Here is a 72,089-nt window from a genome sequence, read left to right as displayed (position 1 = left end):
ACAACCCTGGGTGGAAAAGGAAATGGAGCATGGATCTGGGAGGAGTGTATGGGAGGCAGTGAATATGATCAAAACACTTCGTGTGAAATTCTCAAAGAATTAACGTAACAGTGTTCTTCCCTTTTGTTTTTTCTTTCTTTCTTTCTTTTTTTAAAATCCTCTTCTTTTTGTTTTAGTTATCCCTGGCTGTCTTGGAACCTCACTGTAGACCACACTGGCCTCGAACTCACAGAGTTTAATCCCAGCACTCTGATGTCACCATTACCCGGCCACACAACTTTTTAAATACATGAAAATCCATTTGCGTCTTTACACATCAGAACTGGGCTGCAATCCCCTTTCATTGCACTCCGAGTACCTGTTGTCTGTTGGCAAGGATGGGCTGGGAGTGGAGAGAAATGTACCCTTACTCGTCGTTTGTTGGTGGGAGTGTAAATTAGTACAGCCACTGTAGAGACCACTGTAGAGGCTCCACAAAGCCCTCACATCAGATTTGCGGTGTGGTTCCCAGGTGCACGTCTGCAACGAAGTCAGCATCACACAGAGACAACAGTATCCCATGTTTATCACAGAATCGTCAAGTTATAGAAACCCTATGTACCATTAGCCGATGAAAGGGGAAAAATGCGGTAGGTAGACACATGGAACAGACTGTTATTTAGAAAATGGATGAAACTGGGAGACATTATGTCAAGTGCAATAAAGCCTGACTCAGAAAGACAAATATTGCATATTTATTTCATATAGAAATTTGAACTTAAAAAATTTCAAATTTAAAAAAAAAATTCAAGAATTTAGACACAGAAAAGTATTACTAATAGGAAGAGGACCAATGGGAGAGAAACAGAGAACACGGGAAGCTAATGGGGTTTGATATGATGATTTCATACATGTATGGAAATATGGAAATCACTACTGTAAACAATTAGCAATAATAAGAATTTGTGTGCATATATGTGTGTGTTCATGTATGTGTGTGTTCATGTATGTGTGTGTATTCACATATGTATGTGTGTTCACATATGTGTTGTATAGGCGCATGTGGAAGCTGGTGGTCCATGTCAGTGTCTTCCTCAACTACTTTTCACCTTGATTTTATTGAAGACAAGTTTTCACTACATTTGCTTGCTTACTTTGTGTGTTTGCGTATGGTTTGGGCTCACACGTGCTACTACACGTGTGTGGAGGTTAGAGGACAAATCCTGGGAGTCAATTCTCACTTCCCAACATGTGAGATCCAGGAATACAATCCAGGTCAACCTTGGTAGCAAGTGCCTTTTTCTGCTTAACCAGCTCACCAGTATTCATTCTCTCTCTCTCTCTCTCTCTCTCTCTCTCTCTCTCTCTCTCTCTCTCTCTTTCTCTCTCTCTCTTTCTCTCTCTCTCATATGTATGTATGTATGTATGTATGTATGTATGCATGCATGTATGTACACATAGGTGCTCCTACTGTGTACACAAGGTGCTCCTACTGTGAAGGGCCCAGGATGCTCTGCCATCAGTGTTATATCTCCTTCAGTGAGGCCTAGTCTCTCAGTTAACTCAAAGTTTTCTGATAGATTTAGCTTGCTCTGCCTGATGCCCATCTCAACCTTCTGAAGCTGGAATTACAGGCAAACCTTCTTGCCTACTCTGCTTTACATTGGTTCTAGAGATCTGATCTCTGGTTTTCAACAATTGCGTAGCAAGTGGTTAAACCACTGAGCCACCTCTCCAGCCCCCACCTTATTTCTTGAGACAAGGTCTTCACTGAACCCAGAACTTGCCTGTGTGGCTGGATTGGTGGGTCCTTGTTTCACCTCCTGAGGTGGCAGGCCTAGACTGCCAAACAAGGCCTTTTACATGGAGGCTGGAGATCTGAACTTTAGTCCTCAGTCACGGAGCAAGGCCCTTTGCCCACCGAACGACCGCGACAGCCTCAGTGATAACGGTTTGAAGAAAAGTCAGGACTTTAAAACCTCAGTGTGGCTGCGTTGAGAGGTGAGTTTAGTGAAAGGTGTTTTGGGCATGGTGTGAGTCCTCATGTGAAACAGATTAATGCCTTTTTCACAGGATTGGGTTAGTCATGTGGGAGTCCAGGCCCTCTTCTCTTCTGCTCATGCCTCTTTACCTACCAACCAGGCAAATGCTAGCACATGCTCTCTGACTACCCAGCCTCCAGTCTCCCAAACCAAACATCGTGTGTGAGTTCTACTTCTCCATTCCCTTGACACAAGTGCCTGAAGGGAGAAAAAGAAATGTTTGCACTCACGGTTTCAGACTTCTGTCTGTCACAGCGGAGGAGGACATCAGCTCACCTCTTAACAGTCAAGGAGCAGGGACCGGAATGGCTGAGTTAGCTCATTTTCTCCTTCAGCATTGACTCCATTAGGGTTCCCAACCTTTGGTGGTTCTGCTCATCCTTGGGGAGTTTCACTTCATCCCCCCTCTTAGTGAATCTCCTCTGGAGGCTTCCAGACACGCCCTGCTGTGTAGCCCACTATCTACTCCACATGTCTGAATTTGATCCAGTTGACAAGATTTGGCATCACCCTTGGGTTTTCTACAAATCAGCCAGTCTCAAGCCAGCGGTTGCAGCAACAGGAAATGGGCTAAGGTCCTGTCTCACAAAGAGAAAAAGTAGCTCTAGATTGTGAACCAGTAGCTGGAAAAGTTCAAGGCAGCTAATGAGGCACTTTTCTTTCTTTTCCTTCAGAGAAGGCTCACACCACAGCAGGGTTTCTGCATCCTGGTCCTCACATTTACAAAACTCCAAAAATACGCCAGATACCATGCCAGGTACTGGGGGGATGGCGAAAGGAGTGTGCAACCTTTGCCTTTAGAAAGGTTACTTACTGTCTTGTAGCAAGACCAGACCAGAACCAAAACGAAACAAATGTAGATAATGACGGAACAAACCTACAAAACAGAGCCTGCCCTGCGGGACTCCTTGGAGCAACTCTTCTCTGGGAGGGTTGCCTGAAGTGAGATAGGTAGGATTTAAAAATTTTCCACTCACCTTTCTCACGGCAGTGTTGGGACATGTTAGACTCTCTGGTTTACCACAGGGGATGCCTGTGGCATTGCTGGGTGGTACCCAATTCCCTCACAGGGACAGTGAGTCAGGGCTGAGAGCTTACAGTCTGACTTTTGTTTGTTGTCTAATCCCAACCCTTTGAGAAACGAATCCCTGCCTGTTAAAAGGTAATAGCTGATCAAGCTATTCCAACTATGCCTGCTCATAGTATATCAGAACCATATATACGTCCACACCCGCATGCTCCTACCCTCGCACAGGCATACATACGTAATTAAAAATAAAAATAAAACTCTACGAAGTTACGCAACTGCCAGAGGAAGCTTGTGGTTACCACAGAAAAGCCAGTGACTGGACACTGGGAACATTCGCTGCTTTACAAAGTCAGCAGCAACCTTCAGCCAGTTAGCGGCTGTACTGCTAGGACTTGCTCTTGTGTCTGCCCCTTTTGGTCATCCCTTGGCTTTTACCTTTGCGTCTTGAAGACACTGGGGTAAGCAAACCGGTTCCCTGTGAGACGCACTCACTCTGTCAATCACAGGCTGTGTGTGAACAGCATACTTCAATGCTTTGCTTCATGGATGTACACACTTATTGAAACCTCCCCCCAAAACACACACACACACACACACACACACACACACACACACACACACACTCAGTCACAGAGTCATTCTTTATTTCCACTCTAGTTCTGCCCTCAGTTGCTTTGGAGCCAGGATACTGACTGGTTTTGTGTGTCAACTTGACTCAGCTGGAGTTATCATAGAAAAAGGAGCCTCCCTTGAGGAAAAGCCTCCATGAGATCCAGCTGTGAGGCATTTTCTCATTTAGCTACCAATGTTGGGGGTTGGGGGCAGTCCGTTGTAGGTGGTGCCATCCCTGGGCTGGTGGTCCTGGGTTCTATAAGAAAGCAAGCTGAACAAGTCAAGGGAAGCAAGCCAGTAAGCAGCACCCTCCATGGCCTCTGCATCAGCTCCTGCCTCCAACTTCCTGCCCTGTGTGAGTTCCAGTCCTGACTTCTTTTGGTGATGAACAGCAATGTGGAAGTGTAAGCTGAATAAACCCTTTCCTCCCCAACTTGCTTCTTGATCATGATGTTTTGCGCAGGAATGGAAACCCTAAGACAGACGGAATCCAGAAATAAAAGTCATCATTTCCAGTAGAGTCCATGAGTTTAAATATTAAGTTAAGGGAAGAAACCAAATGCACAGGTTCTCAGTGATTATTAACAACCTGTTCTTGTGGCCCTGAAATCATTTTGTAAGAGGTAATTTCCAGTCATAGGCCAGCATCTCAGGCTGGGACATCACAGGACTGGCACTATCTTCTCTCTAGGACCATGTTCCCTCTCATCCACGCATATGGCTACCATTCACCTTTATAAAGTCATGCCTCACACTGGGCTCCCCTGAGGAACACTTCTTCCACCCTTCCATGGTTCAGGACAGAAACACCCAGTTATCCGATACAGATCCACAGTCCAACTATCTGTATTTTTCTACTCTCTAACCTGCTTCTCCTCCTGGCCTGCCTGCGTGCAGAACATCACTTTGGATTACCTCAGGGTCTCCTCCTGCTAGGCAAGTGCTCTGTTTATGCTACACTTAGTTCTAGCTCAGCCCATCTACAGGATGTCCTCGCAAGGGACGCCAAACTGCTGGGCCTACCTGCGTCCTTCTGGCCGATTCCAGTCTCTATGTCACCTTCCCCTTAAGAAGTCATATCTGATGCCATTGTTCCTCTCACTCAGAGTGTTCTGAATCTTCCCAGTGCCTTAGGTGACACTCAAAATCCTCAGATGGTTGGGGTGGGGGGTAGGATAAGTACTTTTTAGGCTCACAGGTACCTTCCCAGATCCTGTTCTGCCCCCCTTCAGCCATGAGGTACTTCCTGCTCATTCCCACCCTCTCAGCTCATCCAGGCTACCTATCTCCCCAAGGTTGCCTGTCAGGAATGTTTCCAGCATCCCCCCATCATCCTTCAACACTCAGCTCAAGTGACACCTCTCCCCCTGGGCCTCAGTGGCATCTCCATTAAATCACATCTCACTGAAATGATTTCTTTGTCTGAGATACCGCGGGCACATCTAAGGCAAAAGGAAAAAAAGTATTATTGTGGCTTTCCTCTGAGATATTCTGAACAAATACGTGTTTGTCGAATGATTCTCTAAGTACGGTCTGGGGCCAATATTGCTAAATTTTAGAAGCTCTGTAGGAAGAAGCAGGCTGTCGGGCTTTAACTGGGGTGCTCATGGGGTCCTGACGTGTAAGTGTGGAGCATATTACGCTTGGTAAAGAGTTACTGTATAGGTGTGTACAGTTTACTTTAAAGGCATGGTTTAAACTAAGAGAAAAAGAAGATGTTTAGAAGTGACGACAATACGCAGTATTTACTGTGGATTCTGATTCGCCATTGCCATCTCTGTTTTCATAGGTGCCTACGGAGATGGATGTGATGTCATGAGTTCCTTGAAACCACCCCGCTGATCCAAATGATCGGTTGACACCAGAGAGCCCGTGGCATTGAAGCCTGTGTGGTTACTTGATACAAGACATGACCCCTAGTATAATAAGCCAATGAACAATAGCTAGCAGACACGGAGGCTTACCACAGGCCTGGCTCTGCTCCTAAGTTTCGTTCTGTGTGATTAACCTTCCAGCAAACACTGGGCAACCTAATCCAGAAACTCTTTGTTTCTCTTGTTTGTAAAATAGGATAATGCTTCCAGTCTTTTCAGGGTTTTGCGGCAGGGATTAAATAGAATAATAATGGAGAAAATTTGGATCCTATCGACCAACCGGCTTCAGCAAACAACTGTCCACGGACTGAGCTAAAGGTACTTTTCTTGGGTCTCTGTGCGGAATAGGCCTTCTCTCAAATATCAGCAGACTCACACGCTCATGTCCTCCTGTCAGCATGGCGTGATGTTTGCACAGACTCTATGCCCACCTTCCCATACACTTAAATCACCTGGGGTTATGATTTATACATTCTAAGTGACATGTAAACACGTGTTATGCTATGTTGCTTAATGAATACCGACAGGAAAATACTCTGTATCTGTTTTAGTATAGATTCAATTCAGGATCTTTTTGATTCGTCTTTGCTAATAGGCAGATGGTGCATTGCCAATATGGGAGCCAGCCGTGCTTAGCAAGTTAGATCCTGGCAGACGTAGCTATCTGGGTAGTTAGGCATGCAGGTCAGTGAAAGCTCTCAGTTTGGGAGAATCAAGGGAGTGAGTAGAAATGACAGTGCTGGTTAATACTGGCTGGGGTCCCCTTGGTGGAATAAGAGTCGTGAGTGACACTAGGTCACCTTTATGGAGGGACACCCAGAAAGAGATGGCCGAAATCATCGTGCTTACCTTCACTGTTTAGGGCTTCTTGCCTGCTCGCTGTTCCTGTTTGAAACCTTGTGGCGGTCCCAGCCTCTCTTGCGGTTGCTTTTCTTTCGGGAAAATTAGACGTTGGGATTTAGCATCTTGAACGTCCTATACCTGACACTGACATCTGATTTGACAGACTCGAAGTGCTTCTACATCAAAAGACTTTCTGAATGGGCTCTCTTCAGAAAAAGGAACGTCCCTAACCTGAGTAGAGAGTCCTCTCTTTGATAAATCTGCCTCTCAATCTGTAGGCCCCAAGGTTGCCCAGTTATTACCAATCACGCTGTGGCATCTCTCTGATGTCTCACTTCCGGAGGGGTCTCTGGCTGTCCATGCCTTGCCTTACCACCCACTGGGAATAGTCCCACGTGATTTTGCATCACTCTCCATTACAGATGGTGCAAGGGACGAAGCCGGTGCTCTGGGCAGAGGAGGTGGGCTGAATACTGTGAAGGGCCCGGTCCTTCTGTCCTTTGCTTCCTGAACGGCTTCTCCGTTCTTTGATAAGTGAGAGTTTTGTTTTACCTGAGGGCACCCTTCCCAGTGTTGCCGGATCATATCTTCGTTTGTCCTTTTCTGGACATTAAACGGTCGTAGGATGAGAGAAAGTTCATGAAGACGCACAGGTGAAGTAGGCCTATGAAATCTGCTTCTTAACTCCCTGGGTTGCTCTGCTCAAGGAATTTTGTCGTTTAAAAAATCACCCGTGATGCATTTCTGCCGTTCAAATGGGCATAAGTCCTACCAGAGGCAACTAGACCTCAGGTTGACCTGCCCACAGGTGTTATTTATTCAAAAGGAGAGTTTGCAACAATACTGGTCACCTCTGCTGTAGAAGGCCTCCCTGAGTTACCAATTTGAGGCCCACAGTAGAGAGTGGTCTGAGTCCCACATATGTGTATATGAGTTTGGCTAAAACAAAACATGAATACATGAGGAAAAAAAATCCCCTAAGCCAGCCATTTTATCCATATTCTGCCTTACCAGTTACTCAGTTTCCTCTGGAAATTTAGCTTTTTTTTTTTTTTAACTGTACACAAGCAATAGGATAAGTGAGATGTTCCACTTTTAGTATATTAGGATCTTGGGATGAAGTAGTTAGTCTCCTGATCTTTTTGATATCCCAACGTGGTCCCCTACGGGTTCATTTTCTTCTTGCTTTAGTACATTTTTACAGTGTGTGAACTCCGAATTTCCTGTTTCCTTGGAATGTTATTAGTGACCTGCTTGTCTGTTTACATTTTGAAATGCTGCACTAAAAACAACAGAAACGTTGGTTCCAGCCATCTCTTTCTGGGTTTATCTTCCTTGTTGGAAAGTTTACTCTGTCTCAAGCCCTTCAAAGTAAGAAAAGTTGGCTGCTCTGGGCCAGACCGAAATCCCTCCTTTACTTGAGTGTTCATGTCATTGCCAAGTGCTTCAGAGGACATGGACCCTTAAAAGTTGCAGACCTGGGGCAGCCAGAATTCCAAAAGCCTGAGAGAGTTGCTTTCAACGAAGAACCTTTGCAGATCACATACCAATGAAAACTGCTTTACGCTTCTGCCTAAGGGGTTTCCTACATGGATGGGCACTGAGGAGAAAGTAGAGACATCACATCTTAGTGTGTTAGATTATTTAAAATGATAAGCCTTTGGAAATACTGAAAAGAAATGGAGTGTACTTAGGGGACATAATGCAGGGTCCTGTTGGAGAGCGAAGGCCAGAACGAGAAATCTGTATGTAGAAGGAAGGTGTGTCTCTTTGTCATAGTGCTTTTGCCACTGACATTTGGGTATTGATGTGTCCTTGTGGACAAACCTGGTATGTTAATCCATTCTCTAGTACGGCAATAAAATAAAACACTGAGATAACAGCTCATGAAGAGGAAGGTTAATTTTGCCTCACAGCATCATTGCATGACCTGATGGCCCTGTTGCTTTAATAGTAGAACTTGATGACCACCAAAAAGGGGGAGGATTTAGTTTAAAAATTTTTATTCACATGTGTGTGTGTGTGTGTGTGTGTGTGTGTGTGTGTGTGTGTGTGTACAAAGGCCAGGATACAGCGTCAGATAACCTAGACCCGGAGTTTACAAATAGTTCTGAGTTGAGAGTCTTTAACTCCAGTCACAGACGGTTGTGAGCTGTCACGTGGATGCTGGAAATTGAACCTGGGTCCTCTGGAAGAGCAGCAAAGTGCTCTTAACTGTCGAGTCATCTTTTCCCGCCCTCCCAGCTACTCTTTATGATCGATAAAAAGCTTTCTTAGAGTCAAAGAATAGAACATGCCTCCTTTCTAAGATCTTTTGTATCTTAACTGGGCAGAAGACAAACTGCCCCTGTGAATGACTCCCTTTCCCTTTGTAAAGCCCAGTGATGGGAGAAATCTCAGCAGAGAGATCTGTTGTCCCTGTCAACAAAGCCTTGGGCCCATATAGGCAGACTGGCTGCTCTCTGAATCTCCTTATACACACCAAGGGTACTCTGGGCTGCAGATGCTAACATGAGCTTGCAGATTTCCAGGCTGCAGAAGACGGATCACTCTCCCTGTTTCGCCAGCGTCACCTCACTCTCCCACTGCCAAAGAACGAGCCTGAACTTACTGCATGTGTACAGAGCTGGCAGAACTGCCCGGGTTACCCCTGCCACTGGCTCTTTTGAGGGCTTTCTGGATTGGCATTCCTTAAACAAATGGAATTTAAATTCCTTAGGCAAATTTCATCCCAACGGAGCAGCAATCTGACTTGCGTGCCATGATCTCATTCTTAAGGATTTATGTTTTATAAGTCCTCCTGTGTGCTTGGGCCTGTTTCACTCTTGTGACTAGCCCTTTGGTTTTGAAAAGCACCTGTAAGTTATCTTGACATCAGCTCATGGAGCTTTTGCATAAAGTACCACAGAAAGAATTCAAAAGACCAGAACTGTGCTTATCGGCTGTAGGTTAAGAAACCAGATGGTCCTGTGTACCCTTGTACCATCGAACACTGGTACATTGCAATCGGAAGACATTTAATTGTCTCTATGTGCGAACTCGGAGTCATACCTTTCTACGCTACACAAGAAGGACAAGAGGAGCCTTCGTATGTTTGAAATCATTTACTTGGTTGGCTGGACAGAGAGCTATTACGTCATTTCACCAGCTGTCAAGATAAACTTTGCATCAGGTCTGTCTTGACCTATTTAATTCCTCTTTGATCTTTCAGCGATGGAGGGACAGGACAGCGGTTTCTTCAGGGTGCTAACAGCTGTTTTACCTACAGCTTGATTCATCTTGGTTCTTTCTGATTCTGGGGCAGAAATGACAGTAGATTGACTCTGATAGTTAAAGAAAGGTCAGCCAACAGCAGGTGTTCCGGGGTACGGAGCCTGAGTTGGAATCACTTTGGGGGCACCCAGGTTCATGGACTTTATTTTAGTCACATATAACCTGGTTTAATGGCTGTGCTTCACAGGACATGCCTGAGACTTAGGTTAGTGTTGGAAAAACGGACAAAGGTAGTGCAGACACGTGCGTAGCTGTAAAATCATATGCATCTTGTTGGAAGACACTGATCTGTGGTCATTGGTTTCCTCGATTTTCCTGCAAAAGATAACACACACACACACACACACACACACACACACACACACACACTGTACAGCCTCTCACTTGTCTCCACGGCCCTGAAAAAAATATCAAGAGGGACGCTGGAGGGTAGCTCAGAGGTTAAGAGCATTTGCTCCTGTACAGGCTGGTTTTGTGTGTCAGCTTGACACAAACTGGAGTTATCACAGAAAAGGAGCCTCCCTTGAGGAACTGCCTCCCTGAGATCCAGCTGTGAGACATTTTCTCAATTAGTGATCAAGGGGGAAGGGCTCAATTAGTGATCAAGTGGTGCCATCCCTGGGCTGATGGTCCTGGTTCTATAAGAGATCAAGCTGAGCAAGCCAGGGGAAGCAAGCCAGTAAGTGACATCCCTCCATGGCCTCTGCATCAGCTCCTGCTTCCTGTCCTGCTTGAGTTCCAATCCTGACTTCCTTTGGTGATGAACAGCAGTGTGGAAGTGTAGGCTGAATAAACCCTTTTCTCCCTGACTTGCTTCTTGGTCATGATGTTTGTGCAGGAATAGAAACCCTGACCAAGACACTGCCCTTAAAAGAAAACCCACATTCGATTCACGGTGCTCACACTGGGCAGCTGAGAACTGCCCGCAGCTCTAGTTCTATCCCCAATGCTTTCTTCTGGTCCCCATAAGCCCTCACATGTATGTGATGCACACAGATACCCCACAGGCACACACTCATAAAAAAAATCCACAAATACAGTAAAGGACATTAAAAGAAGCAATCCATTGTTAAAAGGGCATTTCCATCGTTCTTACTGAAATTGGTAGATAGGAGCTGCAGAGACAGCTCAGCAGTTCAGAGCGTTCACTGCTCTTGGGGAGGACCTGGGTTTCATTCCTATCACCCCCACACTGCCTCACATCCATAATCTGACATCCCTCTTCTAGACTCTGTGGGCATCACACACACACACACACACACACACACACACACACACACACACAGTACATATACATACAAGCAGTTAAAACATCTACACATATAAAATAAGCCCAATAAAAATCCACTGGTAGGTAGCATGGGTGGGACTTAACAGTTGCTTTGTGTGGTCTGGTTGACCTTAACTCTTCCTGAGTGAATATAGAGCGGTCTCACTGCTCACTGGCAACATTCTCTATTTTTATGTCTGAGGGAGTAAGTCAATTAGTGAAGAGCTTGCCTGGTGTGCATAGGGTTCTGGGTTTGCCTTTCAGCGTGGTGGTTTATGCCTGTGATCCTTGCATTTGGAGGGCGGAGGCAGGAGGAATGGAAAATTCAAGGCCATCTTAGCAAGTCCGAGGTCAGCCTGGGATATAGGACTTTATTTAAAGAAGAAAGGCAGGAAGGGGCAAAGGCAGGTTTTAAGAGCATGGGGCAGGGTGAGCTAGCTTTACCTAAAGCTGCAAATGCATGATGTAACAAAAGCAATCTAAATCTATAGCTGAGCACGTAAACTATGCCATACTGGTAGCACCGTGTACAGAACCTGCTAATAATTTAGGAATTCAGGGCTCTTCAAACAATATAGACATAGGTATTCTGGCCCAAGAGACTTTTACTTTGTATAGCTGTCTGCAAAGGAAAAACAAAAGGCCTGAGACAATTACGAGGTTTCCTGCTCTCTATGACTCCGGTAAATAATAACAAAATAAAACCTCTTGTAAATGGACATCACAAGTTCTGTGGGACAGGAAGCTGGTAAAAAGTCCATCAAAGGATCCGAGGATGTATTTTAGTGGTAGAATGCCTATCCTGTATGTGTGAGGCCCTGACTTCAATGCCCAGAACAAAGAAAAGAGGGTCTACTATTTAACCTCGGCAGTCATATAACTTACTAAGTAGACTGGGCTGGCCTCAAATTCACAGATCTTCCTGCTTCTGCCTCCCTAGTGCTGGTGTTAAAGGCGTGTGCCATCGCACTAGGCTTGATAAAGAACTCTTCAATTTAGAACCAACATACAGAGAAGTCGCCATCTTTTTCAGTTTAAAGTTTAACATCCCCTACACTTAACAATTTCTAGTCACTGCAATTTCCAAGTGGGCAGCACCGGGGCATAGTGGCACAAGCTTGCAATTTTAGCAGTTAAGAGACTGACGAGGAAGTGTCACGAGTTCAAGGTCAGCCCGAGCTATGTAGTGAGTTTTAGGCTAGCCTGAGCTAATGTAGAAAGATCCTCCCTCAAACAAATCGAGACTAAAACCAAAGCCAAAGCAGGATGAAAACAATGAACTGAAGTGAGGGTTTAAGGTTCATGATAAGCATTTTCTTCTCTTAAAAATAACGGAAGCACATTCAGTCGGTGTTCTTTAGCAAACGATAAATTTATTAGGTGTCTACAAGTACAAAACACTGAAAGCTGCTGTAGAGGAGTATAAAGATGTGCAGGAGACGAGCCTGCCCTTGAAGAACTCACCATCCAGACCACGAGTCATGTGGACAAACCGTGGCCATGTTACAAGATGTTAACCCCAGTTCTTGGAAAGTCCCATGCTCTGAAGAATTCTTCTCTGGCCAGACGTAAGTAATTCCCTTCAGCAGGGAAGTTAATCACGGGAGAGCAACCTCTTGTGGATCAATCAGTGACCTTGACGTTGCTCACAAGCGTCGTTCCGTTCGCCGTTGCTTGGTTCTCGTAATTTCTCAGCATCGTTTCTGACCTTGGTCTGGAGAGACTCTCCAGGCTTCCTGAACCTTCACCGGGCTTTCCTGTTTGTGGGCGAATGGCTCAGTTGCAGCTTGGCCTTGGAATGATTCCGTCGTCGTCTGACTTCTCTCTTCGCTAATGTAGCTTCGGACTTGGGTTGGCACTGGGGCCCTGTGCTTTGCGAATCCCTGCTTCTAAGGGCGGAGAAGGTGCAAGGCAGAGAGCAGGCCAGACTCTTCCCCTTAAACATTTAATAGTGCACTCACGGAATATACTCTGTACAGATAGATATGGGGCAAATTATAAACCTCTTCCTTTATTTAGTCTTTTTTTTTTCTCTCTCACTATAACTGTATTCACGTAAAGTGTATTTACAATGTGGGGAGGGGAACCTTGAGGTACAAAACCCAAAAGAATATCTGAGGTATAAATACAAGTATATCTTAAATAATAATCTTTATCATGCTTTATCTATGTCTGAAAGCACAGTAGACAGACATGTGTACATGTTTCTCAATAGAATGGTATATACAACATACAATCTTACAGATCTGGAAGCCATCAAGGTTGAACACACACACACACACACACACACACACACACACACACACACACACACGCACATCTTCACAAAGCAACACTGATAATTTGAAATACTCAGACTTTTAAAACTCTACTCTGACCCCTCCCCCCCATTCTTCAAAGAACCTTTGAAATAATACTGACAAGGTAACTGAGTTATAACAAAATAAAAGTCCTTCTGCAGCTCTCATTCATACGGTACTCACTGTTTCGATCCATACAAAATAAATTTACTAATACTGTCTTGAGTCAGTCCTCACCATTACAGTAAAACCTGTATAAAGACCACGCTTCCGAAAACCTGCACTGCTCGCTTTTCACTGAGATTACCATCCCCCATTATTACTAAAATACAGTTCAAGGGCATAAGGAAAGAGAGAAAGAAAAAAAAAATACAGGAAAAATAATACTCAGAAAACCTATCTGTGCATGATAAAATACACATATAGCTGTCAGGAACACTGACACCACCACCCACAATCAGAAGCCTCTTGTGCTTGGTTGGGTTAAACCTACTGGGGACATAGTTCTGGGTTCCCCTGGGTATCTTTGAGTTAATGTCACAAGCAACACGATACTCCGAATTATAACAGGTAAAAAGTTTTGCTGAGTCCCTTATCCCAACTATTAGACGTAGATAACTTGAGCTATACAGCGAGTCAGTTGTTCAAGACCAGCCTGGGCAACACGGTGAGACCCTGCCTCAGAATAAGGAGTGAAAACAGAGGTGGGGATGACTTCACTGTAGAGCGCTTGCTTGGTATATAAAAGGCTCTGGGTTCAACACCCAGTATTGGAAATGAGAAAGCGCTCTTACTTTGCTTTTGGCTGTGTCCGTGTTCAGCTTTTCTATCTCACGTAAAGAAAAGCCTTTCTTTGGAGCCAGTCAAAGAGGTGAAGCTGATGCTTATTCCTGAACTAGTCTATGGTTAAATTCCTAGTCGTGGGGAAGCTACAGTTTATGGGACAGCAAAGCAAAAAAAGAAAAAAAAAAAAAAAAAAAAAAAAAGCTTAATAACCAGGGGTGGGGTGGGGGGGGGGGAGGAGGAAGGGATCTGGATTCCCCTTCTGGGTGGATCCCTGGGTAGTCAGCTATTCCAGGTTGAGCTAAACCAGGTCTAACAGCATCCTTTGTGGAGCATCTCAGTGTGCCAGACGCTGCCTCCAATCCCTTCATCTATGCCACTCAGCCAGCAACACACACATTCACACTCCTCTGTGCAAACCATTCTCTGCTCGTCTCAGTGAGAAAACCTGTCCACGAGTACCAGCTGTTCCAGTGGATACATCAGTCCCTCAGTACGCCGAAAACAATAAGGAATAAGGTACGCAGACGCTGACGTCGCAAAAGGTCGACGACGCCTCTTCCGTATCTTCCATTAGGTGCTGAAAGAGTTCTTGCTTCTCAGAAGCAATCTGAATAATACAGGTACCCCGCCCCGCCGAGTCTTACATATTCCAGTCAAGGTCTACAACAGAGACCTAAGACAAACAGGAAGCAGCTTTAAGAACGTGTCGAATCTCTGTAGTCAATCAGACCCAGATGAACTCTTCCTCCAAGGACTTGCAAGGTTCTAGCAACATCACCCAGGTTGCAGACACGGCTGCCTCCCTTCGGTCATCACCTAGATCTGGTATCCTTGGTTTCAGTGCTCTGATTACTGAAGGAGTCTCGGATCTTTACCACTTCAGCTGCACACAAATGTCCGAAAGATTTTGTGTACCACTCCGGCATGTGGCCCCTGTCACACACAAAGAAAAGCTGGTGAGTTATTTAAATTAGACAAAAACCAAGGTAGGATCAAGGCGGTCTTGAGTACTTTTTTTAAAAACAAATTTTCACTATGAGGATTGTGCTCGGGACCTCAGGATGGAGAGGAACAAGTCTTCACCATTGTGCTGTACCAAAAGTTCCTACTTCTATTTCCTTCTCCCTTTGACAGTGTCTCTAAGTAGCCCTGGATGCCCTAGAACTGGCTATGTAGTCCAGGCTGGCCTTGAACTCACTGTGATTGGCCTGTTTTAGCCTCTCAAGTACCAGGATGCTTACTTTCAATCCTCCGTGAACAATATGTGAAGGTAAGGGCAACTTTTTGTTGGCAGACAATCCCCGGCCGAGTCATTACACATTTAGGACCAGAACATTTCCAGGGAACACCATTTAAAGCTGCATACGCAATGACCCTGGATACTGGATACTCAACTGACTTAGAGACAGTTTCAGCATGTATCTCAGAAATGGACTGCATGGGTAACTGACATTTACAAAGGGAGCATTTTTTTTTTTTTTTTTTTTATGAAGTGAACATTCACTAGTCAATGTTGGGCATTTCTATATCTGAAGAATCGTGTTCATTTACCGCACAATACAAAACATGCACACCGCTCAAACACCTTCCGGTATAAAGCTGGCAATACCTACTTGTTGGTTCAATATAAAATATACCACTTCCTGTGGCTTTAAATATGTGATAAAATTACCAAATTCACAGCACTTCAACAGCACATTTCCTAAGGTTTGGCAGCAGTACCCCAAAGGACAGAAAACATCATGGTTCTGCTTTATGTGCCCCACTCTTCATAGGTGTCCAAAACAGTGACAGATTCCTTTGGCCATTCTTGTAATCATATGGAAAATCTGCATCTTCTGCGTCACCATCCCCACATCAAAAGGTCAGAATCAGAATGTACCTTAAATCAGCTCTGCACATGTAGGTGAGCTTGGATTTTCCTGACCCGCAGGGTTCAATCAAATATCTGGATAGGAGCACATTAACCCTCACCCCCGCCACGGGTGCCCGGTCGTGATCCACAGAGGTGAATAAGAGAGCACAGGCTCCCCTGGGTAAGTTAGTCCTCCAGGTCCTGTGGAGACAAAACCAAAGGGGAAATGGAATTTCTCAGAAGCCAGGTTGAGAATGGTACCTCCATCCTGAGATCTTCCCAATCGATCCCTGTGCACGGGCGCTGGGTGGACAATGTGCACAGAGTGGCTTCTGCTTGGGGTGTGTGCTGGCTGGTTTTGTGTGTCAACCTGACACAAGCTGGGGTTATCAGAGAGAGAGAGGAGCCTCCCCTGAGGAAATGCCTCCATGACACCCAGCTGTAAGGCATTTCTCAATCAGTGATCAAGCAGGGAGGGCCCAGCTCATTGTGGGTGGTGCCGTCCCTGGGCTGGTGGTCTTGGGTTCTGTAAGAAAGCAAGCTGAGCAAGCCAGGGGAAGCAAGCCAGGAAGTAACATCCCTCCATGGCCTCTGCATCAGCTCCTGCTTCCTGACCTGCTTGAGTTCCAGACCTGACTTCCTTTGGTGATGAACAGCAATGTGGAAGTGTAAGCTGGATAAACCCTTTCCTCCCCAACTTGCTTCTTGGTCATGATGTTTGTGCAAGAATAGAAACCCTGACTAAGACAGGGTGGAAATGCTCAGTCACTCAGTCTCTTTTTGGAAAAGAGCCAGTCTGAAGTAGTTTTATTTAAAAAACAAAACAAAACAAAACACTTTCACATTTCACGAGTGTCTCAGTACATGGGCATCCAACATGCAATGAACAGTTCTGCAAGATTAACTCCACGTTTCCTCAAAGCTTTTTGGATCCGCTCCTTCAATACCCTTCAGGCTCTTGAATTCAGACTTGGGAGTTACACATAACTCGGCCTCAATCACCTATCACTTGGAGCTCAGTGCTATTTCCCTATCCACTCGTTAGCTACTTCTAACCAGAATATCCACAGTCAACGCGGCAGACATCTAGCACCGCGGTGCACGCTCTCTTGAAAAGGCTCTGCCTTTTGAGCTCAGTGCCAAGAGGTAAGGCGTTGTTCAGGGCAGCACCCTGCTGGCTTTGACACCGCTCCTCCCTGTTCCTGACATCTACCTCTAGCTCTAAATATTGTAATCACAGTGTACGTTTGAGTGATGCATGGTCCTGATGTGTAGCTGTCCTTGTCACAGTCAAATCAATTCGGGACTCACCTCAGTACGACGTAGTCCCTCGCAGGGTGGGGCGCCATGCTGTTTTGGACGTACTGGTAGATTTCAGTCTGGCTGTCCAGGATTTCGATCACCTTTGAGTCCAGCAGGTCGACATCCCAGAGGTGCTGCTCCTTCAGAAGGCGCTTTAAGATCTCCTCGGGGGCTGCAGGGACTTCAATGGTTGCCCTCCAAAGCCTTAGTGGGGGTCCTTCGCTTACCTGAAAAGAAGACGCCAGTTTTGTTTGTTTTTTGAGACAGGATTTCTGTGTAGCCGGGGCCATTCTGGAACTCACTCTGTAGACCGGGGTGTCCTTGAATTCTAGAGATCCATCTACCTCTGCCTCCCAAGTTGGTAGCATCGCCCTCCGATTCCAGGCAAGATGTAGCTTGTTTGTTTGTTTTAACGATAAACCTATATATACTTTGGGTCTGAAAGCAAATTTCGAGTGGGGAACAGGCCCCTCTGTTCACAGCCCGATGAGTAAATCTATGCTACTAGTTCTGAAGACATTTAAGAGCAGTCCACAAGCGCAAATAAAATGGCGTCAGCTCTGGTTAAAAATCAGACTTTTGTTTCCTGGGGCTTGTATGAGGATGATAACTGTGATAAATTCATTTATTTCATCCCTAACACTGCTAAGTTCATTTATTTCACCCCTAAGTCTGTATGGTCATTTGACCCCTGTTTTCAAGGTGGCTCATGGGACTTTACGCTGAGCTACAAAGGAATCTCCACACAGTGGAGATCAGAATAGATGGGAGTGTCAAAAAAAGGGCATGTACTAAGGTGCCCTTTAGAACCCAGTAACACTAGTGAATCTCCCAGGTAAGGTCAGGGCGGTAGTTCTCAACTTTTCGAATGCTGTGACTCTTTAATAGTTAGTTCCTCCTGTTGTGGTGACCCCCCCCCCCAACCATAAAATTATTTCCCTTGCTACTCCATAAGTAATTTTGCTAGCATAGGTCATTCTGCTACTGTTACGAACCATAATGTAAATATCTGATATGCGACCCCCAAAGAGGTCACGTCCCACAGGTGGAGAAGCGCTGTTCTAAGATGAGTCTGAGGAGGGAAAGAGCTTCTTCATGAGCAGACTGAGATTTCGCAAGTGTTAGTGTTTGTCCCTCTGTGGACGATGTCTATTTCCCTGGGGACTCTCAATCACCTGGCTGCCCAACACGGGGACAGTTATCAATGACCGGCAGAGATCCCCACAGACAATACAACTGGACAGAATCTCAGGTCTCATGACTCTGTCATGACCAGAGGAATGGACCAGGGAGAAGACTGACCTTCTTATAGGACAGCTCGGCCTGTTCAGAGGTAGGGTAGCTGACCCAGCCTTTGAACTTCTCTTTGACCTCCTTGAACAGGCCATCCACACAGTCCTGGAGGAAGTGTCTGTAGTCAGCGGGCTGATCATTACTCAGGTGTCCCAAGGCCTCCAGTGTCAGGGGCTTCAGTTCCTGTTCAGTGTATGAGTTACGGCACCGGCTCATTTCCTCAGGAACCTGGGAGGAACACGCAAGGCAACAAGGTGATGGGGCCGCCAGCGCTTCAACAGAAGGTGAAGCGCAGAATCAACCGCCCGACTCAAGCTGGCCGTCTGCTCCCTCAAGACAGTGAAGGATTTAAGTAACCACAACAGGGCTTCCATGGAGCAAAGCGGGTCTCTCAGACACAATTTTAATTCCAGGTTGTTTTTTTGTTGTTTGTCTTTTTTAAAAACAAACAACCAAACCAAACCAAACCAAAACCCAGGGTTTCTCTTATGTGGTCCTGGCTGTTCTGGAACTAGCTCTATAGACAGGCTGGCTTCAAATTCTGTTTTTGCTTTTTAAGTAAAAGGTAGACAGTTTCGTCAAAAATTAACTGCAAAGGGTGTATAGACACACACATATTTAAATACATATAAAAATACCTGTGTGTGTTTGTGTGTGTGCATTATCTGAGAGACAGAGACAGAGAGGAGTCTATGTGTGTGTATGTCATTTTTTAGCCAATCATGGGGAAGATGTTTTGTGTGTGGGAGCAAGTACCCAGCAGCTGACTTTGTGCCCGCCCACATTCTCCTTAGCCCAGCGGCCAAGCCTCCGGGCTGTGTACCTGAAAGAGCTTCTTGCACTCGGCAATCATGTGGGCCAACCCTTGAGTGGCGGCTAGGTTTTCATTCAGATCTTTCTGGTCTGGTTTGCCCAAACTCTGTTTTCTTTGCATTACCCTGGGTGAGAGAAAGAAAGGGTTTTTGGTAAGCAGGTGAAGTGGTTCAAAGAGCCTTTTATTTGGTTCAGCAGTTTCTCAACTGTTCCATTAAAAACGCAACACAAAACGCTAAACAGACAGACACATTCCTGTTAAATATGGAGACTATTTAAAGGCATCTTATTAAATGGCTTCCAAGAGTGTTTATGCGTTGGGGGCTGAGGCAGTCTGGAAAGGAACTGATGTGGGAGCTGTTTGGACTAGGGATAGAAGGTACAGCCATTGTTACTGACTAAGTAAACAGGATCCCCTACCTTAGGTGAGGGATAAGCCTATTGTTCCCTGGAAGCTTGGTCTTATTCTTATCTGGCCCCTCTTCATCACCTGTAGCTTTTTTTTATCCCATTAAAGTCAGGTTTGCTGGCCCAACAACTTTTAACACTAGTTAAAAGGCTCTCCCAGTCGTGTGTGGTTTCCAGGTGCAATGGCTTCAATGTATCAAGCTGAGAGTAACTTTTCAGAAGAGAGGCAGGATGTGCTGGGTTCATTCTGTCGCCCTTTCCTCCGGTGGCGTGGAGGAGGGGAGGAGATCTTATCACGAGCTATTCACAGAAGAAACGCAAATCAGATTTGCTATCTCTTCCTTTCAGAGCCAGACTTTCCCTAAACTTTAGTTTTGGAAAAAAAAAAGACACTTAAGAGTTTGTCCATCTCCTGTGATCTTTACCGCAGGAAAGGACTGAAGGAAGGAGGCAGCCCTATGCCGGGTATAGAGTAAGTCCTGGCGAGTATCAGCCTCCATGTGCACTCGCTTGGCTTCTTCCAATTGCCGCACTGCTCCTCCTGTCTTCTACACATGTGTTTTAGGCAGAGATGTTTGGCTCTGGCTAATTGGCTTAAGCCGCATGTTAAGTCGGAGCAACTCAGGTTCAGTAAGCTCTGTCCTTTGTGGCTCTGCTTTTAACTTCAAGCATAGACCAGAGACAGTCTTTCCTGGGCCCTTGGAGGTTAAAGGTCTGGGGACTAGCCACCCACGCAGGAGTTTTAGGACAGTAGGTCTGCTGGGCTGTTTGCTGGGGGAATAGGATTGATGCTCTTTGATTAGCCTTCAACGCTGGCTCTGCCAAAGCCTAAACTCACAGTGCTCCCTTTCAGAACCACTGTGCTTACAAGATTGCTTTCAGGAGGGCTAGGAGGGGAGAGGGGGGGGGGGGGGGGGGGGGGGGGGGGGGGGGGCGCTGCTCTGTGAGCTGACAGTGACAGGGGCCTGGGTAGGATAGATCCCCAAGAAGCTCACACTTAGGACAATGATGATGAGCTGGTGGTACTGTTGTGGCAGGTTTTGGAAAAGTTAGGAGGTGGGACTCAGGTCACCAGGAGTGGGTCCTTGGGTATCTTGTTTCTGTCCTGTGTGTGTGTCCCCTCTGCCCCCTCCCCTGGGGCCACCATAAAACAAAGGTCCTCTTCTGTTGCCCCGTGATGTCTTACCAGAGACATGGGGCCAACCAATCATGGTTTGATTCCTCTGAAACTTTAAGCAAAGTCAACGTTTACTCCCTGTGATGGCTTGTATATGCTTGGGCCAGGGAATGGCAGTGTTAGGAGGTGTGGACTTGTTGGGGTAATTGTGTACCCTAGTCCTAGCTGCTGGAAGCCAGTATTCTGCTAGCAGCCTTCAGATGAAGATGTAGAACTCTCAGCTCCTCCTGCACCATGCCTGCCTGGATGCTGCCATGCTCCTGCCTTGATGATAACGGACTGAACCTCTGAACCTGTAAGCCAGCCCCAATTAAATGTTGTCCTTTATAAGACTTGCCTTGGTCACGGTGTCTGTTCACAGCAGTAAAACCCTGACTAAGACACTCCCTCCCTTAAGTTGTTTGGGTCAACTCATCTTATACAGTGTCATACAGGGACTTAATTCCAGGATTAACCACCTTTGCTTGGCTCAGGTAAGAATCCAATGAGAATTCAGGGCCAGAGCCCTAGAAGGAAGAGAGTGATGCCTCCCAGGTACATGCCCCCTTGCATCTGATCTGTACCTTGGAGAAGAATTCTCTCGCTTCAGGGTGTTGAGGTGGAAGAGAGACGGAGCTAAGCACACAGCCAGGTTGGTGGGAGTCATCTGGTTTTCTTTCACAGCCGCCGTGACATCGCTCAAGAAATAGAGAAGCGTCTGGAGAACCTCCCGGTTCTCGTCAGGCAGGAGCATAATGGCTGCCTTGATGGCTTGGAGGCGCTGGTCCTTGGGCACATCTGCAGGACACAAGTATTCCCACCACCAACTCAGTAATTTTCCACGCACACGGCAAGTCCACACCCCAAAGCCAACATCGGCATCAAACACTGAACAGGCACTTGTAGAAAGCATACTAAAGATTAATAAGGAAGAAATTATGGGCTGCCACCGGCGTCACTACCCTCAAGTATTTCCTGCCTTGTGGGGGAGTCGAAACATTTTAAACACCCACAATACTAACATGCTCTTAAATCGACCTCAGACTTGGGCTCCAGATGACATGTGCCTTTAGCGTACAGAACTGTTTTTTCTCATCATTTAAAAAAAAAAAAAAAGATCTCTAATTTGCCACCTTAATTACTGAAATCATTCTACATTAAAGGTTTTGCATAGTTTCAATAATAAGTTTTATGTGAGACACGTGCAAGACGTTAAAAAACGGAGGCTGCTCAACTGAGTAGAAAGGGTTCAGTATCTTTGGGGACCAAGTCTGACCCATTTGCCCATCCTTTAAATGGGGAGAGGATGTGAAAATACGAAGCCAATTTCAAAGGCAGATCTTAAGTAATGACTTTTAAAGTTTTTTATAGAAATTATACCAAGAAGCAAATGTACCAAAGTGCACATTAAGTCCGTAGAACAATTTATACTGTAGTAAGTCTGTGCCTAGAATTCCAGTCTCATTCACCAGGGAAACTTTTCTTTTTTTAAAAGCATGTGGTGGAAAAAGAGAGTCACTTAAATGCAGGGCCCTAAGACAAACTGATTAACTGGCTCCATGGTTACAACGCATAACAAATACCTCGGCGGGGGAAAATGTGACCTGCGTTTTCACAAAATATGAAAGGTTGAAAGAAATCATGAAGCAGCCCAGGCCAGCTCCGTTTCTCATAAAATAAAGTCCAGCACGTCAGTTCTAAAGATTATTTCAGTACGAAGACGGGCTGCTTTTAAATCACGCTGCTCTGACGTCACCCGAGTCCGGAAAAAATACAAGGCTGTGAAAGCCACAGTCCCCATCGTGATCATCCACTTCCTCAACTGGTTGCCTTAAGCCGGGCCTAAACGTGAGGAGGGCATGTGTATCGTCTCCCTGGGCATTTATGGAAGGAACTGTGATGATTAACCAAAAAAGGGAAAGGAGGATTATTCATTCATTTTCCAGTGAGATAAAATACACAGGCACCAGAGGAAATTTAAATTCAACAGCCCCGGAAGAGAGGTATAAAGTAAATAAGTCTAGAGACGGAACAGGGAAGGAAATGAGAGGTGGGTGGAGGGGAGGGAGAGAGAGGTCGGGGTGAAGAAAGTGGAGAAGAGGGAGAGGGTAAAAGGAAGAGGAAGAGGCAGGAGGCAGAGAGGGAGAAGGGACGACGGAAGGTCAGCATGCCATTTTGGTACCCTACTTTTTGGCACCTACTGCTCAGGGCAAACGAAAGATGACAGTGGACTTGACTATGAAAATGTACAACGGACTCCTTTTACACTTCCCGACTCATCCGGAACATTTATTTTCTCTTTCTTTTTTAAGGCAAGGATGGTCTTGACCCTCTGATCCTCCCAACTCTAAGAACTCCAAAGCGCTGGGTTACAAATGTGTACCATCACACATGGTTTATGTGGCGCTGGACGGAAAACTCGGTACTTGAAGTGTGCTGTACAATTACTCTGCCAACACACTCCCAGGTCACAAAAATCACGTTTCAAATTATCCGGTAAGGATACATCAGCCTATCACACACACCAACTTCAAACTCAGGTTTTGAGAAGGTTTTCCCCGCAAAAGGCTGACACGAAAAGAAGCTACGTGTTTCAGTTGGTCCCATGGACCCTGACACCGACCGTCGTTAAGAAACCCAGGGATGGGCTGGAGAGATGGCTTAGTGGTTAAGAGCACTGACTGCTCTTCCAGAGGTTCTGAGTTCAAATCCCAGCAACCACATGGTGGCTCACAGCCATCTGTAATGAGATCTGATGCCCTCTTCTGGTGTGTCTGAAGACAGCTACAGTGTACTTATAGATAAGAAATAAATCTTTAAAAAAAAAAAAAAAAAAAAGAAACCCAGGGATGCTTACACTGGTAGATCTGCAGGAACGTTTCGGAGAGTTTGTTCGTCATGAGGGGCTCGGGGAGATCTCGGAAATACTGCTTTAACATGTCTGCCACATCGTAAGCGGATTGGCCTTCATAGTTGACATAATCTTCCGCGCTTTCGTTCATCTGGCGTAGAGCCTGGATCCGGGATTTGACACCTGACTTCCTGAAGAGCCCAACCTTTTGGAGGAAAAACATTAGGGATGAGCGTGGAAGCAGAGCCTTCTCCACGAGGTGAAAGAAAGCATGCAGTGTGAAGCTCGGCTCCCACGCGTGGAATCCACCGGAAGCGGTGCTCACCTGGTCCAGACAATGGTTACGGAGGTAGCGCATGGCCTGCTGGATGCTCTGAGGCAGGGGCTGTCCTGAGCGCTGCACGTTCACGGTCAGGGGGACCCCAAACACACTCCGGTCCTTGTAGTCTGGAACCTTGATCCTTTTCATAAACTTGGGCACGGCCCTGTTTAAAGAAGATGGGGGCGGGGGGGAGATAAGCATTTACTTCCCTGAATTGGCTCACCCCCTTTTTTCAACCCCCTCTCCCATGAATTTGATCTCTTTCAATACAGGGACCATTTAAATGGAAATAAAGTGACCAGTTCACTTTCATAGCTGTAGTAGCCACATTAGGCCTTACTAGGTCAGTAACTTCTATAATACATCATGAGTATAGAATGCCCTATCACCCAATTATTAGACAATGTCACAGGAATTTTTTTTTTTTTTTTGGTGGGGGGTGGGGTGGGCAAAGTGCTCTTGGCTGTCGAACCCAGAGACTCTGGAATCTCTCTAGGCAATGCCCTGCTACTGAGTCACACCCCTAACATGTCCCGGTTCCTTTGTTTTTTTTTTTAGACTCTTTCTTATGTAGCCCGGTGGTCAAATATCCTCATCTGGGGAATCTGTTAACTCCTGCTAATCTTGAGAACGGCTATCTGTGGTCCTCGGGGAAGCTAATGGACTTCCTTACATGAGAATGGTACAGGAAGGAAGAGGCAAAAATACGTAATACCCTATTAGGGACTTCTGATGTGAGCTTGAGGAACGACTTCCCATATTTCCTAAAAGAGTATGAATCCCTTCTGGGTTCTTGAAGAGATCTGAATTGCTTCGTATAAAAGAGATCTGGGTAATACTGCATAAAAATCAGCAGACACAAAGCGGACTGTCTTGTCATACTGAGAACCTAGACCAGAGCTCAAATGGGGCACGACCCGAAGTCAAAATAAATTCCCCTGCCGATGACCCCAAAGAATACAGCATCTTCAGGCTTCTATGGGAAAGGGAAAAGATACAATGGGAGTTTTGTGAGGCTCCGGGAGGTGGCCAGGCGGCCTGAAAGCAGGCCCACCCCCAGCTATAAACACGACACCAGGAAACACATGTCAGGCATTTAAGGCAGGTATCTGCGCTCTATGACTGACGCCTTGAGTGAGACCAGAAAGGGCAGAGCCAAACAGGAAAGGGACTTTGGGCTGAAGTGCTCCTTGCTGACCGAGCTCTACAATGCCAGGCCTTTACATTTTGGTTTTGACTCACTGGAAAAACTGACCAGAACTGAAGTAGGAGGGTGGACTTGGAGATTTTTTTTTTTTTTTTTTGAGGGTTTGGTGAGAAAAGGGGTAGACAACCCTGAAAGGAGAATGTAAAATATGCAGTTTTAAATAGCACTGAGGAAAATATTACTCTAAGCACCGAGGGACACCACAGAAAACCGACTTCTGGGTGCTTGCCCACACGGCGGCCGTGACAGGCCACTCTGGATGGCTCTAGAAAAGGAAAAGCCAGAGGGCAGAGCCTGATTTGTACTTCCACACAGTCAGGCAGACAGTGGGTGCTGCGGCAGAAGCGTGCACAATGCTGGCTTTGTTGTGCGTGGCGGGCCTGGCTGTGGAATGTGGAAGAACACATTACAGTCCCCACTGAGAATCTGAAGCACTCTGGGATAGACTGGTCGATATGGATTTCTGTCATTCAGGACAAAGGCTTCTGTATTTAGCGAGGCTCCTGTTACTGCCTTCGCTAGGAAGTGCTTTGATGCCCGTGTACATTCCTAGGAGGGAGGAGTCAGAGCGTCACAGAGCCGTGGACCCTGCCTCAGACCACGTCAAGCCATCATTTGGGCTGGTCGCAGAGTGTCCCAGTGACATGGGCTGCATCTCTGTTTTCCTAAAGATTGGACTACAAGCTCCCTGACGCTGAGTGAAAAGATTCAGGGACGACTGGGACACTACGAAACACAGAGACCTGGACCCAGACACAGTTCTTGTCTTTGAACTATGAGTGTGGGCAGAGATTATGTCCCACCCACCACCCATCCAGCCCGACTGTCCACATCTTAAGACTGTACACCCAAGGCTGACTCTTCAAGATTATGATGTTAGACATCTAACACGTTTCAATTTTAAAAATATATTTGTACATAACAGATAGAACCGGTCTCCAAACACCAAAACAAACAAACAAACAAACAAACAAACAAAAACCAACCCCAAAACTCAAACAAACAGAAGCAATAAATATATACGTAAGATATTATAGCTAACCATTTATTACTCCCTGAGCATTTTTGCCAGAAAGTTCCCCACCCAAATAAACAACAAAACAAAAATCCCAAACCCAAAATAAAAACTTTTTAGCACAGGTAGATTTTCTTGTCATGTTCAAAACCTTCACACTCAAAACTGACCAACAACATGATGGTGTGTGGACTCAGCGTAGACCAGGGCCTGAGTTCAATTCCAAACACTGTTTTTTAGAAAAAGCTTCTAAAACCATGCACGGATATGGTCAAGTAGCTTCGTCCTATCTCACCATTTCTCCTTCCTTCCTCCCGTGATCCTGACGTGAGAGTGTCAGTGTATTTAGCTAGTGGGGGTTATTCCTACAGCTGGCAAGATGGCTGTGCAGTATGACGTCAGAGGAATGCAATCTCTCATGGAAAGGGCCGAAAACCCAACCGACCAGTCCTGCAGCTAACTCCCCGAGGCTCCGGGAGCTTTAGCCGTGGAGACTGACTGCCTAAGGATGACAGATTGGCCATTTTGACAGAAGACAGAGCAGTCATACGCTTGGTGCTGGGGACAGCCTCAGGGAGTGTGATAACATCACCCGGAGTGACTGCTCGCCGCGCGCTTAGCTCTCTTACCAGCTGAAGCCATGCTTGTTGGAAGGCGTGTACTTTTCCAGCAGGGCCGTCAATTTCAGGAGCGAGTATTTCTGCAGTAGGTTCATCTGGGCCACAGACTGACAGTTAATCTGCAGAGACACAGAGTTCAGGCTCGGCCGGTGAGAGCTCTGAAAGCTATGCCATCTCAGTCGGTGCCTGCAAGAGAAAGGGGCGGGAGGAGTGAGAGGAGACGGGACAGGTCAGAAGCTGCTCACAGGGACCCCCAGCACGGACGCTCCTTTCCCGATTCCCCTCCATTGTAAAATAGCCCTTCCTACGTAACCCCGAAGGTTGGTTCCAGAGCACTGCAGATATGTGGACTTGGGACACTCAGGCCTCTTACAGAAGATCGACCATGTCTATGCATATCGGGAGTGCCCTCCTATTCAGTGCAAGTTTATAAGCCCGATTGCTTATAATAACCTGCTAAGTGACAAGAAGACAGTTTTTCCCCTGAGCATTTCTCGTCTGTGCCTGGCAGAGTCTGAAGATTTGGAACTGCAGGAAAACCAAGTGTACAGGCACTTAGACCATTTTAACCACTTCTAAGTGCACCCCAGGGTGGCGTAAAGTCTGATTATATTGTGCAAACACCACCACCTTCCAGGGTCCACTGTCTGCATCCTTCATGACCAAAGGTTTACAATACCCTCCCTTCTTTGGGACTGCTAGGGTCTCCTCCTGGTCGGGCGCTAGGAATTTACAGGACTGCGAATGTCAGACTGGATCGCGCCGAGCAGACCCTTCTTGATCCCCACCTCAGTCTGGAGCCGGAAGTAAGGTCCTTACCTATTACACCTGGTCAGGGAAGCCCCCACCCCTGAGTCTCTTCTTTCGGGGATATCCGTGGGCTCCTCCGGCTCGTTGAGGGAGTTGCCTGTACTGTCCAGGTCACTGGGTGTCCTTCGGTCGTGGTCCACGTCCAGGTGTATCTGTTTCGGGGACGACGGGCAAGGAGACACAGAGTCCAGGGCTGAGTCCGAGTCGCCCTCGTCCGAGAACTTTTCAGACCACTGGTTGACTATCCGCTGCATGCCCTTCACGTGGTAGAGAATGTCATCGAGCTCAGGGAAGATGTCCTCGTTCTCCAGGTCGGCCAGTTCGCCCGAGCTGGAGTAAAGGATAGAGCCCGGCACGTTGTCATAGATGCTCATACGGCTGCTCACCGAGCTGGAGGAGTTGCGTCTCTTCAGCTCCTTAGGACTGTCGCCGCTGTTTTCTCTCCGTAGGCTGAGGTGGCCAGGGCCGTGAAAGCTTCCAGTCCTCCAGTTCACAGAACTGTTCCCCGAGGGACAGAAACTGCCATTGGAGAGGGCCTTGGGGAAGGTGCCAGGCTTGTGGTCTTCGGGAATGTAGAACACTGTGTCCTCCGGGTAGCTCTCTCGGTTCTTATAGTTCTGCTCTGTCACGTTATTAAAGGCGGACTGACTGAAAGGGTCGAAGCCCTCAAGGTACATGCCCACCCGCTTGTTACAGGTGCTGAGGCTCCGTGTCCTGGTGACCGGGCTGGGTGTGCTGACGGCACTGCTGGTCTCTGACTGACTGCTGCTACTGCTGGTCTGCGTGGAGTTAGACACACTCCTTTTTCGTACCATGGGCACGTTGATGTGGTTGCCATTGAGGGCCGAGATCTCCACGCAGTTCAGCTGCTTCAGCTTCTCCTCGTCCATGCCCTCCTGAAGAATGGGAGCGCTGATGATCAACCCCAGCTTGGAAGGTGCCTTGTGCTTGCTGTGGTGGGAGCCCTTGAGCTTCAGGCTCTCCATCCGCTTGAGCAGGCTCCGCGTCTTAGACTTGGTGATCTTCTCGTGACCTTTCATGCTAAAACTGAAGCTGGACAGTTCCTTGGGGGACGGCAGGCTGGAGAAGGAGTCCTCGTTGCCTACGAAGTGGCTGGAGGAGCAGACGCTGATGACGGAATTGGTTCGGGGTGTCGTAGCCTCCCCGCCGTGGGGCACGTGGGTGGGGGCGCTGCTGCTGGTGCTGCTGAGGCTTCGGAGAGAGGACACCTCCTGGTGCTCGCTGAGGTCTGTCAGCATGCTTTCGCGGCTGGTGGCGCTCTGCAAACGAGAATTGTCTGGGGACCCAGGGATCGGATCCTGCTTCGGAGAAAAGACATCGAACTCTTCAAGCCGGGACCACCGCTTACTGTCCCTCTGGAAAGTCCACTTGCCACTTATGGCACAAGGTTCCTCTTCATCTGAATCCTCACTCTGCAAACACAAAACGAAGCCATTTACGGGCTGGGCCAAGAAGGGCACGGAAGGCAAGACACAGGTTAAGGTAAGACACAGCTCAAAGGATACCTCCGGTGCCCATGCTCACTTCTTGTGAGTCTCGAAGATGGATCTAAAAGCTTTATTATTATTTTATTTAGAGAATGTGTTTGCATGTATGTGTATGTGTATGTATGTATATGAATGCTTGTACCGTGTTCAGAGGACTATCAGAGTTTCTCCTTCAACCATGTAGGTCCTGGGTACAGCACTCGGTTGTCATGCTTGGCAACAGGCCCACCGTCATTTCACCAGCCCAGATGTAAAGACTTTAACAGAAGTCTGACCAAATGTTGCCAGCTAAACAAGTTGTTTTATTGAAACCCTGGCTCTTTAGGCCGTTCGTGAACCGCTCACAAAGGGGACCTCTGAGATTGGCGAAAATTCCAAGCATGCAAAATATTCTGAACTGGAGCTGGAAGTCAACAGCCGTGGGACTCCCTCTGGATTGCCTCCAGTTTAACTCTGCCTGTTGACAGAGTGTGTTTATATTCTCGTGGGCAATTAAAAAAATAAAATACAATAAAAAGCTATTTTCAAACAGTAGACTGTCAGCTGAAGACACTAGGTGCCCAAGGGAAAGTCAAGGTATTTCCCTAAAAGAACCAGAGACCAGATATAGAGCCATCGTGGGTAGAGCACCAGATTATTCCCTTCCAGAAGGGAAGTCAGACACAAGTCAGCATGCTGGCTATCCTTGCCCTGCCTGTGGAAACTATCGCAAGGCCCAGTTTGCTAAGACACCAAGCACACAGTATCCCACACTAATATGGAGACTCTGCTGAGCTCAGTGGGCACCGAGGATCCAGATCGCTCATGGAAAAGGTTTAACGTCCTGGACTGTACAATCTCCTGTCAGGAGTACGTTCTTTGGGCAAATTTATCCCTCTTTAATTTTCGATAGCAATTCCTAGCACTGCCTCACCTTTTCCAAGGGCTCATAGCTCTGACCCAGAAACAAGAGTCGTGTGACCCACCACCACTGACAGAGTGTGGGGTTTCCTGCCCCGGCTTCGGCTTCTTCCTCCTTGCCCTCGCTCCACACCTCCCACAGTGTCCCCCAAGCCAGCCTTCGCTTTCATCTTGACAGCTTTGAGATGGGAGTTACTGCTCCATCCAGGAAACAGGAAGAGGTCCTAAGGAATGTTAGCTTTATTTCCTCTGGGGAGCAATGGGAAATTCCTCTGAGATTCAACAGGCTTCATGTTTTTAATCACACGGTAGCCATGGGAGAGTAACATGATTTCTTTAAGTTCAGAGCAATAGATATCATAATCCACGCTGACTCCGAATATGGGTTTTAACACGCCGGATGGACAAACTGGACGTTTTTACTGAGCGTCAGGGTCCTGTCTGGGTTTGTGCGCTTGCTGCCCCGCCCCCACCTTCTCCCATTCCAGTTGTGCGGCTCTGGTACTCACTCGCTTCCGGTGAGGACTGATCTCCAGCTTCATGACTGCACACTTGTTTAGCGTGTTTAGCCGCCTACAGAACAGAGAAGGGACGTGAGCAAAGAGAGGAAATCTCGACCGGGCTGGCAAACATGTCTTCTGAACAACTGACACACCTAATGGGCTTCTCTGAACTCATTTCTAATTTAGGCAGACATGCTACACTCCCATTACAAAGTGACGGGGAATGGAGTCCCCGCACGGTGGTACCCGTCTTTAATCTTAATACCTAGGAGGCAGAGGCAAGGGGATCTCTGTGAGTTGGAGGCCATGCCTGGTCTAGCTAGTGAGTTCTATTCTCAAAAAAAACCGGGACTAACTCAAAGGGGCCTTTCTATTTCTTGTACCGTTGATTTACACTTCACACCCAACTTTCTTCAGTAGACAGCGTACTATAAGGTGTCGGTGGCCGGTCCGCTCCAGGGGCAACGGGACAGCAGTAGGAACTGGGGAAGGTTGATGGCAAAGTGTTCATTCAGTGCGCCCGTCACACTCAAGAATTAAGAAGGACAATGGGCCTTAGTAATTTCCAAGTTGGAAGGTGACTTTTACGGCCTAAGTTTATTATACGGAGGCAAAGTTTCAGCCCTCTTTAGTACTCAGTGCCTTCTAGTTTCCTATCAGGAGACAATGTTTCCCACATCGACAGCAATAGCACAAATGATTATTTTAAACATCTCACTGAGCTCAAGCAGTCCCTTAGGACACAGTCCCCTGAGACAGGAGTCAAACTGCAGCTTTGAATGTGCTGCCCTCATCATCGGTGACACCAGTTTAACATTAGAGAAACGGGGATGGCAGAGTAGCTCAGTGATAGGGTACTTGCTAAGGACAAACAAGGGTTCAGGGTTCAATCCTGAGTACAACGGAAATCAATCAATCAATCAGTCAGCTTCACTAAAAGTCACAGGAGAAAACAAAACCAATAGCACTGTTAACGAAGTGTGAGTGAGAGCTCCCCAGGCCTCAGTTCATCTTATTACCTTCCAGATGATCATTTTACATGTGTCTACTTGTTACCTCAGAAGTTGCATATACCTCCCCATCAGACTTGTACTTCTTTCCCAAGTTACTTTGTGCCATGGAGTAAGAGCACTTAATTCCCTCTACTTCTAGCTGATCCCGTGCCCTCAGTGGCCTTATCTCCCGGGTCCTGCCTGCTCTGACAACTTGGATGCACCAGGAGAGGCAGGCAGTCTTTCTGAAGCCTGATAAGCCTGCCTTTGATTCCACAGATTATGTGGAAGGCTGTTTATAGAATAAACAGAGATAAAGCGAGAATACCCATGCTCAGAAAACCTCTTCTTGCCTGGGAAAAGGGGGAGAACCATTGAGAGACCCTGGAAGCTCAGAGGGGATGTAGGGTCTCTCTCTGAGGGGCCTCAGTTAAATGACACACCCAAATGTTTCACTCCCCCACGTTTTTCAAGGCTTTAAGAATGAGCAACGGTTAAGTCAGTCTTGGGTCTGGGTTTCATTAATCGAACCGGTAATCAAATCTCCACTTGACTCCATTTGGGCTTTAATGGTTGAGTGGTGTTTATAACCAAATTTACTAGGCATGGAGGCCTACGGGCTTGGGGAGGTGGGGTAACATCACACACTCCGGTTTGAGCCAAACAACAAAAGATCCAGGAGGTTGGTTTGAGAAAAGTCAACCTTTATCTTGCTGTGTTGGCAGCACCAGACTAATGGTTATTACGTTCCTGAAGGCCGTGCTTACTCTCGGGGTTTCCATGGTGGTCAATTATTTCCTCTCACCCAAAAGAGTAGGACTCTCACACTTACAGAGGGGTCCTAGGGATAAAAGACAGTAGCTCTGGCCAGAGAAGAAACTCATTTCGCAGAAAAGAACAGAAGGATGGTCACCAGAAGCTGGGAAGGGACCGGAAGTCACGTACCGGGGTGACTCTAGCTAGCATTCATTTTGTATTTTAAAATAGCCAATTTGCATATTCTCCAGACAAGGAATGATAAACGTACAAGGTGGCAGATACGTTAACCTCCGTGATTTGGTCATACACAAGCATTGGAACATCACATCCTGCCACACAGACACACAGTCATGTTATGTCAACCAAGAATTAAAATACAGTTCTAACGGGGGTTGGGGATTTAGCTCAGTGGTAGAGCGCTTGCCTAGCAAGCGCAAGGCCCTGGGTTCAGTCCCCAGCTCCGGAAAAAAAAATACAGTTCTAACTAGGTGAACTGCCGCTGTCTTTGGGTGAGGCACTAGCTTGTTTTTCAGTCCTCTGACAACCTTCTGCGACATATACCACGATTTATCTTTATTTTATAAGGGACGAAAGGGGGGCTTAGAGAGCTCAGGAATCTTTTTCAAGGCCCCTGGACTTAAACACAGCGGCTCTGGTGCTCAAAGACAGCAACTTCTACAGTTGGCTGTGAAACAATTATTAACGATGGGGGGAAAAAATGAAGCCAGCTGAGTAGATCTGAAGTAGCATCTTTCAGTGGCTGAGACACTGCCACCAGTAACCATCTGTGGCCTTGGGTGTTCGCACCTCACCTCACCACGGCCTAAGGCCAGGCTCCAGCTCCACAGGAAAGTGCCTGCCTTATCTCCTGGGTGCCTTGGGTCTTTTTCCAAGACAGAGGGAGCCGAAGGTGCGGCATTAAAGCTTCAGGAGCTCTGGCCCTCCTTGCATTTAAAATAAGTCAGAAGAAATAAGAACACAAAGGCCCTGAAGAAAATTCTTCAAATTCCTGGAAGTTTTCCTGGCATTCATACAAAAAAACATGTTTAAGCTCCTTGTTGTTGGGAGTCATCCTAGCACTTGGGAGGCTGAGGCAGGAGGACTGCTGCTGTATTCTAGCCCAGTTTGGTCTACATAGCAAAGTCCCACCCCAAGCATCCCCTATCTTCCCCAATTACTTGAGTCTCTTTAAACTGAATGGTTAGAGCAACAAGGTTTGAATATCTCCACAATGCTCAACACGGCTTTGGTGCATCACGGTGGTGTTGGTGACAGACAACATAGTTTTGCTTTTCTTTTTCATTTGACAACTACTAGCTGATGTCTTTCACAATTCTTTTCACGTGTGGGTAGAAGGAGTCGGTTTTAATTCCAAAGGAAAACTGCGGTCTGACATGATCCTGAAAGCCACAGGAAGACGACATTTCACAAGAGGCATCCCGGCATGGCTCGAAGTGTACAACACCGTCAGTGCGTGCTTTGAGACACCACTGAACACTCTTCCAGTTCTGAGCAGAGCTGCTCATAGTCAAAGCCTCCCCAGTGGGCTAGGCTATTACTGAAGTTAGCAAGACTGAGGGGAAAGCATCTCTCCAGGGGAACAGGTCCACTGCTACCTTAGTAGCTGTAGGACTTACGAGTGTGGAAATATGAACATTTTCTGCCCAAGCAGAAGCCACTGTGACAGCACACAGAATACGGTTCACCTCAGGGGAGAGTTCACGAGGTGAGGAATCCCATGTCTACAACTCACCTGCTTAAATGTCTAAATGGGGGAAAGATGCACGCCCATAAAAAGTCTGTCCACAGAGACCACCACCACCAGCCAAGAGGAGAGATTTATAAATTAATACATCACAGCCTTGTTATCTGATGGCAGAGGAAGCATCAGAAAGCCAATTTAGGGCTCTTGAAATCTGCCTAAGGCTCTCCCATCTGTTCGATTCTCTGAAAGCTCAAGTCACTGCCACGATGTGGGTGCATGGACAAGGATGTTGGGCTTTCCATCGCCCAATACGTGATGATGATTCTTACTATGGGCTCTGAATAATTTCTCTGTTTTAACTAAAAAGTCACTTTTTGGAGGGAGGATCTTGTGGTGTAGCCCAGACTGGCTTTGGATTACCAGTTTGTTTTTTCCCTCTGCCTCCCTGGGGCTGAGGTGATAGTGGGCATTTACAGGAATAAGAATTTCCTTTAAAAAAAAAAAAAAGAAAAGAAAAAATGTGAATGCAAGCTGGCCTTTTGCACTAATCCTTCAAATGTTCTTTTTTCTTTTTAAAGTATCATACCTCACTTGTATGAAGTATGTTAGCTGACCCAGAACACATGGCCAAGTCTGAACACCGATAAAGCCCTGTATGGATCTAGTCTCTTCTATAGGATGCGGCTTCTCTTCTCACGTTATGGGGTTACGGGGTTCAGAGCTAAGCGTAAACCAAACTGTAGAGTATTCCTTTTTCTTTCTAAAAAAGAAAAAAAGTTGATTTCGAACTGGCGTTCCGGGGCGAAAAAAAAATTCTTCAAGAATTTTTTTGACATACTGCAATGGTATTTTTCTGACCCAGAAATTCCTAAGCTGTTGATGTGGTTCCACAGGCCGACTCCCAAAGTGGCTTAACGTGTGCGAGATGGGTGATCTAGAGCTCGAGCATTTCCCAAGATGCCTCTTCCAAATGACCTCACTCATATGCACTGCCGGCAGCGAGGACTTGAGAAGACGTTGACTCTGCCACGCAGCTGAGCGCAAAAACATCTCTACAATGTCGGCGGCAGGTCCCGTTCCAGACGCTGACTTCTCACCCTCGCCAAAAAGGCACCGGTGACATTGCTCATTCCAGAGGGCACAGTGGTGACATTACACACTTTCAGGACACTAGGTTGCTTTCCCCAGAAAACTGTGTGCACAGCCTGCACACTCTAAAGCTCTACACCGTTTCTTGGGGGGGTAAAATATGGTTTCTTTTTTCTTTTCCCAAACTCTAAAATCTACTCTTTTCCATGCTCTATTCTAAACATATAACGTATCTTTTCCCAAAACTTCACTACTCAAGCTTACTGCTTCAAAAAACATTATATAAGAAAGGGTGTGTGTGTGTGTGTGTGTGTGTGTGTGTGTGTGTGTGTGTAGTATATTCACAGTCATTACTGTGTTCTTTTCTTTATGGATATCTAGGCAAGCGCTCTACCACTGAGCTAAATCCCCAACCCCACTGTGTTCTTTTCATACACAGGAAAAGATACACCAGACATCATTTCACCTTAAGATGTTTTCCCCAGTTAAAGTAGACACTGAAATTAGGGACTGGATGGAGAGTCCAGTCGTGCAAGTGTGAGGGTTTAAGTGGACCCCCTACATCCGGGTAGAAGCCAGGCATCACAACCCTGGAGCTGAACTGGTGAGTTCCAGAGTCAATGAGACCTTGCTTCAAAAGAGAAGGCATGGAACAGTGGAGGAGGACTCTGGATTCTAACCTCTGGCCTCTGTAAGCACGCACACATGTTCACACATAGGGACAGGCATATGAACGCGCGCGCGCACACACACACACACACACACACACACACACACACACACACACACACACACACACACACGAGGTCCGTTACTAAGTCATTTAAAAGAGATCTGATTGTTTCTTGGGGGTGAAATGTGGTTTCTTTTTTCTTTTAGAAATTGTACCAACACGTGAATTCTGCCTATGCATATTCCTTTCCCTAGAACAGGGCTATGGAGGCTTTTCAGTTTTGAGAAAAGTTACAAAGCGATGAATAATGGGAGGTGAATCGAAAATGTCACCCAGGGTTTGAGAGGATTATCTGGGGCCTGCGGAGCCTCAGGTTTTTATTACGTTCACTTCTCTAAACCCCCACCAGCTGCTTTTCACCCTGGAGAGCGACCAGCACTCTGAATGGCACCTCTGACAGCTTTATTCAAAGTTCCCATCAATGCATGTTTACTGCCTGTCTCCTGTACATTAAAGGCTGTGCTCGGTGAGTTTACAGCCTACTTAATCCTGTCATCACTCTACCTGGGGCAACTGGAGGTCCTGAGGAGCCTCCTTGGAATTCAAGGACAACCCTGCCTGGCTCTAGGTCCTAGCCCCTGTCTGTGACTCTCTCATCCCACTCTGCACAGTGGCAGCCCTGACTCCCTCACTGTACCTGTGGTAGGTTCTGTGAGCTCTTGAGAAAGTTTGCTGCTTTTGTTGTCTAGTGATAACGCAATATGGGATGGTGCTACCCGAGGGCCTCGGAGGCCAGCGCTCTGCCCATTACATAAAAGCAGTTTACATTAGCGGTCATCCAACGGTCTACAGCAGGGCAGCATGAATCACTGTGCCATCTGATAATCAAAGACCTCATGTGGTCTAAAATAAAGCAAACCGAAGTCTGAGAGACAACCATCATTTTTTGTTTAACTCTCCTTGGGAGACAGGGGGTCTCTCTGTGCAGCCCCGGAACTCACTCTGTAGACAAGGTTGGCCTTGAACTCGGCTGGGCCTGCCCCTATCTCCTGAGTGCAGAGATTAAAGCACCATGTTTTTAAAAGAAAGGAAAATGTCAGGTTACCTGCAGAGAGCCTCGATGGCATCTCTGTCCAAGAAGTCGTGTTCTCTCTTGACCAGCGCAATATCAATAGGAAACAGGAGATCTGTAAGAAGAATGAAGACACGTCCATTTGTCGAGAGCCTAGGAGCTTGACAATTAGACTCTTCTGGCAAGATGCTGAGTATCTATGGCTCATACTTCCTAGCAAGCTATGTGGATGCTCTGCGCCGGTCTAAACCGGCTCTGGTTCTCTAAAGCACTTCAGAACCTCCGGGTTTGCTTCTTTGTTGCAGAAGTGATTCAAAATGACTGGAAGGTAGTAAATACCTGCTGTAAGTTATACTTTAAGCTAGAATGAATCCTGTGAGGAGTCCCCTTTGTAATGTGGCTTAAACCAAAATGTCCTTGCTCAGAAGTCATCAGGGAAGGGGGCCACCGGGGAAAAACAAAAGCAAAAGCAAAAACAAACCAGAACTCAGGCCAGGAAACTTATCGAACAATGGCCAGGAGCAGCTGGAGGGACTGGTCCATTTACATGATAGGGTAGACTGCAGAGAATTCAAGATATGCCATTTTAAAACAAATATTAGCAGCCGAGGGGTTTTTAAGTCCCAGTGAAACAAAGGACCAACTATATAGTTACAGTAAAACAATAGCGCCCAGCCCCCACCCCCAGCAGTAAGAGTCCGGTTCTCTCAGGACAATGAACCACTTGCATCGGTCTGAAGATGCCTGTAAAGAGAGAGGCTAGGGGAGCCTGGGAATATGGAGGGACAGAGGGGGAGGGGTAAGGCAAAGGCTGTTTACTAGGTACTGACAGGAAGCCAGTGGAGGAATAGCTTCTCCTGTCAGGTGTACTAATACGATGCCTCTGAGTGACCATGACAGCTTTCAAAATGGCTAGGAAAGAGAGGCTACTGAACGCTCCCCAAGACAAAGCAGTCATGAATAGCTGGGGAGTCAGATATGCCAGCTACTCTGTTCTGATCACGACACATACAGGACTGCCTGCCCTTACCCCATGCCAACTGAACATTAGAAAAAGAAAAAGAAAATTGCTCCTTGGGTTCCAGCTTTGGAAATAAAAAAAAAAAAAAAAAAATCCCTTCACGATGACACACGCCTTTAATCACCACAGAGGCGAGTGGGTCTCTGAGTTTCAAGCTAGCATGCTATACATAGAGGTTTCAGACCAGCCATGATTACAGCGAAAACCTATGGATAAATGCATCCTGTAGATCAATCCGGGAGAAGGAAGACACTCAGGAATGACAGAAAGATGACCACAGCTCCAAAATCCCATTGGGTAAAAGCAAGCTACCATTCTGTGCAGTTCAGCACTAATGTTGACTTATGGGCTTCCCAGTAAAAAGCTCATGGAGTATCGCCAACGTCTGCCTCCTCTGGGTTGCCAAGGGGCAGAAGACACCGCCATCATCATCACCACTACCACCACCACTACCACCACCATCATCACGACCACCACCACCACCATCATCATCATCACCACCACCACCACCACCCTCAACTTCCTCGTCACCACCACCACCACCACCACCATCATCACCACCACCACCACCACCACCACCATCATCACCATCATCACCACCACCACCACCACCACCACCACCATCATCATCATCGCCTACACAATACTCCTGAGCTTTGAAGAGGAAATGCTTGAGCTGCGTAGGTGTGATGAGTGTTGGGAATTGTAGAGCTAACTAGTTGTCACGCCCTTGTTTCCGAGTTGACAGGTTGACTCCAACAGTTTCTAACTCATATTCTCTGGTTTTACGGGATAATACAGAACTCTGTATTCCTAAAGCATCCCCCCCCTTTTTTTAGGGATACACTTACAGCATCGTTTTTAAAAACAATTGGGAAAGCTATTTCGTCATGAGTTCACCATTTGATCCTTTCTTCCGGAGGCAAGGGTCAGATTACTCTCACCCTGATGGACCATACATGCAGACCAAGGACACAGTTTCAGCTCAGTGACCAAGAAAGATATACATGGAGCATAATAGTCCAACCTTATTATTTCTTCATCAGTAGACAGAGGGATGACCACACAGTGAAGGCTGACAGTGACTATGAATGCAAATCATAAAAAAGACTAAACTGAACCAAGACCACATAGCCCCAGACTTTATTAAACAATAAGCCCAAATCAGAGAATATATTTTTAGGTAATATATAATATGAAACCTATACGTGTGAATGCAAAGAATTACTTCCTTGCCTGTTACGCCTATGTGAAAAAGCAGATGAGCTATTTTAGTCGACTCTAACTTCCTGTGCTGTACTGAAGGTCACTTTTCTGATCCAAATGAACAGTTCTGTTTTCTAAAAACATCCAGTAATGACTGTGAGGAATCCGAGAAGTCCGCTTTTTCTTACTTGCTCAGAATGTTATCAGAAGGAACTGGTTTTTAAAAGACAGACACAAGTATGGTCTGAACCCAACCTCGAGGTTAGGTTTAGAGGCAGGAAGTACAAATATCCAGGTTCCAAATAAAGCTAATCAGAAGATGGGGCCCCTGAGGGCTGTTATCCTCTGAACCTGTATGGCTTATTAACCTGGCACGGGCGTGGGATGGGGGAGAAACCACTGCCTAGACCTCAGCAGGGCACGCTCCAGAGTCAGCTGTGTTTCAAATGACGTGGGCAGGTGTGAGAGTCCCGGGTATCAAACGGGGGAAAAAACGGAGCTTGCATTTTAGGGCTGTGAAAATAAGAAAGGGGCTGGAAATTGGATTTACCAAGACCAACAGGCACAAGAAGGTGTCACCCAGCAGCACATCAACACCCCAAACTGAAACACCCCTACCTGACTGAAGGAAATGGAACTCTTAGAGAGGAGAACAAAAGCCACCGCTGGGAATCCAATTATCTTTATCTCCAGAGAGCTGTAAATTAGAAAAGCCCCAAGTGCTGCTCCCGCTTGCTTCCACCTCTAAAGCCCTTGAGTAGGTCAGGAGTTCTGTCTGAAGGCGAGCCACTCACCACATTAAGGAGAGTGATGCTAAAACTCAAAATTAAGTTTTCGGATAGGCTGTGAAACCGAGAGACAGTAAGCTGCTTCAGAATGTAAAAGGCAACAGTCACCCGTCCGTTCTAGTGTCATTGGTACAAGAAGGTACCCTATACACTACCCCAAGAGGAAAGTGCGTGCCCGTCCAGCCCCAAACCCTTTGATCTACAGTGGTGTCCTGCCTGCAAGATAGGCTAGGGCAACTGTGGCATGAAGCTTTGGAGTAACCAACCAATGTCTGATTGACTTAAGGCCCTCTCCTTGAAATGGAACACATGCTTGCATGACTAAGAATCTGAGACCAGAGAGACCAGGGACTTTGGGTAAAACCAAATACTACTGATCGTGTGTACATACACACACACACACACACAGAGCAGAACAAATACAGAGACTCAGAGCTAAACATTATGCAGAGTGGGAAACCTTGGAACTCAGCCTTAAGGGATGTCTCCATCAAATCTCTCCCCTCAGGGCTCAGGAAGCCCTACAGAAGAGGAGTTAGAGTTTAGCTGTATCACTATTTTAAAACTGTACTTATAAAATGACTTCACATACAGATATTAGGTCTCCCATTTGAATGAACAGCTAATACATTTTAGAGGATACAACATAAGTATCAGCCTACAGACCCAGAGACCCACAGAATGAGTTAGAGACCACTGCTCTTTCTCTGTCCCCAGCATCCTGTCAACTCGACAAAGCAGGGTCATCTAGGAAGAGAGATCCGTAACTGAGAAAATGCCCCTCTCAGATTGGCCTGTGTGCGTATTATTTTCTTGATTAATGATTGACACGGGAGGGCCCAGCCCACTGTAGGCGGGGCCACTTGGACAGGTTGTCTTGGGCACTATAAGAAAGCAAGCCAATAAGCAACCTGCTTTGTCTTGGGACGCATTCAATAGCCTCTCTTTCCTAGCCATTTTGAAAGACAGTCATGGTCACTCATAGGCATCTTAGTAGCACAACATGACAGGAGAAGCTATTCCTCCATTGGCTTCCTGTCAGTACCTAGTAAACAGCCTTTATTGATAGGAGTGAAAGCTAGCACAAGGGCTGTGGGGAAATTGTGTATTACCAAATACAGTATGTGTTCGGATCTTTGTTAACCAGAAACCTTACTTCTAGGCGTGGGCAAGTTAAACTATTATACATGTGTGAGAAAACACAGTCACAACCAATGTTCAGAAGTAACAGTTTATAAGAATAAAACAACTAAGATCCCCACTAACCGTAGTATAGATAGAATGACTTTTAATCCATTTGATGGAGTATTACATTGTAGTCATAGAAGATGAGCTGTAGGAGCACACAGATTAGAAGAATCTTAGTATAATACGACATGAACGGAACAGCTCTACCTAATGTCCTTCTTCTTTTGTGAAAAGGTAGACGTTACACAAAGTACACCTTTCAAGAACGTCAATAAAATTACAGAAAATGAGTACATGGAAACCAACAGAGTTCTCAGGACACAGGTTACTCTTTGCAGAGGGACAAGAAGACTCCATTCTTATGCAGGGTCTACTTTTTCTTCTGTTTTGAATGATGGGAGTCTTGGGTACTTGCCCCATTGTTTAAAAAACAACAAACAAACGTGGAATAAGTAACAGAACATCTCCAAACGACTCCTAGGTCAGTATTGTGCCTGAACTCAGTGTTACGACTGTGTTGACTCCATGAAATGGCATTCTGGGCTTACCTTCATACAGCTGTGCGTACTGGGGGAAACCAGTCACTCTCAGCCAATCGCAAGCTTCCTTGGCTTCAATTTCTAGAGACAAATAAACAGACCAATTTGTTAGCCACGTTATCCCCACACGTGGATTTCCCGCATTAATACACTGATTCTATCAAACCCATAAAATAGAAGTTCTTTAAACCAATATATACCGATAGGCAAACCAACAAAAGGTGCTCAATACCAAATGATACCAAATGGCTTACATTTCATACATATTTCAATCTTTTAAAAATGAGTGTTATGATCGATTTTTTTTTCTTTAAAGAAAACAGAAGGGGCTGGGGGCTGTGACTCAGTGGTATAGCCATGCACAAGGTCCTGGGTTTCCCTCCGGTTGCAGAAATCAATGAAAAAACAAACAAAATAAACCCAAGATGGGGTTCTCAGCAGTAAGTTAGCCCATGCTGCTTCTGGACAAAGCAAAGCATGGTGAGATTGCAGAAGGGCTTGAATAACTAATCTGAAACCTAGTTGGCCTAACAAGATGTATGACCTTCTGCTACATCAAAACACACCAGATACACCCTTACACCTTAGAGTAGGACTTGACTGGGTACTGTTAGAGCCCCTGGTGACACCAGAGAACAGAGCCTTTTAACAGCCAGAGTCCGACAGTATTCACCAGTAGGAGAGAGACGGGGGCTGCCTCAGGAAACCGAGGGCATGAAGTTACTCGCTCTGAGCATCTTGGCAGGCTAAAGGCCTAATAAAGGCCCCGGTTCCCTGTGGTTAAACAACTTGTAGATAGTATTGATAAACAGAGAGGCCAAGAGACTCTGACAGACTGTGTTAAAACTCACTCGGGCACATATTTACAATCCTGTTAAAACTGACTCGCAGAGGAGGCCCTGGACACATTAATTAGTTTCTGTGTTTGCACAGACAATATTCCTTTCAACTCCTCTTCCCACCTTCTCCAGGCCATGAGAGTGCTTAGTTATTTAAAGCTATTCACTTCTTTAAAGAAGCCTGAGCACTGCTAAGTCAATCCCGGCGTCCCGTCTTCATTGTGCTAGATGTCAGTCGGGTGGGCACTAGCACAAATACATCCTAGTACTTTTGTCTAACTAGCTCTAACTTTTCCAACTTTCTTTTTGGTAATCTTTTCTTTTCCTTTCAGGAAAAGCATCTTTAGAAAACTTTCAACACTAAGGCAAGTTGCAAAACCATTACTGGGCACCCACCAAGGAGAAAACAAGCTGTGATTTGCCAAGCAAGCTAATACCCAAAACTGAAATACAGAGGATGACCCTGGGCCGTCATTAAATAGCATGGTAAACACTGCTCTCGTGAATCGTTTAGCGTGGAGATACAAGTGTCATGACTTCAGGACGTGAGCATGAAGAGCCTAGAGGGGTGATGGTGTCGAAGAGCTTCCCTGCATGCATAGGGTACGCTACACAGATGCACGCTACCTGAGACAGGTCTTCTGTGTGTGCTAAGGGGTAACATGTGGAGGCCAGAGGACATCTGTGAAAGTCCGGTCTCTGCTTCCCACCACAGCCATCTCAGAGCCAGATCCTAGGTCATCAGCCTTGGCAGCAGGCACCTGCTGAACCACCCTGCCAGCCCTCGCATGTTTTGTTTTGTTTTGTTTTAAATCCATGTCTTGTCTTAGTAAGGAATTAAGAAAGTTTTAATAAGATTGTAAAATAGTAGAGGGGAGAATAGGGGCGTTGAGAGAGTGCAGCCGTAAGGAGCCCGGTTCAAGTCTCAGCACCCACGGGGCAGCACAGGTCCTGGGGATCCTATAATCTCCCACATATACACGTGCAGGAGAAAACACTGATGCATAGAGAATAAAAATAAAAAATAATAATTTAAAAATTGTAAAACAGCTTCTAGAAGGATACTGCTAAGGAGAGAAGCCATGAAAGCCGAAGGCTCAGCGTTTTATTTTGAGACTGAAAATCACATTTTCCCTCTCGTAGCCCTCTTGTCTGCCAAAGACGGCTGGGGAGGAAAAAAAAAAAAAAAAAACCAAGGCTGCTTGTTTTAAATAAGCCTTTTATTTTTGGAGATTATATTACACCATTTCCCCTTCCTTTTCTTCTCCCCAAACCCTCTTTGTTTACAAACTCATGGTCTTTTAAACACAAACACACATAATACATACATATACACATATACATACATACATACATACATACATACATACATACATACATAAATACATAGTCATTTTCTATCACTAAGAAAATGCCATGTTCTCATTCAACCCTAAACGGATGCCACACAGTCACTTTTAGGGTCACCTGGTTAGAAAGGAAATGATGTGGGCTGGGGAGATGGCTGTGTGGGTGAGAACGTTCACTCTGCAAGCATGAGGATTTGAGTTCGAATCCCTGCATCTACGCAAAAGAAACAAAACCACCACCACCACCACCACCACCACCACCATCACCACTACCACCAAAAATCCCAGGCAGACTGGTAGGTAGATCTGAGGAACTCAAGACTCTCGGGAACCTTCCAAACACACCAGTTCATTTCCTCACACTGATCCTAACATGTTGTCATGCCACCTTCAAAATAAAAGATCTTAAAACACAGACGGAAGTGGTTAATACCTACCTCTCCTCAGAAAAATGAGCTCTGTGTCCCAGGTGAGAGAGGGAACAGGGACTCACAGTGCTCGTTTCTTTGGGATAGAGTAGGCTTTTTTTCTTTTGGGGGGAAAATTGTAGCGATGAAAAACGTTTAACATATTGAAAATGAGTCCAGGAGATAGCCGGGTGGGTTAATGGTGTTCTTGCTCAAATCTGATTAGAGGGGTTCAATCCTGGAGCCTATGGGGGAGAGAACTGATGCCAGAAAGCTATACTTTGACCCCCACAAACAAACCACAGCATGTGCATAGGAGGGAACGCTCGCACGCAGGTACGCGCACTGAGACATCAGAGAACACCAGAAGCCGGTGCGTCAAGGCCTTAGCATCCCCCGCTGCTCACTGTGAACGCTGCCACCTGGCCCTAAGGTGAGACCTTGAGTGCAGGTGCGTGGTGTTTTGAGAGCGGTAGAGATGATGGTTTTTAAAACAGAAAGGCCTCCGGAGAGTTGACAGGACAATGGCCACACAATGAAACTTGCAGGCAAGGCTTCTGCTAAGCAATCAACAGGCAAACATGTTAAGGAGGAAACAGGAAATTTTTCTTGGAAGCGGCTTAGTCGTTGGTCATTCACAGCTCTGCCTGCACATGAGATGAATGAGCGCTGAGACCCTTTGTGCCTGGCTGGGAACCCTTAGCCCAGATTTACACATTTCCTGGCTGCCCGGGATGCCTCTTTCTTCTCCCCCCCCACACCTTAACCGTAAGTCTGCTGACCTTCCTTTAGCCAGCCATCCTGCCGCTGAGCTTGCTGTCCCGAGCAGGTCCAGCGACAGCCTAGACATCTAACTGGGCTGCAATACTTCCCCAGCGGGACCATGTGGATTTCTTTCCTTCTTTCCCAATACGCCTGCCCATCATATTTCTTCCTTCAAAGAAATGCCAAGGAATCAGAGAATGCTACCAAAAAACGCAAGCACTTTCCCCAATTTCTTGCAAGTCCTGAAGAAAGACAGATGTGCGGGCAAAAGGTTCCTGTGTACAGAGAGCTACGGGCAGACAGGGGTGGGGGTGGGGCTTTCAAATCCAAACCAAGATATTCATTCCTGCCCCTGGCTGACAGATTCCTTCCAAAGGGAAGAAGGGTCAGCTTATCAGTCTCTCCACTAGGTCAAGGAGGTCAGCCATGCGCACAATGTCTTTGGGATCTGCCCATCTTCACTCAGTAGGTGTGGCTCATGGGTGGGTCATCTGGAGAAGCATCCTGGTCCACAAAGGAGGACAGTAAGGTGGTTAAACAGGACCAGGGTGATTCTTGACCCTAGATGGTGGCAGCGCTGCCTTGAAAGACTTTCTACGAATGCCAAAGACCACGCCGTGCACGGCATAGACATCTTATTCTATAAGATCTTTCTAAGCAATGTACATGTAGGCAGGACGGACTACAATATGGTCACTCTCCAGTCACTAGCACGTTCTAGGGCCTAATACATTCTTTTGTCCTTGACTCCTCCTTTGACTCTAACAGCTTTTGGGCAAACCTCTCCCCATCCTTACCCCTAGCCAAGTTCTATGTGAAGCTAGACTGGTTTTCCCACACCACATACTTCTCTATGTCTCGCTCAGCTTAGAACTCTGACAATCCAACCCCCTGGGCCAAGTCCTTGGCTCTCCTAACTTGGCCTCTCTGCCTGTCTTTTTAGCTCTTGAAATGTATTCAAAAGGGCATTCTCTCCATTCTCAGGATACCATGGCTATCCAGGGCTGGTGTTCTCTCTAGACTTCAATAAAGTCACCCTTCTTCACCTCACCAACTTTCCCCTTAATTCAAGTACACCCCGAAATACTCCCTTTCGTACACTAGAACCACGTGGCCGATTGGTTGTAAAAATGCGAAGAAAAGAGCCCATTACATTTTTTCATTTCTTCAAAGGCAGACTAAGAACTCAACCAGAGGAATAAATGTTAAACATACACAACTCTCAAAGGCTGGCTATCAGGAGTAAGAGGAATTCCCACTAGGGCCAAGTCGCATAGAATACTTACTTGATATTTATTAAACTCCAATGTTATCTTATCACAGGAAAGATTCTGAGAGCATCTAAGCTGCATTCCTACCCTCAGGTGCCTAAAAGAAAATTCCAAACATCTATGGCATATATTCTGGAAGCTTCTGGGAGACAAGAGTAAACAGTCTGGGCAGATCCAAATCCACCGTGGGGCGTTAAGTAGAGAGAGCCAACCTGTGTTTTCTCCTTCATTGGGTCTTTACTTTCTGAACTAGGTCAGCTGCCAGCCATCTTCAAGGCTAATCAGAGCCCCCAAAGTGCCTGCCAAGCAGGAAGCCAGGTGGAAAGGCTGACCTCAGCACCACCCCCTCCTCCCTCCCCCCCCCCCAGGTACAGGGGCCTGATGACCCTCTGCCCTTGTCTAGGAATCATTTAGCTTCTCAAGTGCTCCTCTAGGGCCTGGGAGTTTGTTAAGTCCCAAGTGATTTGTTAAGTCAGCACCAGTGAAAGCCCCCTTCCCAGTGGGAAGTTCTGTGGGGAGCACATGGGCCCACTCCGCCCCCAACACTGACGCCCCCAACTAATCCAGCCTCCCTGGCTTCTTCCTACCCGCTCTCCTTATTCTTCCTTTCCCTTCAACACGTACCGTGTATACTCTGTGTGCCCTCTCTGGTTCCCTGATATCCCCCCAATTACACCCTATTTTGTGGCAGTGCGTGCGGTCCCTCAGTAAATAAACAGCTGTAGAGAGAAACCACTGATTTGATTTTTTATTCCAGTAAACGTACTTTTGATTAACAAATACAGCGAGATGTAGGTATGGACATGTCAACCTCAGGCTTCATACAGCAGTTACAGGCTCTCTAAGTGCCTGCCTCTGCGCTGGTATTTCCTTTCTGCCCACCCCCTTCTCTAGGACATAGTCCCTAACTGTTAATGTCCAGAGTCCTCACCCCTCTACAGACTATTTTAGGGACATTTCTCAACACTGTGTACATCTGTTGATGCTTCTGTTGCCAAAAAACATATAAACCACTTTTTTAATGAATCAATGCTTTGATCTGTTTCATGAAAGGCCATGTTCATGATTCAGAGAACCCAATACCCTAAACACTTGCTTCTGCAAGGATCCACAGACCCCAAGCCAAATTAAATTTTCATAGAAAACCCTCCAGTCTATAAAAAAAACTCTTAGAAATATATATATGTATATATAAAACACATAAACATTATACATAAATATAAATAGTATATACATATATATATGTATATGTATGTATGCTTCAGAGCTTTACTTCTCCCACAACATTCTGACTCTTGGGGAGGCAGGGAACAGGGTGCTGACAGGTACATGGGACCTTTTCCTGTTGTTAGGGAGTGGACCAGGGTCTGGGCAATCTGCCTGAATTCACAGGCACCAGGTAGTGTCTTCAGCCCAGAGAGCTTCTTGCCTTTCTATAGCAGAGGAACAGGAAGAGGAAGAAGAATTAGAAGAAGAGGAGGAGGAGGGAGGGAGGAAGAAGAGGAGGAGGAGAAGGAGGAGGAGGAGGAGGAGGAGGAGGAGGAGGAGGAGGAGGAGGAGAAGGAAGGAGAAGGAGAAGGAGAAGGAGAAGGAGAAGGAGAAGAAGGAGCAGCAGCAGCAGCAGCAGCAGCAGCAGCAGCTTGGGGCGTTTTCTTTCTAACTCCCCCCTCGATCTGTAGACGACTGGAGACAGAGATGCTGCTTTCTAGGAAAGAAAATCCCCAGAAATAATCTAAGGAGGGGAATAAAGAGGCCACTTTCCCCGTGTGATGTGATGACAACTTAATAAAGGGTTTTCCTTTGGACGAAGGAAGCCTCCATGGAGACACCCCGAAAGCCTACACCGGGGACCTAGCACTTGAGATGACACTTCAGCGATGCAGAAATCACATTAAGTGAAATTTCCTCTGGGGATCCTTTTGCCCAAGCATTTGCAGAGTATTGCTTTAAGCACTCAAACCAGGCGAGGACAAGTGCTTCACTTCACTGCCATTCCGCATAGATGTGAGGTCCCAAGCGACAGGGCTGTCAGGAGCTCCATTCTCCATACGAATGTACCTCATTCCCAGGAATAGAAAATATCCCCCAGCTAATCAGAAACGGGCATCCGAGCGCCAGGACGAAGAGGTCAAACTGAGAGGAAACTGAACTACTGAGGAGAAAGACGTAGCAACATCACCTCTCTCTATTTCGTGGCAGTCTAGAGCGAGATAAAAATAGACCGAAACCTCCCTCTGCCCCCACCCACCCCCCCCAGTCTCCACCCTGCTTTTACGTCTCGTGATGAACATAGGACTGAAAGCCCATTACTCTGAATAGCAATTAAGAAAAAAAAAATACCATTAGGACAGTGCCCCTCCCCCACCCATCAATCAATATACATACATTTACACATTTACGTATCTCCAGGACTCTGTATCAAACGCTTAAAGACTTCCAGTTGTATACTAGGAAAATGGCTTGGATTAGGTCTTAGGGTGCTAACTACAGGCATTAAGACAGTCTCAAAAAAAAAGGACATGACATAGCTTTAAGGTGCCTTATTTTACGAAGCCTCAGTTTTGTAAAAAGTCACGCATGCACGTGAGGTTACGCAATCAGTTTCCTTTTAACACTCCCAAAGGCCAAATACCTGATTACAGTCCTGGAGCCTGCCCCATCGTCTCTGTGCTGTCCATCAGACGTTTCTCTCTGGAAATTACCCAAACTTATTTTTCTGCAAAGGCTCCCCATCCAGTCTTTTGCCCCAGGGTCCTCCAGGAGGAACAGAACAGAGAAAAATAAAACACTGAAAATCAGAATGCTCCCTGAGCCTAGAATTAGAGATAAAGAGGAGAGCAAGGAATTCCAGCCGGAACAAAACAGCAGCAGTCACAAGAGCCAACCCAGTCTCACCTCTCTTTAAGCTTTCTTTGATAGAAAGAAAAGGACGGAAAGAAAAGTAAGAAAAGAACGAAACGCGACGCTATGCTTTAATAAAGACCAATGAAAACACAACGTGGCAAATGCTGGTTAAAGGTCTCAGTTTGCCTCCTCTTTTGGTCTAACCTCAAGCAAAAGTCGCCTTTTGGTTTGACCTGCAGGTTTTCTGTCTGGGCTGGGTTTTTTGGTGGTCTGATGATTTAAGTTACACGAGTGTGATAAGAGTGGTATATCCCCTTACCCTATCAGATCTGTACTAAAAAAAGATAAATATATCAAGATATATAAATTAAAATTTATAAATATTTAATATGTTTCAAGATATAAAAGGCAATTCCAATCTTCCATATGGATTAAAAAATCATTTCCTTTAAAATTGCTTAGGACCCCAGCACCTGAAACGCACACCATTTAATAGTTGAATGTCCACCCATTTAGTTCCGGATAAACACATTAAGGTCCCCATTTGGGGACCTCCTCCCCAGTCTGTTTACACACAGCAGCAGGAAGGGGTCCGCAGTGCTATCTGGTTGACTGTGACCTTGGACACTGAACTTCTGTCCCAGCTGCCCCTCAGCAGGAGACGGGCTTTCAAGGATGTCTTTGCCCAGTTCTGGAATTTCCCTTGGGATGATTTTGACAGATGCATAAGCGTCACACAAAACCCCCTTTCCATATCATACAGCTGGGTTTGAAATGGGGAATTCAGTGGACACTGGCTGTCCTATGAGGCCTCTACTTGATCCAGACTGGAGAAAATATTCCAGATTTGTCACCTGAGTGTAACAAAGGACACACAAACTGCGGCTGTAGGGCAGAGTCATACCTGGGTCATGGGCCATTTCACTCCAAAGTCTTTTCCTCACTGGCTTCCTAAGTATGGGGAGCTTGGGAGTGCCTCAATCTCAGGGTGTGGAAGCCTTTTGTCCCTCACACATCCTTTGGAGACTCCTACAGGAGAAGGAAGGCGCCTTTGTGACAGGAATCAGGAAGTGACTTCCAGTTCTCTCCGCAGGACACTTAGAGGTGGGGTGGGTAAGAGATCAAACTGTGGGTGGGAGGTGTCACCGACAACCCCGGGCCCAGCATAACAGACCTCAGGGTTCCATTAGCTTTTGATATTTTCCTCTACTAAGGGAGAGGCTGATTTGAAAAAGGCCACCAAGTAGAGACCCGCAGGGGAGAAAAAAGTACTCCGTATCACAAAAACCAAAATCTAACAGAACAAAGCCGGGGGGGGCGGTGCAGATGAAGAGAAACCATTCCGCTGTGTTGGCTTGTCCACCATGTTTACCTGAAGCGCCAAAAAGCCTTCCTTCCCAGCAGGCAGAAATTTTGCAAGATGCCAGCCAACTCTTTTCACTGACATCTAGCACAGACACTTAGAAATTAATCTCCCAACCCCTTCACTGGAGAAAACATAGCTCAGTCCAGTCCGGTGGAGGTCAGACTTTCTGGGACTCTCAGATGTTAATGACAATCTCCATCTGCGAGGCTACAATCACATTACCCAGATACCCGCCAGGAAACAGCAGTCTTTGCAAGGTTCTGTCAGGACATTCGGAACATTCTAGAAAGGCGTGACTCTTGACCGTGAGGCTCTGTAACAGTACATACGCTAGACATGCAGGTTGTCTTTCTGTCCGCCACGACTTAGTATAGCAAGAAAGAGACAGCTAGTGTGAAAAAGGTCTAGGCAGAGTCACGCAGCTAACTGTCCTGGGGGAGGTTCTCCATCCTGACCACGCATGGCTCCTTATAACCTTCAACAAGAACAGCAGAGCCGGCCACCTAAGGGAGAAGGATTAGCAGACAGGATAGGCTGACAGACAGGCCTCCCCGGCTGGAAATCTACCCTTTCCACATCACCTGAGTGTCCTGCTGGAGTAGGGACACCACCCCCTGCACCCCCACCTCAAAGTCAACGGAAAGAAATGGAGATTATGACATGAAGAAGCTCCACGAATAAACCATTCATAAGCCCTTAGTAACTTCTCTGATGGCTAATTGTTACAACAGCCCTCTTTCACTGTTTGTATTGTGACTCTTGGTCTAGTGCTCTATGAATCTTATCACAGCAATTCATGAAGGAAAAAGCAAAACAAAACACGGTACATAAAAGGATGAGCACTGTGTATGGTTTCAGGAATTCCCTGGGAACTTGAAATCCATCCCCCAGGAAAGAGAGGACTAGTGTAATTTGAGACTGAAGAAAGAAAGAAAGAAAGAAAGAAGGAAAGAAAGAAAGAAAGGAAGGAAGAAAGAGAAAAAGACCCTCTACTCCTTGCACACATCAGAAGCGGTAGGTAGCATGTACCTATAAAACAAATTGTAACCCTCCTGCATGGTCCTCCTTCAAAGCCTACTAATACTTAACCCTGCATTCCTCCATCCAAGATGGCCAGAGTCAGACATAGAGACAGCTGTGAGAGGCCTTTCCCAAAATCCATTTCCCTCCTCATTCCACAGCCCTGGGGAGGAACGTGGGCTTGTACTTCTCAGGCCAGGGCTGACATTAACTCTTTATAAACTGGGCCTTTTAACTTGACCTTGACCACACAGGAGGGAACTTTTTACAGACGGGCCATGATAGGAACAAGCACACCAAGGCTCGGAGGGACTAGAACCACTCCCCGCCATTGGCTCTAGCTCCCGTCACTGTATCACTACCCTGTGGAATTATTAAAAATGACAGCCACCTTTCCCCTTTCTCCTGCTTTGTCTGGTATGCCTGGAGCCTGGGGACCGGGGCCAGGTTGTGTCCTGATGCTCTCTGTACAGCGTGGGGACATCAGGTCTGCACTGGTTTGGTAATATCCAGGGAGGAAGCGGAAACATCTGAAGTTATTTTTACTTTTGCAGGTCCTCTGGCTGTACAGGGTGGATCAAGTATTGTCTGGAGCCCTTTAGGACTCTTTTTTTTTTTTTTTTTTGCATGGCCTCATTTCCGTCTTCCTGTTGCTAGGAAAGCGAGTTAAGCATGAGAAACTTGTGTTTACAATACTGGCCCATCCTGTGCAGAACAAGGCTCTCTTCAAAGGAGTCCCATTTAGTTCACTCACTGTACTCTGGATGCCCCCCCAGTTCTGCTGGACCAAACCACCCTCCCTTGAATAGTTCCAAATTGAGTATTTACTCGCTGAGGTCATAAAAATACCCCTCTCCTTTAAACATTGCGTCACACTTTTAAAATCTCCACAGGGACACCCAGGAAAACCCAAGTACTAAATTTTGTATTTGAGACCACCTCTTGGAGCCTCAGATCGGAAGTATCTTGCACCAGTCTCCCCTGTCTCCTTCAAACCCCACATTACTTCTGCGAATGCGAGTTGGAGTACTAAACAGTTTAAAAGTCACTTTATTTAGTAATACCTTGCTGTGGTCATAACACATCTATTGGCCTGTTCTATTGGTCTTTGTTCTTTTAACCACAATACAGAACAAAGGCTGAGGGGCAAACTGTCGTGCCCGTATGTATTCCATAATTAAAGAGAACTCCTGTTGGGACACCTTGGGCCAAACAGGAAAAGAAGACAGACAGGGCCAAGAGGCGAATGGAGTACAACCAACGCTTTGTCAGTGTTGTGCCCACCCTTGGCAAGAAGGGCCCCAATGCTAGTTCCTAAGTCCTATTGTGATGTTGCCACACTAATAAAGCCACTTTGCCCAGGAAAAAAAAAAGATAGAAAGAAAAAAAGAAAACTCCTTGGGTTGTTTTCAGCATATTATTCAGATATTAAAATCTGAAACGGTTTGCCATCTTCTTCACTCTTTAGAAAGTGGTGTGCATTAGATCTACAAGAAAATAGGGGAAAACAGAAGTCACTGGGAGCAGCTTTCATCCACTCTAGGGCATGGATTTAAGCTGGAGACCACATATGCAGATTCCAATCTGTGGCTTGGAGGAAAACGTCAGCACCATATTCCTGAACTGTTTAGAGCGCTGTTTAGAGCAAGGTGTCATTCAGCTCACAAGAAAGTAAAGGCAATTTGTCAAAAGCAAACTTCCCGGGGGTGGGGGGCTAGGGGGTGGGGGGTGGGGAAGGAGGGGAAGAAAACCAGCTTGAGAGAAAGTCTGTCTGCGGGGCCCTTCGTTTGAAACTCTGTGAACAGTAGTACTAATGAAAACATTATGCACCCAAGCTAGAACCTTGCTTCAAATCTGCCAGGCCTCAATAAAAGTGAACACAGGCAATCTCCAACATTTTCTCAGGAAATGTCTTGAAATAACTTCTGACGGCACATCTGCTACCCATTTGACACTCAGTTCCTCGGGACTTGGGCTCCTCTGTTAGGGGGGCTGCTGCCTCGCTGGGCACCCCTCTGACCATCTGCTGCAATCTGCTTGCCAAGATGGCACTGGGTACTCCATTAATTCCACCCTTATGGTCAGCAAATTATCCCGCAGAGGACTAGCCTGCAGTCCAGATGGAAGCAGAATTAGTCAACCTCTTAGAGACGCTGATAGGTTTACATTCTGAGTGCTGCAGTCCACTGGGCTATTATTTTCCCTCATCCCTTCGGCAAACAGAATTTTGCAGGGTTAAAAAAAAAATGTAACTTGAGACCGGGCATCCTGCCTTCTCCAGAGCCTGATTTTTTTTTTCCTACTCAAATGCGTCACATATGCCACCCCCACGAATCTTTTTGTAATGGATGGCCGTGCCTAGGCTGCATTCCTCCGAATCACCAGCCACAGCTTGAAACAATCTCTGACTCTCGAGAATGAACCCATTTGTGACCACGTTGGGTGTTAAAAGCCTCATTGAAAGCAGAACCGGATGGGGCAATAATTTTTTTCCTCTACTACGCTGATTAATGACTTAGGCAGGGTTTCCCTTCTAGTTATTGGCATAATTTAGGAACAGAGTGAACTTCAGTATTCGTCATCCCGTTAGGCATTTTACATGTACTACTTTCTCTATTTGATTCTCACCTCTTCCATTTGTGTCCCCGCCCCAGGGTTGGGGACAGCACAGTAAGGTTGTGCCACTTTCCGGGGTCGCGCATGAAGAGGGATGCTGATCCCGAGTTCATTTCCCCAGCATCACCCCTCGCACCAAAAGCTATTCGCTGTAATGACTCGCAGAGACAGAAAACCACACCAACAGGGTGGGCTGTTGCTCTGGGAGCAACCCTTAAGAAGGATCAAAGGCTCTCAGCTACTGACATTGGAGGAGGGGACAGGGGCGCAGGGTGGGGAATTAGTCCAAGACGCCGTCGCCTCGTTCCAAAAAAAAAAAAAAAAAAAAAAAAAAGCCACAGGCCTGGAGTCTTGCTTCCTTCCTTTCCCCAGCCCACGGACTCTTCCTCTCTCGCCAAGGGCGTGGGCATCTGGTGGGGCTTTTCAGGAACCGCGTCCAACCACACAGCGGGAAAGCGCTGAGTTCCCAGTTGGAACCCCACGTGCAAGGGGAGTTGGGGGTAGCTAAGGAGCAACCCCGATTTAACCCGCCCAGGCTCAGAGATTCCCCAGCGTTTAAAAACAGGCGGACGCAACAAAAGAACGGAACTCTCAAACTATGATAAAGAAACATTTTTCCCGAAGTACAGCTAAAAGTCTACACAGCCTCTTAAATAATGCACTCTTAGGGAGACAAAGCTGATTTGGGACTTGTAGGGTATAGGACAGCAAGAAGAGATGGGACAGTCCCCAAAAACAGTCGAAAGGGGTTGCTTGCCCCTCGGGGCCCGTGGCCGGCTTTTAGGAATAGTGGGAGTGTAAGTCACCCGGACGCCAGTCCCCAGTCCCCAGGCAATACACGGCCAAGGGACATGACCCTACGTTAAAACCTCCTCCTAACCCTGACCCAAGCTGCTTAAGCACACGCGTTCTACTATCGAAAGCCTGGGGCGCCTCCTCTGCAAGCGTGTCAAAACACACAATCACAACACAGACTTGGCAGCGCGGGGTGACAAGTTCCCCTCAGCCGCTGACCCCAGCCAGACTAGTCCAACAACAAGGCACAAGTCCATCTTACGTGTTAGGATCATGGTGTCCGGCTCGTCTCTACACATTAAGGGCGGCGCAGGGCGGCGGGAGCGCACTGGGAACGTCGAAGCTGCCCGAAGTAATCGGGATCCCACGTCGGGACCCACGGTGGCACCCGGGACGCGAGCCCTCGCGGTCGTCAGCACATCCTGGTTCGCAGCTTCCTTACCCCTCGCCCCAGCTCGGGCAAAAATCGTGGGTTTTTGATTGCTACCTCGAAGGGAGCGCTCTTAGGGAGCGGGGCACGGAGCTGGGGAGCCGCGGCTCCAACAGCGAGGACGCACAGCCATGACCCAGGCTGGAGCGCACCTCCCTTCAACCAAACGCTGCAGTGCTCTGCTCTCCTCGCGCCCTAGGGGCCGCGCCTTCCTACTGAGCCCGCCCCCACGGGCGGGACCCACGCTGAGGCCTCGGGCTATGCTCTGACTCCACCCACAGTACATCAGGCCCCGCCCAGGTCCCGCCCCACTCCTCCTTCTCCCTTTCCTGGAATGTTTTCCCAGGGTCTGCACTTCTGCGGCGGCGGGAAGCGCCTAAAAGTCGCCAACTACTGGCCTCTGGGGAAAAGGCAAAAGCTTGGAGGCGTTAGCTTGGTGAAGAGATCAGGGCCTCGTGCTCAATTTCCCTTCTGTCTTTTTCCTACGTGGTTTTGAGTACGCGCAACCTCTCATTCCGGTTGGCATCACAGAAACTTGCGCTGATGGTAGGGGCAGTGCGGAGGTAAAGATAGATCTCTTGATCAGAAAATGGGGAAAAGAAGTACCTGGTCTTTCGGGCACCCGTTTCTCCTCGCTAAAGTCCCTGAAGGGTAAAGAGGGCGTGTGAGGATTAAACACAGCTCTGGAACTTTTCCCCAGCACGTGGGAGAGTCAGAATACCGCGTGCACAGCCCTCTCCACTGTATTTCTAACTGATATTTGGGTGGTCACAGTTCCTAGAATTGCTCATGGACTGGCCCTAGACTATATTTTTATGATCTCTAGTGGTGATAATGTTTTCCCCAAAGACTCAAACGATTCGCAGGCAGCTTAGTTGGAGGCTCCTTGTGTCCTTAAGAAGCCCCGGTTTGAAACTCGCGACAGAATATAATCAGGATAAGGTGTTCAAAAGTCCACATCAATTTTCATGAGTAAGTTGGTGCATTATGGGTGTTACCTTAACTGATGGAAATGCAGTCATTCAGCACCGTGAGAGTATTTACTATGGGCATAATGGTTTCTCTGCTGGAACATACAACAGCCAGTAAAAGGGATCCACAGCCCTGTCCTTCTGGAGTTGGCTTCTTCCGAGGAAGCGATTACAATAAGCAAAATAAATAGATGGAAAACGTGTAGTCTGTTGAGAGGCCGCAATAGGCAATAGGGGAATTGGGGTTGAGTTTATTCTTAAGGAGGGCGAGACACAAATAGAAAAATATATCTCTTTTATAATTCAAGATGGACTGTCTCCATGATCCTGTGCTAGCCTCTCTCCACGTATAACAATGGTACCCTAAGTTACCATGCCAGAATTCCTTACTTCGGAGGGTACATTCAGCCTCCATTCAGCACATCTGTGCTGCCAGGGCATTTACCTACAGGTAAATGCTGGAGACCCAAAGGCAGTGCAGGATGCACATGGTCCCTGCCTGGCAGGAGGTGACAGAATGTTGGGAAGCAAGGAGATGAATGGAAATGAGGGACTCTTGAGGACCCAGGAGTGAAGACCTTGATAGCCCAAGAAAAATGGAGTTGTCCCCTAAAGTGTGGATGCTGGAGGAACTGGGAACACATCCACAATTAGCACCCCCTTCTGGTGCTCACATCTCTGAATGCACAAGAGCCTCATTCTAAATCACATATGATTTGCATATAACTAATGCACATTCTCCCAGATACTTCTTAATAATTATTGCAGTACTGATAACATTTAGAATATGAAACACAATGCAAACAGTATGTACATTGGCCTATGTTCGGTACAGACACAATTTTTTTTTCTCCAGATATTTTCTTTTTGCATTACTGGATATTGAATTTAGGATAGAGCTAGTCACATGCTCTACCACTGAGCCACATCCCTATCCCCACCACCTACTTTTAATCTAAGAATTATTATTATTACTATTACTACTACCACTATTATTGCCGTGTGTGATACACACATATGCATGGTGCTGTGTGGAGGTGCGAGAACAGCTTCCTGTTTATTCTCTCTCTCCACTTTTCCAAGAGTTTGAAGGATCACATTCAAGTCATCAGGCTTGCATGGTGTCTTGGTTTGCTTCTCTGGTGCTGCAATAGAAACCCTGACTAAAAAACCAACTAAGGGGAAGAAAGTGTTTATTTCATCTCGAAGCTTATGCTCTATCACGAAAGGTAATAAAGGCAGGGACATAGAAGCAGGAACTAAAGTGGAGGCTGTGGACGAATGGTGTGCACTGGCTCGCCCATGGCTTGCTCAGCCTGCATTATTACATAGTCTGAGAATTCCTGCCCAGTAGTGCCACTACCCACAGTGGTCTGAGCCCTCCTGCAGCAATCAAGAAAAATGCCTCACGGGCTAGCCAATCTGATGGAGGCATTTTCTCTTCTCAGATGACTGTAGCTTGTGTTGAGGTTAACAAATGCCTTTACCTACTGAACTATTTCATGGGCTCTCCCTCACTTTATAACCTTCTTGCTAAGTTGCCTAGGCTGGCCTTGAACTCACTTGATAGCCTTAACAGACTTTGAACTTCTGATTCTCCTGCCTGGATCTCTCAGGGAACTGGGATCATGGGTCTAATCCACATGGCCCACCATGTTTTCCATCAGTGGCAATCTGAATCCTTGGACCAAGAAGCTGTAGATTCGGTAGCCCACTGTCTTATTAAATGGCACACCAAATTTGAACAAGAAAGTCCTATCTAAACCATTTAGAAGAAAATAAAAGCAATGCAGAACAAAGCCTCCACTATAGCCTTTTCTGCCCAAGGGGAGCCCTTGAGAGGTGGGGTTAAGGGAGGGCTGGCAAAGCCATCAGGAGTATGGACAGACAATGCTGTTAACCGGATGAAGGAGGATCCCCAAGTCAGCTCAGAGTCTGTGTCTGCTCACTTAGCATCCCACTCCTCACTATGGGCTTCATTTGTCTGTCCAGGGCAGCTGACCGTAAACTGAATTCGTCTGTTGAGCTGCATTAACTGAGATTTGGTCTTAAGTAGTGGGCTCTTGAGAGGCAGGCTTTGCTGTGCGGTGGAGGACATTTTCCCCGAGGCAGCAGTCATGGTCACTGAAAGCGGTTTTCATACCTAAGGACAGATGTCCCCTGCAGGAGCTGGGGCGATGGCTCAAGGGCCAAGATCACTCTGTGCAAGTGTGAAGACCTGCTTTGGAGCCCCCACATCCAGGTCAGAAGCCAGAAAAGGGGAGCATTTTAGTAACCACAGCATTGGGAGACTGGAGAATCCCTGGCTCTAAACAGTCTAACCAAATCAGTGAGTTCTCAGTCCAGGAAGGGAGATAATAACTGAGGAAGGCACTTGCCACTGACCTCTGACCTCCGGGCAGGTATACAAGCGTCTGTACACACAAACTCATATGTGCACACACATCACATGTGCAAAGGAAAAAGGATTCCTCCACAGATGAGGTTTAGTCAAGGTAGACTGTCATCATTAAATGATTGAATCCTAGTTACAAAGTTTTAAAATATTAAGGCTTTTTTTTTTTTTTTTTTTATAACGGCCTGTCCTGCTCACCTCTGAGGCAAGTACCAGATGCTCCGGAGGCTATTCACAGCAGCAACCCAGCAATCTCTATGTAGGTTTGTTTCCTGGACTGTGGGATTACTAAAGAAAGAAACACCTCACAGCTAGCTCCTGCATTGACACAGCAGACTAAGAGAGCTATCCTTTATGATATTATGGGTTCCTGCTTTCTCTTAAGGATTGAAATTAGGCATGACTGATGTCCAAGGACACCCTCTTGGGTTTCATCCCACCACCACTTGATAGAAACGAAACACAATCTGAAAGTCTCAAGTGCGTGATGAGAGTGAGTGAGGTGACCCTCGGTGGGATAGCACAAATTCTGTTGCTCGGAGGGTCCTCTGAGAGGAGAGCTGCCAGGAGATAGACAGACATCTCGGCCTTTAAGAGAACATGCTGCTCTTGTGGAGAGCCTGAACTGGGTTCCCAGCGCCCACATCTGGCAGGACATAACCACCTGTAAATCCAGCTCCTGGAGATTTAACGCCAATCACTGCAAAAATGAATCGTAAGGAAAGAGAAGGCAGGGGCAGGGCAGAGAGAGGAGGGCTGCCGGACCAGTCCTTGCTGTTCAGCATGTGCTAACAGACAACCTCAGTGCACTGGGTAAAATGTCAAAAGCTCTGTCCTCTTTCCCCCTTCATTTCCTTTGTTTTCTTCGCTATGCCGATAAGCAAACAAACTGCTTCTTCATGCCAGGCAAGCTCTCTACCACTGAGCGACACCACCAGTCCCATTTAGGTATGTTTATGTCAAAGCTTCCACCCTTTAGATGCTAGAAAGTAATTTAAAAAAAAAAAATCTAAAGCCATCTCCAACAATTTCAACTTTGGGCTTCATTTATCCCTGGGGCAATTGGTTTAAACCTCTGGCCTAGTGATAGAAACCAAATAATCTCTGGAAATTTCTTTGCCTCCCTTAGGACCAGTGGACTCTTCTGTGCTTGGAAAATGTTGTAATGTAATTTGTGCTCAATGGAACATTGTGAAATGACTGGAGAATAATTTTGATTTGTAATGCTCAAAGGAAATATGACAAAGGGAAAAATATTGAAAATTATGTTAGCGGTTTCAATTAAGGGGCATAATTCAATTGGAAACCCAATGGCTGTCCTGAAATATTCGTTTATTTTTTAGCTTTATGGACCCAAGTTTGGGATCTTCCTCCTTCCCCTAACTGATATTTTGCTTCTTAAGACACTTTCAGAACAAAAGAGCTAAAAGGTTTATGCTTTTAAAGGTTTACCGGGAGTAGCTGACCTGTTCAGCTAGATCTGTTATTATAACCTTTGGACAATTCACATTCAGAATAGGGGAAAGTTCAATTTATTCTTCTGGAAACATCTTTACATTATCAGTGAAGGGTACAGAGAGACTCTGTTCTTCCCCAAACGATAGAAATATGCTTTTTTGGATCAAACCACTTAAACCAAAGTATGAACCAGCCTAGGATGTGACATCTGTCACCCAAACATGTATTTATTAAAGTCAGGAAAAGGTAAGGTGAAACCGAGGTGGCTGTCAAATGGGGATCTGTAGGAGAAGTTTCTTGGGAGTGAAGTACAGACAGACAAACTTGCAGAGATCAGTGGAATTCTTTGTTCTGTCTTTTTGTTCTCTTCTCTTTTTCTCACGGAGAGAGTAGAGACTAAGGAGAGAGTAGAGACTAAACCCGGACAAGCCAGACCAACACCCTCTTGAGCTGTGTCTTTAGCCTTCCGTTCATGTGAAACTAAGGGGAAAAGAGCATGGTCTCACTGCATCGAGCAAGATGGCGCCTGAACCTGGGCTCCCATTGATCCGCCCTCCTGAGTGGAACTGGATGCTCACTCTGGGGAAGGTCTGAATTCTTGATCCAGATCGAATACGACAGTGAGCGGCTTTCCCAGGATACTTAGCATATTTACAGTAGACTTTATTTGAAAGTCTAGTTTATCCAGAGGCTCAGCTGAGGCTTAGCCTATGGCCTCACCGCTAGAAATGGCAGAGACGAGAACCCAACAGGGACGCTCAAGCCCACGCCTCTGCCACACCCCAGTTTCACTTGATCGTTGCCAAGATGAATGTGGTTCTTTCATGTGGCCTCTGGCAACACAAAAATCAAGAAAGAGGCAAACAAAAACTGCAATCTTTTTTTTCTTTTTGTACTCCATGTGAGCCACTAGGCTGCTCTCCCACTGAATTAACCAAGTTAACCGCAGACTTCGTTGTCTGTTCTATTAGGATCCTCTGATTTGAATTCTTTTTGGCCTTGTCACACACGGTTCTTTAATTGCTGGGGATGGGCTATGCTATTTTAGAAGCAAGTGGTATTTTATCTTTGTCATTTAATACACATTAAAACGTTCATTTCGGAGAGTTAAGAATATGGACTCGAGTACATGAAAAACTGAAGCTTGATGACTAAGCAACGTAAGATTATTGATACTTGTTATAAGTCTGTTCCATCTACACGCCAGGCTCCCAGACACAGAAAATTGACATAATTTTGTTTCACTATGCAAATATGGGTTTTTTTTTTTATTAAGACTGGCTCTTATGCAGCTCCGGCTGCCCTTGAACTCAGTGCATAGCAAAGGATGACTTTGGACTTCTTACCTCCCTGCCTCCCTGTTGGAAGTAAGGAGGTGACGGGCAGGAGCCTCCATGCAGGCTTTAGGCAGTGCGGTGGATCAGATGCCCGCCTGTTGTACATATGCTAAGAACAACTGAGCTACACCCCCGGGGTCTGCTGTGTAACATTTTAATTCACTTCACTTAGCAGGTGAGTATGCTCCATTGTACTTGCCTTATATCCATCTTAGGGGCATAGCAAGCAGTTAAACAAGGCTGAGCTTGTAAGTTTTTCACCATTATCTTGAATAGGCATTCTTTTTTTTTTTTTTTTTTTTTTTTTTTCAGAGCTGGGGACCCGAACCCAGGGTCTTGGCGCTTTGCTAGGCAAAGCCTACCACTGAGCTAAATCTCCAACCCCTTGAATAGGCATTCTTAAATAAGACAAATTTAATTAAGAAGCAAAGATAATAATTTTATAGGTGAATTCATTTACTTTGACTCATGAGAGCAAATGACACTGGGGCATTTGATCTCTATTATCTCTGTCTGTCTGTCTGTCTGTCTTTCTGCCTATCTGTCTATCTATCATCTATCTGTCTTTCTGTCTGTCTGTCTTTCTATCTATCATCTACTTATCTGTCTGTCTTTCTGTCTATCTGTTTTTCTGTCTTCTATCTATCTATCTATCTATCTATCTATCTATCTATCTATCTATCTATCTATCTATTTACTTATATCATTTACCTACCTATTGTTGTCTACTACTTACCTATCTACCTATCTAGTATCATCTGGCTTTCTATATTGTCTTCCAGAAAGCACTCTCTCTCCCTCCTTCACTCCCTTCTCTTCTCTTCTATTTTCCTCTCCTCTCGTCTCCTCTCCTTTCCCTCTCCCTCTCTCTCCCCCTCTCCCTCTCCCTTTCCCTCTCCCTCTCTCAGCATTTCCTGCATGATAATTTCAATAGCTATTGGTAAGGTACTGAGAAGCAAAAAAGAGATGCTTCTCCATTCTTTACATTTCTTTGATTATTTACATAACAAAAATTGCCAGCACAACCTCCTCTAAGTGGAGAGTTCATTGTTATAAGCCTGGGTTTGGTGTCACGTGGCCAGAACCGCTTTCTGTCTTCAGAATTTTTCCCCTGCTCAAACTGAAATTCTGTTCCTATTCAACACCGACTCCCAATTCTCTTTACCTACCCTCTGACAGGAGCCATTCCAATGACCTTTTGCTGAATTTGATCTTCCTCATACTTCATATAAATGATAGAAGGAATAATAGAACATTTGTCCCTTTGTGCTTAGCTTATGATGCCTGTGTTCATAGTTTTAAACCAGCCATACAAACACACTGCACATATATTGAGGATATAGCTGGGATTATAAGCCTTTGGCACCAGGCCCCGTTAATTTTTCTTGCATTTAGCTGCTGTGGCTGTTTGAAAAAGAAATGCCCTCTCACCCACATAGGCTCGGATATCTGCAATCTTAGTCCTAGTCGATGGCACTGTGGGAGGTGGGGTTTAAAGACTGGAAGCCTCAGTTCCAGTCACTTTCTCTGCTTCCAATTTGTACCTGGAGATGCAGTCTCTCAACTTCCTCCCTGGCTTAGTCAGGGTTTCTATTCCTGCACAAACATCAGGACCAAGAAGAAACTTGGAAAGAAAGGGTTTATTCAGCTTACACTTCCACATTGCTGATCATCACCAAAGGAAGTCAGGACTGGAACTCTCACAGGGCAAGAACTTGTGAGCAGGAGCTGATGCAGAGGCCATGGAGGGATGCTGCTTACTGGCTTGCTTCCCTTGACTTACTCAGCTGCTTTCTTATGGAACCCAGGACCACCAGCCCAGGAACAGCACTACTCACAATGGGTCCTCTCCCATTGATCACTAGTTGAGAAAATGCCTTACAGCTGGGTCTCATGGAGGCTTTTCCTCAACTGAGGCTCCTTTCTCTGTGATAACTCCAGCTTGTGTCAAGTGATTTTTGAGAAACTCTCTGATTTTCAAATTTTCCATAAGTGCTAAGAGAGTGTATATGTGCATATACACCTCATAATAAATGAGTCCTAGAACACGGAGAAACTCTCTGATTTTCAAATTTTCCATAAGTGCTAAGAGAGTGTATATGTGCATATACACCTCATAATAAATGAGTCCTAGAACACGGGTGTTTCCAATAACCAAACATAATGCTAATAATTACAATTAATGCTAATAATTTATCACTTATCGCCTTATGTGGAGAATCATTTATAGGTTTGCCTCTAAATGTTCACTTTTAAAATCAACATTCAAGTGTCCTCTAGATCATCTACAAAATAAAACTGCCCACCAAAATTGTAAAAGTCTGAAGTAGAACTCTCTTGTGTTTGTTTCTGCTGTGAAGGTGTTTTTATATTCACTTGAATTATAATATGCTGGCCTCTATCCTGATTGGCTATAGGTGGGGCAGTGCCGTGAAAGACACTGAGCAGTACGGCCTTCGCTGATTCCTGTGACATGTTGGCCCTCACAGTGCTGGAAACCCTCTGCAGCTCTGGGTCATTAACTTACTTTAGTAGTCTACAGGAGAGTCGGGCTACAACAGGCCCACAGCCTGACTCTTCATGCGGAACTAACTCCCTTAATTATCTCTTACTGGTGCAGTTGAATTAAAGCTGGATTAAGCTGTATTTTGGGAAACTGCAAGGCAGCAAATTAACCATTTTCAAAAGGGGATCTGGTAACAGGACTCAAGAACTGTGAAAGACTGACATTTGAGAATTGCCCAGTAGAGAAAGAACGAGATCGTGCCCCATTTGTGTGTGTGTGTGTGTGTGTGTGTGTGTGTGTGTGTATTCTGACGCTGAACAAATAGCTACTTCCCTGTTAATTTCTGACATCGTTTTGATGGGTGAATAAAGTGAATATAGGAAAGGCAACAATAGATAAATAAATGCAATCAATTTGAAAGATCAACTATATTTTATAACTGAATCCTCTAGATATTTGAATTTCCAGTAATGATAAAGATTAAAACCTAGCTATACATTTACTAGAGCTACACCAAAAGATATCTATCTAGAAGATACATCAAGATTATACACTAAAGAAAAAATTAGGCTACCATCCATCCTATCAGTTTTGTCTCTCTAGAGAACCCTGAATTAATGGACCCTAAGGAAAGAGTGGCCGGCTGTGTCGTGTCAACGCCCCATAAGGAAAAGAGTAATAAACGATAGTGATTTATGCCACTGTATTGGAGTAGCTATGCAACAACAGCTAGACCAGCCATATTATCTGAACAAAAGGAACCAAAATGAGAAATCAATAACGGTATAATGATCAATGCCTTATCATTTGAATCACTATCAGATATCTAATGAAAACTGAAGTACCGAAGGATAGTAAATATCAAACTCGTATCTTATGATGAAAGATGATACTTGATGAACTATGTACCGGATTGCTTCTACTAGCCAAAAAGATATGGCAAAAAAAAAAAAAAAAAAAAAAAAAAAAAAATTAAGTAAGCACAAAGTTTGGGAAAGGAATAAGATAATAAACTTTCAGAAGGAAAAACTGAGGAATCAATAGAAAAAAAGAATATTAAACAATTTTTAAAACTCCCTCTTCCCTATTTAATGACTTTAACATTTCTTACTGTAATTTGAAAAGTCGTTTCTAGTTCTATTCTGTCGCAGTGCCATTGTTATAATGTTGCAGAACTGTGGGCTGGAAAGATGACTCAGCAGTTAAGAGTCTGCTCTGCTAGGGGCGCAGGTCCAATTCCCAGCACAGACATGGCAGCTCACAACATTCTGTACCTCCAGTTCCTGACTCTGACACCTCTTCTGGCCTTTGTGGGCACTGTACACACCTAATGCACAGATGTACATGCAGGCAAAACACCTACATACATTACAAAAAAAAAAAAAAAAAAAAAAAAAAAGAAGAGTCTCAGAACCAGCGGACTAGAAGTGCTAAAAGTAGTGAGTATCAATTTGTGTAAATTTGTGTTATTTACAGCATCCCCAACTCTTTCATATTTCCTCCTCCTTTTTATATTGTCGATCTGATATTACTAATGATAATAATAGTTATAACCACAGGAACTTGTTTTATAGACAGGTATACACTCTCCCATGCTAATTAATGCAGGCTATAGACACACACCCCCCATCTGACATGGAAATTCTGTATTTAATTCAGTCCTATCGCCTTTTAAATTGTTGTTATTATTATTGCTTATGCTATAAGGATGTGTAGAGGTGGGAAAGGAAGTCCAAAGGAGGGTTCTGGAAACTTTACTCAGCTCCTGATTATAGAGAGCCAGAGGGGAAAGCAAACAGGAACTTTTCTTTAGAAGCCTAGACATTTCGGGTGACTTTGGACTTGACACTGAGACCGGTCTGCTTCTGAACAGTGTTACGGAATCTCCACAGAATTTAGGAAGAATGGAGGAATGCTGATTATAGAGAAAAATGCAGTTCTATAGCGTGATCAGTCCACTGTGGGCAAGAGAATGAAAACCAAAAAATGCATCCATCAGTGTTCTGCAAATAGTGTCACAAACAAACTGGCCTACACTTCTCTTCACTTGTGTGGGACCATGGCTTGTATTCCATACAAAGCCACCATACCTTACTTAAAAACTAACAGAAAACCAAAACAACCCTTCTTTTCCTCACTGGGCTGTGACAGGAACTGGCTGTACCAGTTATATCCTCTAGATCCTTTTTTCCACAGATGATACTGCTGGTCTCCCAGGAAGGAAGAAATCTAATCCAAACAGAAAACTGAAGAATGGCAGAGATCACTGCCAGTTCCCCTAAGGAATACGTGTGACCTTCATTTGCCATTCTGTTCTCTACACTAAGAGCTTTGGAACCCAAATTATTCTCTACCAGGCACTTCCATTGCAACAATCTTGGATCTTCTGACAGACAGAGATCGTGCATACTTGGCTGGCCCCAGGACTGGAGAGAACAACTGTGCTACGAAAGGATGAGCTATAAACTTCAGAGTTCTCCCAACCCCTAAACTAGGTCTGGAACAAACCAGGTCTTCTGGAGACAACCGGCTACATTTGCAAACCATCACAAAAGAGAAGTTTTTCCATCTGGGTTTCCAGGCCTAGGACTGATGCTGGTCATGGCAATTTGAGTAATCTGTAGTTACGGAGGGGCAGGGGTGTCTATCTGAAGATTTAGTGCATGATGGAGCTTGCCTGCTGCAAGCAGGGCTATGACTTTACTCTCCCTGTGCGCACTCACATACTGTGTGGAGAGACAGCTAAGCAGGCCCTACACGTAGAAGATCAACAACCGAATTGTGTGCCTGTGCACGTGTTTGTGTTTGAACACTTAGGCTTTTTTTCTCTCAAGGCCCTAACTGAAGCATCATGCCCTCGCTTGTCAATCTTCTAGGGGTTTCCTTGACAACCATCAGCCAGCTGGGGAGGAATCAGATGATGCGATTTTTGTGATACTAAGTGGAAATCTCCCGACAGAATCCCCACAGAGAAGGCCTGGTTATCTCGGGGTGTAACTCTGTCCTCTTCCAACTGTGCTCCACTGTGCTTCTGACTTCCAGTCCCATCCCAGAATCAAGCGCCTCTGGGCTGCTGGCTCACTCTGCCATGGACCTTAGGCTTCCCCTCCCTGTCCCCGAGGTTCCAGGGACTGGTATCTCACCAGGTTCTTTCTGAGTGTTAATGATCACTCCAGTCCCTTCTCCCAAGGCACCTTCAGACTCTCTCTTAGGAATAAGTGATGACTCAGCTTCTCCCTCTCCAGCCTTTTCCCAAGACAACACCATAGTCATGTAGAACAGACAATACAGTCTCTCCTCTGTGCACTCCAGCTGCCATCAGCCTGGCTTCTTCCTTCTGGCTTTATACAGGTTCATCCACCACACTCATTCCTGGCCAAGCGTGGGCATGATGAGGTGGGTTTTTGTTTTGTTTTATTATTATTATTATTATTATTATTATTATTATTCTCACACATATTACAACCTGACTGTAGCTTCCCCTACCTCCACTCCTCCCATCCCCTCCCCGACTTCAACCCTCCCTAGTTTCACTCTCTCTGTTTCCCTTCAGAAAAGTGCAGGCCCCGCAGGGCTAGCAACCAAACACAGCATAAGTTACAAAAAGACTAGCCACATACTCTCATATCAGGACTGGACAAGGCAACCCAGTAGGAGGGAAGGCGTCCCAAAACTAAGCAGAAGAGTCAGAAACAACCTCCACTCCAACTGATAAATGTATCCAATGATAAAACTCTGCTACCGCTGGTTCTGTTTTCCTCATCTTCAGAGTGACAGTGGCCTTGTCTACCTGGATGGTCTGCGTACTGGCCGGTTTTATGTGTCAACTTGACACCACTAGCATCATCAGGGTGGAAGGAGCCTCAGGTGAGGAAAGGCCTCCATGAGATGCAGCCGTAAGGCATTTTCTCAACTAGTGATCAAGGGGAGACGGCCCAGCTCATGGTGGATGGTGCCATCCTTGGGCTGGTGGTCCTCGGTTCTATAAGAAAGCAGGATGAATGAGCCATGGGAAGCAAGCCAGTAAGCAGCAGCCCTCCATGGCCTCCGCATCAGCTCAGCTCTTGTATCCAGGATTCTGCCCTGTTCCAGTTCCTCCCTTACTTCCTTCAATAGTGAACAGCAATACGGAAGTGTAAGCTGAATAAACCCTTTCCTCCCCAACTCACTTTTTGGTTATGGTGTTTGCATGTAGCAATAGAAACCCTAAGGCAGTCTGACAACTGGATGGATGGAAGGCTACTAAGAAGGGATGGGCTATAAGCTCTAGGGTTCTCCCAGCTCAAAGCCTGGCTAGCAGAGAGCAGGTAATTTGGAGATGAAAGGCTTCATCTGCTAATAGTCCCCGGGGTCATCAGGCCTCCTGTTTGTACTTGGTTTTGGAAAGACTTGCCTAAGGGAATTACTCTCAGCATCCAGAATGGAGCCTTTCGTTCTGCTGGTAACCACATCGCTTATTTAAATAACATTTCCCAAGGCTATAATAAGCATCTCTCAAGATCTGTTAGCTCAAGGCCAGTATTAAATTAGCCATTTGTCTCTGAAGGGTGTTGGATTGCCCATAAAACCAACACTACCCAAATACTTAAATATCTATTGTGTGTGTGTGTGTGTGTGTGTGTGTGTGTGTGTGTAACTGTGTATTTCCTCAGCTTTTCCAGACATATGAAAAAGAAATGGTAGAAGAAAAAAAGACTTTATGTTGGGTAAAGGGAAACTTTATGAGTTCTCAAACTACATCTATGTGTTACAAAAATTATTATTATTATTATTATTATTATTATTATTATTATTATTATTATTATAAAGCTTTGACTACAGATGTGCACAACGTTATCAGCCACATCTGTATATTTATTTAGAAACAAATCTCTTCTATCAGAAAAAAAAAAAACCTTAAAGGTTAACGTGTGTTTCATTTAAAATTCATTCACTGTCTCCAAAGAATCGTGACCAAAGGTAAGGACAAGAAGAAGGCAGGGACTGAGTGATGGTGTCTCATACAAGGGGCTCGTTGTTTCTTTCTGTCTTTGTAACCAATACTCTCATTGATCACTCCATTGCCGTTAACAGGAGCTCAGGAGGAGCATGGGTGTCGCCCTGATCATGTGACTCCCTGGCACAGATGGGGATTGTGAGAAAGACACATGACTGGCTGTAAACACAGAAGCCCAGGGATGGCTTTAATATCCTTTTAGAAGCATGACAGATGAATGGGGGGACTGCTTCCTTCTCAGGAAACCAGGCCTCTGGCTACGGCTTTGTCTTAACTGTGCCTTAGATCTTATGAACTCTTTCCCCCTGAACTTTCAAGGACCTACACTTTCCAGTAACACTTTAATGTGTGTGAAACAAAACCTCAGATGAAGGACATGAGAATAAAGTCTCATTGAAGGGTCCGATTTCCTAGATGTTTTCCTACAAACAGACCTCACCTCCACCACAATACTTCATCCGGACACTACCTCTCTGAAGAACATGGCCTTAAAGACGAGGGAGCCTTTTTTTTTAAGTACCATTGAGTTCCAACTCTTTTAAAGGAAAATGCAAAACACAAAAAAGAAAGAAAGAAAAAAAAAGAACAATCAATCAAACAAACAAAAGAACCCAAAAAATAACTGTGATTTTTTTTTTTTTTTTTTAATTTTAGGGGCTGGCTGTAGTTGCGATTTTCCATTTAGTGTTTCAGGTAAGAGATATATAAAGATGGGTGAAGGAAGCTAGAACCTAGCAATTAGAGATTATGGGAGTTAGGATGAGATGATAGTGAACTTTATGAGGAAGATCAAATACGGAGAGAAGAATGTGAATCCTTTTGATACATGAACAAACCATCTAGGACTGGTGCATGAAGAAAAGTGGGCCCCAAAACTTCGGAACGGGAGAAACCACAAATGAGCTTGGGATATACAGGAAAGCTCATGGTATGAGCCTGGGAAAGCTTCGTAATTGCAGATGTTGGGTCTGTCCTGGTGAGTCTGTCAGTCTGATAGAAAACCAATGAAAACCACTAAGAGCACCAGCAGTCTGTCTTCAGGACAGTGTCACTGATAGATGTTGAGTGTTGTCGAGATCATGTTTCTAAGTTCTTTTGTCTACTATGTGGATGAATCCCTTAAACACCTCATCATATGAGCAAGTTCAGAAAGTTAACATCTCACTGTAGCACTACATTCAAACCCATGGCTTCCGGCTACAGTGTCTAGGTGGGACTTAAGCAGTAGATGTTATCTCAAGTTGGTGGAACAGAAGAGGAAGTCTAGAAGAAGGGATTTAGACTGGCAAGTAAAATTAAGAAGATAGAGGATTAATCAATAACCGAGGCTGCGATCAGAAAGCAAATAGCCCTTGCCTATGCTTTATTGAAATGTTTCAAGATGTAAAGCATAAAACAAGACAGATGTGAGTTTGCTAGAACACGGGCAAGTGAAAAACGGGATGAGGGGACTTACTTTTTCAGCCTGTCCAGTATTGTAAACCTCAAATCTTATACTCAGATTTACCGCCTGTTAAAGTCGATTTACAAGAACATAGTGAAGCCTCCCCCTCTCTTCACGTGCAGAGATGTGTGGCTGATGGATGTACGGTACGCATGTACATAACTGACCCTAGCAAACATGTCTACTGGAGATTTAGTTCACATGAGGTAGTTCTATGTGATATTATTCATTACGTTCTTTTAAAAAAATATCGTTAATAAGTATATTCCACTAAGAACTCATATTCAAAATAATGGACAGTTTTCTGTAAGCCCATGTTAAGAAGTAAAACTGATTTTAAAATAAAAGAGGCAAACATATGCTTTGCAGACGTAACAATGGCTTCTTTTATATGCATCTACGATGCTGATAAATAATATTTCTTGTTATTGCTTATTAGTATTCAATTGAAAAATCTTTTCTGAAATTTAAGTTGTTCCCAGTTGGGGCTATTATAAAAAGGGATGACAAGAGCATTGTTATAGAAATATTTTTTTCCTTTTTAAATTCTGGCCAAGAATGTAAAACTTTTTTAGGGGCCAATTGCCTGAACGGCCAGGCCCAAGTTCTACTAATGGTTGCCATGAGCAACAACTGGGGACAGAAATGCACTGCCTACTTTTTATGGCTTCCTATTATTTGAACAGTTTGACCTTTGGCTCCATGTTTGCTAGCTATAGGCTCAGGACTGCTTTGAGTACAGGATTTTACTAGAATCTGAGCTATGCCTTATGAGCCAGGAGCTGATTCCATAGAGAAGTCCTGGTCTTTAGAAAGAGACAACAGTGCAGTATTTCCTGAAATCATAGTGTCCTGAAAGGGTATGGGACAAGAAGAGCTAGTCAGCATGGCAGACATTGTCAAGGCAAGGTGTCATTCTGTGCTAAATGCAAAGAGTTTTGTGGGAAGGGCTCATCTGCAAAGTTTTCAGATACAAGTCAATTCTGAGTTTTAAATTTATGATATATATATATATATATATCCTCAGTTTCAAGAGGATCTGATATAAAGCTAATAGAGCACCTTTGTTTAACGAAGTTACTGTTCTCAGTAAATTACATGATGGTTTTAATTTCCATGATATATGGAGGGAGTGACTGGAAACAGGTTGAGCTTGTCCTTCAAACTCTGATTGTAAGAATTACTCTGAGGCACTGCTGTACCTCTATTATGCTTACCAAGTGGGCACATATAGATGAGTGATCGTGTTATCAGTGATCTCAAAAGTGGCTGCCTTTTCTTCTTGTTTTTGGTCCTGGGAAATCAGTTGCTCACAGAATTCACTCGCTCCGAGCGTATGACCCGATGACGCTTGCTGACCGCGTTTTAAAGCAGCGCACTCTAAGACACCCTCTTTCCTAGGACCTCCCCTCTCCTGAGAACGCTCTTATTTTCCACTTGGAAAACCGAGATGCATCTTCTCTGCAAAGGTCCACATAGTCAGTGTAGATGGTTGCAGATGACTGAGACGGAGGAGGAAACATGCCACCGACCTTTTGCATAGAAATACTTTAATACGTAGGTAAATCAATCACTTTCTTTATACCCAGATACATACAGTGCATCCATTAACAAATCAACATAGAATCAAATGAAATAAAAAGTGATATGTCAGCATTCCGTGGAGCAAGTTTGGG

General features: G+C 45.7%; 1 protein-coding gene across 1 annotated transcript; it reads right to left on the bottom strand.

Annotated features, from left to right (window-relative positions):
* Positions 1-12,276: 12,276 nt before the first annotated feature.
* Positions 12,277-55,483, bottom strand: LOC116914412 (rho GTPase-activating protein 7). Its single transcript, XM_032918669.1, has 14 exons — positions 55,139-55,483; positions 41,614-41,685; positions 36,896-36,977; positions 30,579-30,642; positions 27,671-29,094; positions 26,861-27,037; positions 24,013-24,172; positions 23,694-23,892; positions 21,421-21,634; positions 19,283-19,397; positions 18,469-18,687; positions 17,176-17,393; positions 15,892-16,065; positions 12,277-14,942 (listed from the first exon to the last, which is right to left on the bottom strand). The coding sequence occupies exons 1-14, from the start codon at positions 55,173-55,175 to the stop codon at positions 14,822-14,824; spliced, it is 3,276 nt and encodes a 1,091-aa protein (XP_032774560.1). The 5' UTR covers positions 55,176-55,483; the 3' UTR covers positions 12,277-14,821.
* Between the last annotated feature and the right edge of the window lie 16,606 nt (positions 55,484-72,089).

This window comes from Rattus rattus, chromosome 13 (assembly GCF_011064425.1).
Source record: "Rattus rattus isolate New Zealand chromosome 13, Rrattus_CSIRO_v1, whole genome shotgun sequence".
NCBI classification, from domain to species: Eukaryota; Metazoa; Chordata; class Mammalia; order Rodentia; family Muridae; genus Rattus; species Rattus rattus.
This window is presented reverse-complemented; position numbering and strand designations above follow the sequence as displayed.

What these genes read in the sequence shown, in the direction of transcription:
- LOC116914412 (XM_032918669.1), bottom strand. Translation starts at nt 55,175, where the DNA reads ATGTGTAGAGACGAGCCGGACACCATGATCCTAACAC. An exon ending in GGACACCATGATCCTAACAC is followed by an intron (nt 41,686 to 55,138) that starts GTAAGATGGACT and finishes ATTTGTCTCTAG; the next exon opens with AAATTGAAGCCAAGGAAGCT. An exon ending in GTACGCACAGCTGTATGAAG is followed by an intron (nt 36,978 to 41,613) that starts GTAAGCCCAGAA and finishes TTCTTCTTACAG; the next exon opens with ATCTCCTGTTTCCTATTGAT.